Here is a 72,089-nt window from a genome sequence, read left to right as displayed (position 1 = left end):
CCTTTATTCATTGACTTGTATTTATTCTATAATCTGCTGTGTGTGGTTGTGACATTCACAACAGTAAAGTGTTCACATTTAACTTCCTCTATTGTCCGTTCATTTACGCCCCCTGTTGTGGGTCCGTGTCACTACACTTTCCCAACAGGATATCTCGGCCAGCTTCATGGACTCCGAGGGGCGTCACCCGGCAGTTGAACGACCAATGGGAGAGCAGGGAGCGCAGGCGTCTGCAGGAGGCGTGATTGGTGAGCTGCAGCACATCCTCACCGCCTTTACGGCTCGGTTGGATCAGATGACCGAGCAAAACATCCTCCTGAACCGCAGGGTGGAGGCTCTCTCCGCACAGGTGGCAGCGAGCGCTCAGGGCGCTGCGGCAGCTCCTCCTCCTGCCGACCCTGTGCAGGATATGAATGTTCCAGTGGTTGTTCAACAACCCCTCCCACCATCCCCTGAAGCATACATAAGCCCCCCAGAGCCGTACGGAGGTTGTGTGGAGACGTGCGCGGACTTTCTCATGCAGTGTTCGCTCGTCTTTGCACGACGTCCCGTCATGTACACGTCTGATGCTAGTAAAGTAGCTTATGTAATTAATCTGCTTCGAGGAGAGGCACGCGCTTGGGCTACGGCGCTTTGGGAGCAAAATTCACGGCTCCTTCATACGTACACTGGGTTTGTGAGGGAGTTCAAAACCGTGTTTGATCACCCTAACAGGGGAGAGACCGCTTCAGCTGTGCTGCTGTCAATGAGACAGGGACGCCGCAGCCGCTTATGCAGTCGACTTCCGCATCGCGGCTGCGAGGTCCGGCTGGAATAACGCTGCGCTCCGCGCCGCCTTCGTAAACGGACTGTCGTCGGTCCTGAAGGAGCACCTGGTGGCCAAGGACGAACCGTGGAAATTAGATGGGCTTATCGATCTTGTTATACGGTTAGACAATCGGTTGGAAGAACGCCGTCGGGAACGAGACGAGGGGCGTGGCCGGGCACGCGCCGGCCCTCTTCCTTCCAGGTCCGAAAGGAACACAACAGTAAAGTGTTCACATTTAACTTCCTCTATTGTCCGTTCATTTACGCCCCCTGTTGTGGTTCCGTGTCACTACACTTTCCCAACAGAGATTTTTTATATCTAGAATTATATTTTTATACATCAATAATTATTTTTGTATGTCATGAATTCTATTTTATGATATAAAAAAATGGCAATATAGTCCCTGTTGGTGTTTCATACTGATTAGCTGAATGATTTGTTGATTGATTTAAAACTGTTATTACCTGTTCATCACTGCAAGATTCCAGGATTTCATCATCATTAGCCCATTCATACTCCATATGAAAGGTGGCTTGATGTGATATTCCTTGGCCCACGCTTCCTAATGCAGAGGTGTTTTTGGTGTTCAACATGTCAGCGAGGATTGCATTACGTTTTCTTCTGGTTTTCAGAGATGTCTTCTATATAATGGCTTAGGCTACTGGTCCAGTGTTTTGTAATTGCAATGATACTGTGATGATCCACCCCAGCTCTGTAGAGTGTGGTTACTGTCGAAGCTCTCATGGAGTGGGAGCTTCGACAGTAACCACATTCACACACACAGTAACCACACACTATAGATCTGCGACAGGCCTGCTTTTTTTGAGATTGATTGCATCATTCGTGAAGGTGGTGTCTTTTCCATTGGTGCATTTTTGTACCAGTGTCCGTTGCTATCATACACCTTTAGAGGGTATTGAAAACATCTGTTGTTGCCTGGGTGCAGATTCTCAAGCGGAAATTTAAACATAGTCACATCAGGGCCATACATATGTTGCCTCACATAGTCTTGTTCTGCTTGCTTGTTACCACCCTGGTGGTTCTTGGTGACTTCTGTTGCTGCATTTATACATACTCCTGACCACTATCGTCCCTTGCGGTAGTAAATGTGTCCTTAGTCATGGTGGCCCACCCCTTGTGGCCACGTCGGCCAAAAAAATAACAGAGATTGAACCAGTTGTACTCAAGTAGTTCAATGGGATCACAATGCCATGAATGAAAATATTTTCAGATTTCACCATGTCCAACTCACCAATAGAAGGTTTGTGCATTGGCTTCTTGTTTCCCTGTGCGAAATATAACTTGCATCGAGTAACGAACACCTTGTTAGCTGTGGTGAAGGCGCCGTCCTTGATTACATTAAAATCCCTGCTTTAAGGTGCGGTGGTCACTGTCCGTTGAATGGCTGCCCTTAGCTGAGTCAGTGTAGATGGGGTGAGCGATTTACCCGGCTTTGTACTCTTCACCTTGGCATAGTAGCTTCACAGCGTGTCATTTACTTCTGGTGGCGTAACAGTATGCAGGTCGCATTCAATGTTGTGCTGCGCCAGCCAGTCACAGAACTTGCGCATTCCAAACTCGGTGGATTTTGTTGTGTTGGCTGGTACAGTGCTGCTCTCCAAATTCGCCAGGGCGTCCTCATCAAGCTGGCTGCTTTGGCTGCTGTTCATTGTCGGACTATCCATGACAAAATCATCTGGAATATCCATATTGGGACCACCACTCATTTCTCGCCTTTTCATGTTATCGTTCTTGAGTTGCACATGCTCTGACGTCATCACTTTATGCGGGCAGGTATAGACAGGTAGCGTAAATGTAAATCTATGCTACCGGCCCAGCAATGCCTCAGTAAGTGATAATATTGTGTAATACCATATACAGTTGAGCTCCAAAGTTTACATACCCTGGCAAAATTTTTGTGTTTTTTTTTTGGCCATTTTTCAGAGAATATGAATGATAAGACAAAAACTTTTTTTCACTCACAGTTAGTGGTTGGGTGAAGCCATTTATTGTCAAACAACCAGGTTTACTCTTTTTAATCATAATGACAACACAAACTACCTATTGGGAAAGTGAATGCACGGACCCACGCCAGGGGGCGTAAATGAACGGTCAATAGAGATTCCAAATAAATACAATTTATTTTGCAAATGTGCACAAAACTCAAATATGCTTTTTAGTCTGTCAATCCAAAAACGGTGACGCGTGGGCAGGCCCGAGGGTAGGAGACGCCTATCCAGAGAAGAGCCGGGACCCACGAAGTTCCACCGCCAACAGAGACCTGCAATACACCAGAGCCGCCAAGTCCCGAATCCGCAGGTGGCCACCGCTCTAGCTGTCAGACCCGCTACTGCTGGCAGGAACAAACACAGGTTAAGGTGGGTGTGTGTACACCCAGCAAACAGTCAGTAACTCACAGAAATCCTCCTGGAGGAAATAATCCAGATACTCCCAGAGTGCAGAGGAAAATTGGAGAATGTGCAGTGTCAATGGTTATACTCAGTAAGTCAGAAGTTGGAGACGCCAACTCCTCCAACTTCCACAAACTCGGCTACAAGCTACAAGTGTAAGTCACAACTGCAAAGACTTCAGTTACAATGAATGTGCGTACGGCACAAAACGGCTGAGTAGTTTTACCTGAAAGGTAAGCAGATAACTTGGCAGAGTTATGGTGTCTCTCCCAGGCTTTTATGGGTGGTGTGATGATGATGAATGACAGCTGACAGTTCCGGTGCACCTGGTGATCCCACCCGGCCACTGCGCCCTCTAGTGCCTGAAACCCGCCAACAGGCAGGGCGCCCTCTGGTGGTGAGCCAGCCGTACCTCCTCTTCGGCGGCCCACACAACAGGATCCCCCCCCTCAATGGGCACCTCCTGGCACCCGACCCGGCTTGTCGGGGTGTCGCTGGTAGAAGTCCGCCAGGAGGGCGGGATCCAAGATGAAGCTCCTCTTCACCCAGGAGCATTCTTCGGGTCGTAACCCTCCCAGTCCACCAGATATTGGTACCCCCAACACCTCCGACGAACATCGAGGAGCTTATGGACTGTCCAAGCTGGCTCGCCGTCAATGATTCGGGCAGGAGGCGGCGCCGGTCTGGGGGTGCAGAGGTCTGAGGTGTGGTATGGTTTTACTTTCGACACATGAAACACCGGATGGATCCGCAGTGAAGCAGGGAGTTTGAGCCTCACTGCGGCAGGGCTGATGACCTTCAGGATGGGAAACAGTCCGATGTAACGGTTGGTGAGTTTGGGTGAGTCCGTGTGCAGAGGAATGTTCTTTGTTGAAAGCCAAACCTCCTGCCCAGGCTGGTAAGCTGGGGCCGGGGCTCGTCGGCGATCTGCATAGTCCTTCACCCGCGTCCGGGCTCTCAAGAGAGCAGAGCGGGCGGTCTTCCACACCCGACGGCATCTCCTGAGGTGAGCCTGGACTGAGGGGACCTTGACCTCTCCCTCCACGGCCGGAAACAATGGGGGCTGGTACCCCAAACATACTTCAAAAGGGGAGAGGCTTGTCGCAGACGAGATTTGGCTGTTGTGGGCATACTCAATCCAGGCCGGATGTTGACTGCCGGCCGTCGGGTGCGCGGAGGTAACACACCTCAAGGCCTGTTCCAGATCTTGATTAGCCCGCTCTGCTTGGCCGTTGGTCTGGGGGTGGTACCCGAACGACAGGCTCGCTGTGGCCCCCAGTTCCCTACAGAAACTCCTCCAGACTTACGAGGAGAACTGAGGACCACGATCCGAGACGATATCCATTGGCATACCATGCAGACGCACAACGTGGTGGACCAGGAGGTCTGCAGTCTCCTGGGCCGTCGGGAGCTTCAGGAGGGCCACAAAGTGGGCCGCCTTGGAAAACCGGTCCACTGTCGTCAGGATGGTGGTCATTCCCTGGGACGCAGGGAGGCCCATGAGTCCAGGCCGATGTGGGACCAGGGGCGACGAGGCACTGGTAGCGGCTGGAGGAGTCCTCTTTCAGGTTGGTGGACGGCCTTGCCCCTGGCACAGGTGGTACAGGCCCAGACGTAATCCCGGGTGTCGGCTTCGACTGACGCCCACCAGAACCGATGCCGGACCACTGCCACGGTTCTTTGCACCCCAGGATGGCAGGAGAGCTTGGGACCGTGACAGAAGTCCAGTACTGCAGTCCGTGTGTCTGGTGGGATGTACAGCCTGTTAGGTGGTCCACCTCCGGGATCTGGATGTTGCGTCAAGGCCTCCCTGACTACTTCCCCCACCTCCCACGTGAGGGTGGCGATGATAGTGGACTCCGGCAGGATGGTATCAGGTGGATCCAACAGCTTTGTTTTAACTTCCTCTTCGTGCACCGGGGACAGAGCGTCAGACCTCTGGTTTTTGGTCCCGGGATGGTAGGTGATCCTGAAGTTAAAACATCCGAAAAACAATGACCAAGGGGCTTGCCTGGGGTTCAGACGCTTAGCGGTCTGGATGTACTCCATGTTCCGATGGTCAGTGAGAACCACAAATGGGACCACAGCTCCCTCCAACAGATGTCTCCACTCCTCGAGGGCCTCTTTCACCACCAGGAGTTCCCGATTGCCAATGGCATAGTTCCGCTCAGCGGGGGTTAACCTGCAGGAGAAGTAGGCACAAGGGTGGAGAACATTATCGGACTCCCTGCTCTGGGACAGCACGGCTCCTATCCCTGAGTCAGAGGCATCCACTTCAACAATAAACTGGCGGTTTGGATTGGGCTGCACCAGAACTGGTGCAGTCGAAAACTGGTGTTTCAACTCTCTAAATGCGGCTTCACACCGATCCGACCAGGTGAAGGGGACTTTTGTGGAGGTCAGGGCTGTAAGGGGACCAACAACCTGACTATAGCCCTTAATGAACCTCCTGTAGAAATTGGCGAACCCTAGGAACTGTTGCAGCTTCCTACGATTTACCGGTTGGGGCCAGTCTCTCACCACCTTGGCCGGATCGGGAGCGATGGTGTTGGAGGAGATAATGAACCCCAGGAAGGACAAAGAAGTGCGGTGGAACTCGCACTTCTCGCCCTTCACAAACAGCCGGTTCTCCAACAACCGCTGCAGGACCTGACGGACATGCTCAACATGGGTCTCAGAGTCCGGGGAGAAGATGAGGATATCGTCTAGATATACGAAGACGAATCGGTGCAGGAAATCCCGCAGGACGTCATTAACCAAAGCTTGGAACGTCGCGGGGGCATTGGTGAGGCCGAACGGCATGACCAGGTACTCAAAGTGACCTAAGGGGGTGTTAAATGCCGTCTTCCATTCGTCTCCCTTCCGGATCCGAACCAGGTGATAAGTATTTCTGACATCCAGTTTTGTGAATATTTTGGCTCCATGCAGGGGCGTGAACACTGAATCCAATAGAGGTAACGGGTATCGGTTGCAAACCGTAATCTCATTCAGCCCTCTATAATCAATGCATGGACGGAGTCCACCGTCCTTGCCCACAAAAAAGAAACCTGCACCTAATGGGGATGAAGAATTTTGGATTAGCCCGGCTGCTAAAAAGTCCCGGATGTAGGTCTCCATTGATTCGCGCTGAGGACGTGAGAGATTGTACAGCCTGCTGGACGGGTACTCAGCGCCTGGAACCAAATCAATGGCACAATCATACGGTCGTTGCGGGGGCATCATGAGTGCCAGATCTTTGCTGAAAACGTCAGCAAGCTCATGATACTCAGCCGGCACCATCGTGAGATTGGGGGGGGGGTCGGACCTCCTCTTTAACAGCTTCACCGGGTGGCACAGAGGATCTTAAACACTCCCGGTGGCAGGTTTCGCTCCACTGAGCCACAACCCCAGACGGCCAATCGATCTGGGCATTGTGCTTCACCATCCATGGAAAACCCAAAATAATTCTGGAGGTAGAAGGTGTTACATTAAACACAATCTCCTCCCTGTGATTGCCAGAGACAACCAAGGTTAAAGGCTGTGTCTGGTGTGTGATTTCTGGAAGAAGAGTGCCATCTAGTGCTCGCACCTTCAATGGTGAAGGAACGGCCACCAGAGGGAGCCCTACTTCCTATTGGGAAAGTGAATGCATGGACCCACGCCAGGGGGAGTAAATGAACGGTCAATAGAGATTCCAAATAAATATCCCCAGGTGGCCACCGGTACTGCTGGCAGGAACAAACACAGGTTAAGGTGGGTGTGTGTACACCCAGCAAACAGTCAGTAAATCACAGAAATCCTCCTGGAGGAAATAATCCAGATACTCCCAGAGTGCAGAGGAAAACTGGAGAACGTGCAGTGTTGATGGTTATACTCAATAAGTCAGAAGTGAGGAGTGGAGATGCCAACTCCTCCAACTTCCACAAACTCGGCTACAAGCTGCAAGTATAAGTCACAACTGCAAAGACTTCAGTTACAATGAATGTGCGTACGGCACAAAACGGCTGAGTAGTTTTACCTGAAAGGTAAGCAGATAACTCGGCAGAGTTATGGTGTCTCTCCCAGGCTTTTATTGGTGGTGTGATGATGATGAATGACAGCTGACAGTTCCGGTGCAACTGGTGATCCCACCCAGCCACTGCGCCCTGTAGTGCCTGAAACCCACCAACAGGCAGGGCGCCCTCTGGTGGTGAGCCAGCTGTACCTCCTCTTCGGCGGCCCACACAACACTACCCAAATGACCCTGATCAAAAGTTTACATACCTCTGTTCTTAATGACATGTATTGCCCCTTTTAACATCAATGACAGCTTGCAGTCTTTTGTGGTAGTTGTGGACGAGGCTCTCTGATGGTAAAGCTGCCACTGAATATGTGTCAGACTTTATTTACATCAACTACAAAGAAATACAAACAATATGGCACTCTATGGTAAATCTGCATGGAGTAGACAGTTCTCAAAAACTGAGTGACTGTGCAAGAAGTTGAGGAGTGAGGAAAGCCACTAAGACACCCAGACAACCCAGAAGACGTTATAGGCTTATGTGGCTGTGATTGGGGAAATTATGCACAGTGCAAGCTTTGCATTTTGTATCACCAGATATCCATATTCATGATGAAGTGGTATAGAGGAGGATTTTGTTAAAAAGAAGACCTGAAAGTTTAGCTACAAATTGCCACAAGGTACATCTGAGATGCATGCTCAGATTTGATCTGTTTTGATCTGTTTTGGTGAAAGAAAATCCTTCTCTGCTCTACTCCACTATGAAGCTAAGAGCAGTGATGCAAAATGCAAAGCTTGGGGGGGACTTCTGGTGATGCGGACCGAGTAGCAGCGTTCGGTGTGAGCTCCCGCATTTTCACTGCAAAATATCCTGATGAATATAACTGATACAGCCCATACTGGCTACAAAAACAGTTGGACTTTTATGTAATGTCCTTGGAGCATTTTCTGGGGTACAACATTGGATAGAATGGCTTCTAAATCTTCTAGAAAGCTCCAAGACAAGAAGAACACGCTGGCTAGCACTGCTAGCAGAACACAAGATGACGACACCGAAATTATGGAGACTGATCAGTTAGACCCAGCGATGTCCAAGGCCATGGCTGCAATATCACTAAATATTTCTGAGATGATGGAAGCCAAGTTTGACTCCTTTCTACATAAAATTGGAAATATTGCTAAGGAACTGCAAGACACAACCAAGCGTGTGGAGGAAGCTGAACAATGTATCTCAGTGGTGGAGGACACCAATGTTGAGACGGAGCAGCGCGTCTCATTTATGGAAAAAGCTGTGGCCTCGCTGCAGGAGCGTCTCGATGACCAGGAAGACCGAGGTAGGCGCAAAAATATCAGGATTATTGGCTTGCCAGAATCTTCATAGGGCACGTCGGCCGTACAGTACATGGAGTCATGGATCCCCCAGGTTCTTGGACTGACTACTAAAGTGGGGAAAATTAAACTGGATAGAGCGAACCGGGTGTCGGGGTTTTCGAGGAGCGGAGCTTCGCCTCGCAAGCCTTATCCCCGTGTCATGATTGTGAGATTCCACCACTGCAGCGATCGGGTTCGCGTGCTGGAGGCAGCCAGATGGGCGAAGAAGGTTCATCATGAGGGCAACAGGATTTTTTTCTTCCAGGACTTCTCCAGCGGCACTCAGAGAAAACGGCGGGCTTTTGATGAGGCCAGAAAAAAGCTCCAGTCGCTCGGGATAGGTACTTATGGCTTGAACTATCCTGCAACTCTGAGAATCACCGTAAATAACACCACTAAATCTTTTGATAAGCCTGAAGAGGCGATGGTATTCATAAACACGAGGAGAGAAGACATGACACCTGACGGCACAGCGTAAGTGGTCGCACGAGCTCATTATGCCACCACTACTTATAATTACAGGATTTGTGTATAAAGACACTAACTGCTTGAAGTGCCGGTTGAACTATATTGATTCATCATAATGATGGATGTCCTTTTACAATTATCATTATATATATATATATATATATATATATTGATTTGATTGGTGCTTTGTATGTCACATGACATGGATTAATTCATCCCATTTGTGTTGCATTGCATTCAGAGTGCGGCTTGGTTCCATTTAGAGTGCAAATTTGGTTCCTTACGTTTGGTACCATTGCACTCTCACGTGCACGCGCACATGCACGGCCCCATGCACACGCACACATGTGATCACACATACACAAGTGCGCACAAGTATGCATGCACGCGCACGTGCGAGCATGCTCGTGCACACGCACACATGCTTGTGCACACATACTCGTGCGCGCACGTCACAAAACACACGTGAAAGCCTCGTTGAATGGTATGTTTCACCTCATGAAATATTCATACCATTGAACTCATAAACATTCATTATTTGTATAATATATATGTGTGTGTATGTATGTGTATGTACATATATATTTTTTTATCCGTTTAATTTATCCCCCCTTCTCATTGTACCCTCCTATGCTGCTATACACAGTTCTTTATGAATGTATTACCTTTTTTTTTTTCCTTTTTTGGGGGGGGATTCACTTTATTTACTTTTCAACAGTGAAATAATTTATATCAAGTTATTTTGTTTTTGACATTTGGGCACTCCCAAGTAGCAAGGATGGGGTGTACAGCAATTGACTATAGGACACTGGGGTAGGGCTGACTAAATACTGATTGCATCTGATTATGCGGGCTCAGAACATCATAGCCGCATCCAGAGTAATGCTGCCTTTACACATAACGACGACAAGTCACGAATGCCACGCAGTACACATTCTTGGCCGCTGATCACGAATGTGATGATTCAGGGCAGAGGCGTGTCCTCAGGAACTGTTGCAAACTGTTACCACATGTTACGATTAATGGCACGTGTTGCTGGAGAATTATCAGGAACCATTACACACGGGCAAGAATAGTGTTCCGCGTTGTTGCACGCTATTGCGCGTAACCACATCATTAAGTTCTGTCACGTTGTGAACGAGGTGAATTGTCTCCACACACACACCCATATTCATCCAACCGAATTCAGATCGCTCCAGTTTTTCAGAAGAACTTTGTGACTGCATGCGTAGTTGGGCTCTGTGCCCTGGAGTGGCGCAGAGAGGAGGAGGAGGAGGACGGAGCCAGATGTGTGGCTTCATGCGGCTCTCGTCTCACGCATTTTCCCAAACATCAGGCGCATGCAGCAGGTGGAACACCTGCAGGAGCGCGCTGAAGAGCACTGAAATTAGACTTTTAGCTGACTTGGTGTCAGCAATCAAACTGAATGCGGTGCAGCAGGGTTTAATTATGCGCATGCTTCTTCCTCCGCCGGAATGGAGGAGGTGCAGAGATGTCTGGCTGCACGTGAGTCTCCTCTCGAGTCTCCACCTCTGGTTCCTCTGGCTCAGACTCGTTCTCCCGCTCATCGGTTACAACAGCAGGTGGAACACCTGCAGGAGCATCCTGAGGAGCTTCAGCAGGAACTGTGGAACGACATTTGGAGCCAAGTTTAATTGTGCGCACGTGACAGAAAACTGATTCATCGTGGCGCGCAGTGAAATGTGACTCCACGTTATAAGTCGTGTCAAACCTTGACAGTTTCCGTGTCACTTCGTAATAACGCGTGACAGTTTGGGCTCCAAGAACCATCATAGGAACCACTACGAACGTTGTCACGTTCTATTAAGGATCACTACTCATCAAGATGGATCAATACGCTCAGTTGCGACCTCCACGACGTGAGATGAAATGAGGGTGGTGTGTGACATTCATTGAAGATTTTTTGACAGGCAAAAACATGCTCCACTAATATCAAGAATGTCACCCACAAACATGCACTATTAAGAAACCTATTCAGATGCGTTAAGTCACATTAAGAATGTCAGGAATGTGTCAAGAATGACAGAAAAATGACATTCGTAACGCGTCTTGGTTATGTGTAAATGCGCCTTAAAGTTAAGAGGCCCTAGTGGAAAGGGCTCTTGTGAAGTTGGGGTTGACCCCCCTTTTGTTATTTGGAATTACCTATGTTTGTCTGTTCATGGGGGAATAACACTTGTACATAGTTATTGCATTAAAGAGGAAGCAGCACAGCATTTTTATTTTCTAATTAGAAGGTTTGTTATATGGAGAGAATCAAATTATGGATAGCAAAATGGATACATGCAGTCAACAACTGCTCCTAGCTAGATTCAATATTTCATTGTCACCATGAATAACTCTTCACTTAAACTATGTACATGGAATATTAGGGGCATATATCATCCAGCGAAAAGGAAAAAAAATACTGACATATCTTAAAAAAGAAGAGGCTAATATAGCACTACTTCAAGAAACGCACCTGAGGGACACAGAACATCAAAAGCTCAAACGTGATTGGGTAGGACAAGCATTTTTTTCTACTTTTACATCCAGTAGCAGAGGAGTTTGTATTCTTATCAACAAACGGCTTCCATTTACGTTAGAGTCTTGTAGCAAAGATAAAGCAGGAAGGTATGTTATAATAAAAGGCTGTCTCTTTGGTGAAAATATATCAATCTTAAATGTTTATGCCACACCAGGTCACCCTCCTGATGTTATAACAAAGGCTTTTTCAGAGTTGTCAGAGATGGACTGTGCCCAGTCAATTGCTGGGGGGGACCTCAACTGTATACTTGACCATCGCATTGATAGATTACCCGGTGAAAATATGAATCCTTCTAAACGAGCACAGACAACAGTTAATACATGTGAGGATTTGGGTTACTTGGACCTGTGGCGAACACTGAATCCTAATGATAGAGAATTCACATTCTTTTCAACAGTGCTTAAAACCAGTTCCAGAATAGATTCTCTGTTTGCCCCAAAGGCAATGTTGTACTCTGTTCTGGCCTGTGATATTGGGAGTATTACAATATCGGACCATGCTCCAGTTTATTTAAAATGTACACATGGTGAGGCTCAACACCGTTCAAAAAATGGCGATTTAATATGCAACTGTTAAATGAACCACATTTCATTTCTTATTTCCAAATGGCATTTCAGATATTTTATACTATTAATAATACACCAGAAATATCCCCGTCCATTTTATGGGAGACATGTAAAGCATACTCACATGGTTTAATTATCTCTTATGAAAAAAGCAAAAAAAAACTGAAGTGTCTAGAGGAACAGTGGAAGCTAGAATTACAACTATCTGAATGTGAACGTGCATATAACCAAAACCCAACTGAGGCTAACTTAAAAATCACTCTGACCACAAGGGCGACACTTAATTCATTGCTTACTCAAAGGGCAGAACAAAGTATGAGATTTGCAAAACAAAATTATACGAGTTTGGCAATAAGCCCAGCAAGTATTTGGTGCATTTAGTAAAAAAAAAGAGCCGATTCTCAATACATCCCCTATGTTAAGGACTGCTCGGCTCACATGCAGAAGGATAGCAATGGTATAAATAAAGTTTTTACTGAATTTTATCAAAAACTGTATACAAGTGAACAGCTAGGCGAGGCCCCAAGATTGATGGAGAACGTTTTTCCAAACTAATCCTTCTTAAGCCTAGTGTCAAACAAAAATCAGACCTGAATAAACTTATAACATTAGAAGTAAATGAAGCTGTTCGTACTTTACAGTCAGGTAAAGCCCCGGGTCCCGATGGCTTTACTTCTGAATTTTTCAAGCAGTTTAGGTCACTAATGGTGAAGCCTTTATTAAATATGTTTAATCATTCTCTTGAAACAGGAACTCTCCCAAAAACACTTACAGAAGCAAACTGTAACCCAGTGTTAAAAATGAGATAAATAAAAAAAAAAAAAAAAAAAAAATTTTACCGGAGCATAAATAGTGATAAAATAACAGAGAAATATAAGTTCATAAGTATGTTGACATAAACATGGTAAAGAAAAAAAAGAAGAGTTAAGAAGTTGTAAGCTTAAGTTAAAATGTTGTTTTGATTGACACACTGAGCAACCAATAGCAGTTAAGCCTGGTGTGATATTAACCAATAAGGTCAACGGTTGAACCGCGGGGCATTGCACAACGCTGCACCTTGCTCAGTCTTTCATCAGACGCTGACCAGAGAACTCCCTGCTCATGTGTTATAAGAGCTAATGCGTGGAAATTGGTTTTCTTCTATGGATACAATTGTTGCTGCTATAACTGCCTGAAGTATCATACGTTGCATATTTGTGACAAAGCCTTTGTTAAATCTTAAGATACTGAAGTGCCGAGTGCCCGCGGAAGCCTCAGGAAACCCCGTAGCCTTGTTAGCACATTGTGCCCTGTATCGGTGAGTCCCATACACAATGAATTGTGCTAACGTAGCATGCTAATTTCCGCTAGCTTTTTCCATTTTATTAGGCCAAAATGATTAGCTGTGTGTTGATTAATTAAATCAGCACTGCAACTAAAAGGTACAATGTAAAGTCTTGTGTTTTGTTGTGAACGGTTGTATATGTCTGTAATTTTGAAGCGACAGTCTATCAGCTAAGCTAAGCTGTTAACGTAGTTCTTAAGCACTGGGAACAGTAATTGGAAAACTACAATTGCAATTCACTGCCTCTTTTCTAATCTTTTGGTACAAATGATTAGATCAAGATGCCAACAAGTATTCCAAATGTACTTTAAAGGTGTGTTATTTTTTTTTCTGATGTGTACTGACTATGCACTCCAAACAATGGAATTAGTACAATTACTGTATTATCACATTCCAACTATTTTATTTGGTATATTGATGTGGTAATGATGTAATCGTAAACCTTAGGAATTCATAATGTTGTACAACATATTTTATTTTGAAAAATGAATGTGTACAGTAGTTTATGGGTATTATAGTTCTATAGTACATATTTTAAGCTACTTTATTCTGACCTTATCCATAGGTCAGGTTTTATGTTTGGGATCAAAGTTCGAATCGCAGACGTGCAGAGGACGAACAGATCAAGATTTCCAGTACTGGATGGCGAGCCCCAGCCCAAGAGTCAAATGAACTGGTAGATTGTAGCCCGACTGGTTATAAACACACTGAACACTGAGCGAACCTAAAGAAGAAAGAAAAGACTAAAGGACTATACTGGAGTATATTTTATTTTATTTGGATATATATATATTTTTTTTTTTTTGGCAAAGAGCGCTCTCATTTAATTTTGTACTGCCATTGTTAGTTCAATTGAGTTCATTGACATTAAATTTTGTATACATAGTTTTCCAGTTAAAACAAAGTGTTGTTATGTCTTATGTTGATACACCCCTAGGCTCTTTCGAATCTATAATCTTCTGATCAGGCCATTTCCCATTTTCTCTGCTGATACATACAGTGGAGGTAAGTATACTTCCATTTCCAAATACTAACACAAAGGTCAAGAAATACTATAAGTGTCACATAAAGTGTTACATAAAGTGGCGAGCCCAGCCAGGAGCCTAGAGAGTTGTGTAACAACATAAGAATAACCCCCAGGAATCAAAATAAACGGTTTAAACACTGTTAGAATGGAGTTTGTCGAAAAACTTGGTGTCAAAGTTCCGAATGCACTTATTGTTAGTGGTTTTATCGGATCAGAAAAAGGTGAAGAGCTTTTGGAGTACCTAGAGCAGCATGGTGCAGTTACTAGGGTGTTAACTGTTCCTGAGGCATCCGTATTTAAAGGCAGCAGGATTATTGAGTTTGAATCTGGTAGAGCTCTACAAACTTTAGCTCCATCTTTGCCTTATACATTTGTACCCACCGACAATCCTGATATTAAATACTGCATTCAGGTTTTGAAAGATGTGTACACCAAGACAGTAGGGAGTCGTGCTACTGACACGTACCTTAGTGAACTAAAGGATTTAGCCAAGTTAAGTGGGAAAGACTACGAAGATGTGTTGCGGGAGGTTATGTCTACCATTGAAAAGTCCATTGGTACTGCAGATGCTGAGCCAAACACTCCCATTGAGCCCGCACAAAGTTCAGTTTCACCTCCACATCAAGTTGAAGCCCCACACACTCCAAAACCCTTCCAATACCCATGTCAAAGCCCCTTCAGACAAAATGTGACATCTCAAATGTTGAGTCCAGACGTTCTTAGCCCACCTGAAATTCAGAAAATCGTAGTTGAGCATATTGTTAAAAATGCGGAAAAGACGCCAAGTTCTCACCCCTCATTAAGACTGCGTGCTTTTTCTGGTAAAGTACCCAGACCTTACAGTGAAGCTGACTACGAAATGTGGCGTTTTCATGTTGACCACCTGATTGAAGATTCTTCTCTTTCTGACTTGGAAAAAACTCGGAGAATTCTGGAAAGTTTGCTTGCTCCTGCTTCTGATGTTATCCGTCCCCTTGGGCCTGAAGCGACCCCTAAAGACTACCTTAAGCTTTTGGACTCAGCCTTTGGTACAGTTGAAGATGGTGAAGAACTGCTTGTGCGATTCATGAACACTCTCCAAGATCCGGGTGAGAGACCTTCGGCTTACTTGCATCGCCTGCAGGTGGCACTAAATCTTGTAATGCGTAGAGGAGGTATTGAGCAAAATGACATGAGCAGACAACTTGTGAAACAGTTCAATAGAGGCTGTTGGGACAATGGCCTGTTGACAGAACTGCAGTCAGAGCTAAAACAAAGAGATCCACCTTCTTTTGCCGAGTTATTAGTCTTCCTTCACACTGCCAAAAACAGACAAGAAGTCAAAAACACACGAATGAAAAAACATTTTAGCACCACCAAACAAAAAGCAGTCTCTCACGAACAAACTGTCACAGAAACGAACAAAAACCCAACCGAAACAGAGTCAAGCAGTATAAAAGAGTTGAAAAAACAAGTCGCTGATCTGAAAAGCCAATTAGCTGCCGTCATGAAACAAAAGACACGTCACGCTCTAAAGAAAGACAACACAGCGATACCTGAAAATAAAAAACCTGACCATACCACTCCTGAACCACCAAACAGCCACCCCAGTACACGGCCCAAACCCTGGTATTGTTTCCGCTGTGGGGAGGATGGACACATAGTTGCTAACTGTGGGTCCGAACCAAACCCAGCCCTCGTGGCTGCAAAACGAAAAGAACTAAGAGTGAAAAGACAAATCTGGGACAGCCAAAATAGCCTTGCCCCTTTAAACTAAAGGCTGCCTCTGTTGAGGGACAAACAGAGGCTGCTCAAGATTGTATCCGTCCCCCTCAGACCAGCCGAAAAGTGTTTTTCAAAACACGTGCTAACCTAAAGTCACTCACCAAAACATACACCTTCAAGCTCCCATCTGGTTTAATTGGTACAAAAAGTACTGCAGAAGTGAAAGTGAATGGCCGCTCAGGGAACTGTTTGTTAGGCACTGGCTCCCAAGTCACCACTGTTCCTGAGTCATACTACAAGCAACATTTGTCGACTTATGAGATAAAGCCACTCTTTGAACTGTTGGAAGTTGAGGGAGCAAATGGCCAATCTGTACCGTATTTAGGCTACGTTGAGATGCAGGTTACCTTTCCCAAAGATTTTCTGGGTGTCGAAGCTGAAGTGCCTACACTTGCCTTAGTTGTCCCTGATGTGCGTGCCGCTTCACAGTCCCTGGTGTTAATTGGGACGAACACATTGGATGTACTGTATGAGATGTACTATAATGCTTGTTCTGAACTGCAGCCTACAATGTCTCATGGCTATAAGGCAGTGTTAAAAGTACTTGAAGTACGGCACAATCAGTCCAAAGATGGTAATCTCAGCTTAGTGACCATGAACAACAAGGAGCCCCAGTTAGTCCAAGCTGGTCAAACTGTAGTCCTGGAAGGCTGTGTTGTTGCATCAGCCTGCAACAATGAGAAGTCAGTCCTGTTAGAGCACCCGAAATTGTCTGCTTTACCTGGTGGCGTCCTGGTAAAGTCTTGCCTCCTCAACCTGCCTGAACGAGCACCTTACCTTGTCCCGGTTATACTTACCAACGAATCCCAACATGATGTGACAATCCCGCAAAAATGTGTAATCGGTGAAATCAGTGCATACCAAAGAGTCCTGTCAAAAGAACACACAGTGAAATCTCCAAAAGGCCAAACCGAACAGGAAACAAACATCACCTTCAATTTTGAGTCTTCACCTATCAGCGCTGAATGGAAAGAACGCATAACCCAGAAACTAAGTCAAATGCCCGAGGTTTTTGCACAAAATAACCTTGACTTCGGTAAAATGGATCAAGTGAAACACACAAATAAACTGTCAGACGAAACACCATTCAAACACAGAGCGCGCCCCATACATCCCAGCGACCTGGAAGCGGTTCGTAAGCATTTGCAAGACCTCCAACAAGCTGGCGTAATCAGGGAGTCCACCTCTCCTTTTTCTTCGCCCATTGTAGTAGTGCGCAAGAAAAATGGCGAAGTCCGTCTCTGTATAGATTTCCGAAAGCTTAATATGCAAACTGTGAAGGATGCTTACACCCTTCCGAACTTAGAGGAGACGTTCTCCACCCTGACAGGTTCGCAATGGTTCTCCGTCCTTGACTTAAAGTCAGGGTACTACCAAATTGAGGTAGAGGAGTTGGACAAACCAAAAACGGAATTTGTGTGTCCCATTGGTTTCTGGGAATTCAATAGAATGCCCCAAGGCATCACAAACGCACCCAGCACTTTCCAGCGCCTGATGGAAAGATGTATGGGTGACATGAACCTAAAGGAGGTGATTGTGTTTCTCGATGACATCATAGTTTTCTCAAAGACACCTGAAGAACATGAGGTCCGTTTGATGAAAGTTCTTAATCGGCTCAAAGAGTACGGCCTCAAACTCTCACCTGAGAAGTGTAGGTTTTTTCAAAGATCTGTCAAATATCTTGGCCACATTGTGTCCCACCAAGGGGTAGAAACAGACCCTGAGAAGGTTAAAGCCCTGAGTACCTGGCCTGCCCCTCGTGATCTCAAGCAGCTCCGCTCCTTCCTAGGCTTTTCAGGGTACTATAGGCGATTTATCCAGGGCTACTCTAGCATTGTAAAGCCGCTCACTGACCTCACTGCCGGCTACCCACCGCTACGCAAAAGTTCAAAGCCCAAAGCAAAATCTGTGCAGTATCATGATCCCAAATTGGCATTCGGTGACAGGTGGACTCCTGCATGTGAACTTGCTTTCCGCACAATCATTGAGAAGCTCACTAGTGCGCCTGTCCTAGGTTTTGCTGATCCTGAGGTGCCATACACGCTCCACACAGATGCTAGCACTACAGGGCTTGGCGCCGCCCTCTATCAGCAGCAAACTGGTCAGACTAGGGTTATAGCCTATGCAAGCCGGGGGCTATCAAAGAGCGAGTCCCGTTACCCCGCTCATAAGCTAGAATTTCTAGCCCTCAAGTGGGCAGTCACTGAAAAGTTTGCTGACTACTTGTATGGAAACCAGTTCACTGTCATGACTGACAGCAACCCCTTGACGTACGTGTTGACTACGGCTAAGATGGATGCAATGAGCTATCGGTGGCTAGCTGCTCTGTCCATGTTTAACTTTAAGCTCCAGTACAGAGCAGGAAAGCTTAATTCCGACGCAGATGGTCTCTCCAGGCGACCACATGGTGAGCTGGTAAATGATGCAGTGTCCCAAAAAGAGCTTGACCGCATACAGCAGTTCACACAGACTCACCTGTCCCAAACAGAGAACAGTTTAAGTCCAGAAGTAGTTTCTGCAGTTTGCGAGAAACACCTAGTCAGTTCTCCTAGCGACACCAGCCCACCTGTACACTTGCTAGCCGCTAATGTAGCTGCCATCCCAGATGATTTTATCAATGAGACAGCTTGTGGTGGTCTTCCAATTGTGCCCCACCTGTCCCTTGAACAAATCCGAAATGAGCAAAGAACCGACCCTTGCTTGTGAGAAGTCATAACACAAATTGAAACAGGTGAAAAAGTACCTCCGACAGTACGAACCGAACTCCCTGACATCAATCTGTTACTGAGGGAGTTGAACAGACTTGAAATTCAAAATGATATCTTGTATCGAACACGTCAAGATGGAGGAAATGTTACTCACCAACTTGTCTTACCTGAACAGCTCCGTTACACAGTCTTCAAAAGCCTTCATTGTGATATGGGCCACCTAGGCACTGAACGCACCCTAGATCTTGCGAGAACCCGATTTTATTGGCCCCACATGGCATCAGACATTGAAAACAGGATAAAAATGTGCAATTGCTGTGTAAGACGTAAAACTCCTCCCGAAAAAGCTGCCCCCCTCGTGAATATAAAGTCCACCAGGCCTCTCCAGCTAGTGTGCATGGACTTTCTGTCTATTGAACCCGATCGCAGCAACACGAAAGATGTGCTCGTACTGACTGATCACTTCACAAAATACTCACTTGCTATTCCTACTGCAAATCAAAGAGCGCAAACTGTAGCAAAAGCCCTCTGGGACCACTTCCTTGTCCATTATGGGATTCCTGAGCAGTTGCTAAGCGATCAAGGGCCGGATTTTGAATCCCACCTGATACAGGAGCTCTGTAAAATCATGGGCATTCGCAAAATCCGAACAACGCCGTATCACCCCAGAGGTAACCCGGTAGAACGCTTTAACCGAACTCTCTTAAGCATGCTTGGTACCTTGGAAGAAAAAGATAAGTCGCAGTGGCACAGCTTTGTCAAACCACTTGTACATGCGTACAATTGTACGAAAAATGACACAACCGGTTTTACCCCGTATGAGTTAATGTTTGGACGTCAGCCAAGATTGCCAGTCGATTTAGCATTCGGATTGCCCTATAACATCAAAAGTTTCAAGTCACACTCTCAGTACATAGAAAATCTTAAGACAACTCTCCAAGAGAGCTACAAACTAGCAGCTGAAAATGCACACAAAATGGCTGAAAGAAATACGACAAGATTTGACTTGCGTGTCAAACCCTCCAAGTTGGAACCTGGTGACCGAGTTTTGGTCCGTGCAGTTCGACTCAGGGGTAAACACAAACTAGCTGACAAGTGGGAAGCCGACATTCACACTGTGGTGGATCAAGCAGGCGACTTACCAGTCTATACTATCAAGCCTGAAACAAACCAAGGCCCAGTCCGCACAGTCCACCGCGATCTCTTGCTTCCCTGCAGTTTTCTGGCACCTGTCAAGGAGACCCCTGCCAAGCCAAACCGTGCCCTCAGGCTAAAAACCCGACAAAGACCTGAACAAAATGAGGAACATGACCTTTCAGAGCCAGAACCTGCGGATGTCTATTGGTACAAAGAGCAACCAGTGCAAACTCCCCTGACATTCACTCGAGTCTATGAAATTCCAAAACCAATGGCATGCCTAAAAGGTTCTAAATCCCCTGATTGTGACAACTTACTTGATAGTGACAACTTACCTGATAGTGACAACTTACCTGATGGTGACAACTTACTTGATTGTGGAATCCCGGAGGAAAATGCAACACATGGAGAACAATCAAGCAATGACCAAGAAACTGAAAGCGGAACCAACTTACCTGACATACCAACCTGTGAAGAGGAAAGGAATGTGGAAGGAAGTGGGATAGAGGAAGACAAAACTCACTCAACTGACAGAGGAAGTGACACAAGCACTGGAACTGAACCCGAAACTGGAACATCGACCATATTGAGACGTTCAGAGAGAACTTCAACTCAACCAGAGAGATTTCAGTACAGTCAATTGGGTCATCCTCTGATAACCATTGCCCAGTCCATGTTCCATGGACTAAGCCTAGCTTTTACCAGTGCCCTGTCAGAGACTGAAGAAATGATCCTCAAGACTCCCATCCCACCTGTTATTTCTATGCAACCAATCCCATGCAAAGGGACTTGCATGAATTTAAGGGGGGAAGGTGTAACCCAGTGTTAAAAATGAGATAAAAAAAAAAAAAAATTTTACCGGAGCATAAATAGTGATAAAATAACAGAGAAATATAAGTTCATAAGTATGTTGACATAAACATGCTAAAGAAAAAAAAAGAAGAGTTAAGAAGTTGTAAGCTTAAGTTAAAATGTTGTTTTGATTGACACACTGAGCAACCAATAGCAGTTAAGCCTGGTGTGATATTAACCAATAAGGTAAACGGTTGAACCGCGGGGCATTGCACAACGCTGTGCCTTGCTCAGTCTTTCATCAGACGTTGACCAGAGACCATATTTTATTTTATTTGGATATATTTTTTTTAATTTATTTATTTATTTATTTATTTGGCAAAGAGCGCTCTCATTTAATTTTGTACTGCCATTGTTAGTTCAATTGAGTTCATTGACATTAAATTTTGTATACATAGTTTTCCAGTTAAAACAAAGTGTTGTTATGTCTTATGTTGATACACCCCTAGGCTCTTTCGAATCTATAATCTTCTGATCAGGCCATTTCCCCTTTTCTCTGCTGATACATACAGTGGAGGTAAATATACTTCCATTTCCAAATACTAACACAAAGGTCAAGAAATACTATAAGTGTCACATAAAGTGTTACAAAACATTAGCTTGATTCTCAAGAACATGGACTTTAAGCTCCTATCTAAATCTTTGGCTTTAAGGCTGGAAACAACTCTTCCTCATATTATTAGTAACAATCAAACAGGGTTTATTACTGGAAGGAACTCCTGCAATAATGTTAGAAGATTACTTAATATCATTCAACTTACCTTACCTTACCCTTACCTGTGTGAAGCAACTTGAGGCAACTCTGTTGTGATTTGGCGCTATATAAAGGAAAATAAATTGAAATTAGCTAATTATAGGCCAATCTCCAACCTTCCTTTTCTCTCAAAAATTCTTGAAAGGGTAGTTGTAAAACAGCTAACTGATCATCTGCAGAAGAATGGTCTATTTGAAGAGTTTCAGTCAGGTTTTAGAATTCATCATAGTACAGAAACAGCATTAGTGAAGGTTACAAATGATCTTCTTATGGCCTCAGACAGTGGACTCATCTCTGTGCTTGTTCTGTTAGACCTCAGTGCTGCTTTTGATACTGTTGACCATAAAATTTTATTACAGAGATTAAAGCATGCCATAGGTATTAAAGGCACTGCGCTGCGGTGGTTTGAATCATATTTATCTAATAGATTACAATTTGTTCATGTAAATGGGGAATCTTCTTCACAGACTAAGGTTAATTATGGAGTTCCACAAGGTTCTGTGCTAGGATCAATTTTATTCACTTTATACATGCTTCCTTAGGCAGTATTATTAGACGGCATTGCTTAAATTTTCAATGTTACGCAGATGATACCCAGCTTTATCTATCCATGAAGCCAGAGGACACACACCAATTAGCTAAACTGCAGGATTGTCTTACAGACATAAAGACATGGATGACCTCTAATTTCCTGCTTTTAAACTCAGATAAAACTGAAGTTATTGTACTTGGCCCCACAAATCTTAGAAACATGGCGTCTAACCAGATCCTTACTCTGGATGGCATTACCCTGACCTCTAGTAATACTGTCAGAAATCTTGGAGTCATTTTTGCTCAGGATATGTCATTCAAAGCGCATATTAAACAAATATGTAGGACTGCTTTTTTGCATTTACGCAATATCTCTAAAATTAGAAAGGTCTTGTCTCAGAGTGATTGTTGTATGGCTGGGGGGCCTGGCTGCCTTTTTGTTTCTGTCTTTTGTTTTTCCTTCCAGGTGGCTTGCATTTGGGACTGAGTGGCTGTGTTGCTGAGGTTATCAGGACCTCACCCTGATCACCTGCGGCTCGTCAGGACTCACAGCTGAGGTGCATCTATATGGATTGGAACATGGTGGCATTTAAGACTGGAGTATACAGTGTGTATTTGCCAGAGACTCGACCTTGTGACCAGACAGGTGAGATCGTCGTCTCGGGAGCCATCTCATCATCAGTGGATGCAGAGAACGTCCAGGGTTTGATGCACGGTCTGTGAAAGAGGAGGGGGTGAGGTCTCACGCTCGTCAGCACAGTTCCTGAGGTACGTTAGATTTTGTGACTAACATTTATACAGTCAGTAAATGTGGTGTCCCTCACACCTTTATTATATTGAGCTGTATGTTAGTCATGTATCGGCTTCCACTGCAGTGGAGTTTTGTGAACTGGATGTTCCATGCCTGCAGGTTGGGAAGCTGATTAGTAATCAAGCCAGGAAGTGTTTGCTGTTTGTACACCTTTAAGTGTTCTCTCTGTGTGTAGAGTGTGGACTCACATAATGGTTCCTTCTTTCACAGACTCGGTTTGTTGCGGCCACCTGGGGGGTGTCGGTGGGGTCCTTGGGTCCGAACAGCTTCTGGCTCCGGACCGTTAGCGCTGCTGGGAGCGCACCACGCCAGACCGCACTTTCTGTTATTTTTGTATCACTGTTATGTATTAAATTCAGTTAGCCTTTGTACCGTGCTCTGCTTATTTCATACTGGGTCCTTCAAACGCTGGTCGGTTCTCCGAGCTGCGTCCGACACATAACAGTGATGCTGAAAAACTAATTCATGCATTTATTTCCTCTAGGCTGGACTATTGTAATTCATTGTTATCAGGTTGTCCTAAAAGTTCCCTGAAAAGCCTTCAGTTAATTCAAAATGCTGCAGCTAGAGTACTAACGGGGACTAGAAGGAGAGAGCATATCTCACCCATATTGGCCTCTCTTCATTGGCTTCCTGTTAATTCTAGAATAGAATTTAAAATTCTTCTTCTTACTTATAAGGTTTTGAATAATCAGGTCCCTGTTGTGAAAGTGTCGTGACACGGACCCACAACAGGGGGCGTTAATGAACGGACAATGGATAAGCCAAAAAAGTAACAATTTAATGTTGTGAATCGCACAACAACGTACAGACAATAACAATATGGTGGACTGTCAATCATACACCAGGTGACGTGTGGGCAGGCTCGACAATAGAAGACGCCTGGAGAGAGAAGAGCTGGATCCCCACACAGCTTCCAACACCAACGGAGCTGAAGAACACCGGAGCCGCCAAGCCCTGCGCCCCAGGTGGCCGCTGTCTTCAGCAGTCAGACCCGGTACTGCTGGCAGAGAACAGAGACAGTCCAGATGAGTGTGAGTTTGCACACTCAGTAATCCCACAGTCTGTATTAAGTAAAGGAGGGAAAACCTCCACCTCCAATCACACACACTCGTGCAGCTCCTGGTCAACCACTTATCTGGGTTGGGGTGTGAGGCGACGCCGTCGCTGTCACACCAAACGCCAATCTCTCAGATAAGGACACACTCCAGGAAAACGGCTGCAACAGAAGTTCAGGTTATTACACACAAAGTGTCAGTCAGCAGAGAAATTACCTGAATGGTAGTTGATTTCTCGGCGAGGAGGTGGAGTTGCAGTCCGGTCTTTGTAGTGGTGGTGATGGGTGACAGCTTGTGTTGATTAATGACAGCTGTCACCTCCAGCAAAGCCGACGCCCTCTCGTGCTTGAAGCCCGCACTTCAAGCAGGGCGCCATCTTGTGGTGGTGGGCCAGCAGTACCTCCTCTTCAGCGGCCCACACAACAGTCCCATCTTATCTTAGGGACCTCATAGTACCATATCACCCCAATAGAGCGCTTCGCTCTCAGACTGCAGGCTTGCTTGTAGTTCCTAGGGTTTGTAAGAGTAGAATGGGAGGCAGAGCCTTCAGCTTTCAGGCTCCTCTCCTGTGGAACCAGCTCCCATTTCAGATCAGGGAGACAGACACCCTCTCTACTTTTAAGATTAGGCTTAAAACTTTCCTTTTTGCTAAAGCTTATAGTTAGGGCTGGATCAGGTGACCCTGAACCATCCCTTAGTTATGCTGCTATAGACTTAGACTGCTGGGGGGTTCCCATGATGCACTGAGTGTTTCTCTTTTTGCTCTGTATGCACCACTCTGCATTTAATCATTAGTGATTGATCTCTGCTCCCCTCCACAGCATGTCTTTTTCCTGGTTCTCTCCCTCAGCCCCAACCAGTCCCAGCAGAAGACTGCCCCTCCCTGAGCCTGGTTCTGCTGGAGGTTTCTTCCTGTTAAAAGGGAGTTTTTCCTTCCCACTGTCGCCAAGTGCTTGCTCACAGGGGTCGTTTTGACCGTTGGGGTTTTTACGTAATTATTGTATGGCCTTGCCTTACAATATAAAGCGCCTTGGGGCAACTGTTTGTTGTGATTTGGCGCTATATAAATAAAATTGATTGACTGATTGAATTGAAAAATTCAACTGTGTCAACAAAAGCATATTAAGGGCTTGATTGTGTCGCTGGATGCAGAAAAGGCATTCCAACGCACACAGTGGGATTTTCTGTTCTTCACATTTAAACAATTTGATTTAGGTGATAATTTTATTGAATGGGTCAGACTGCTATACCATAATCTGATGGCGGTCAATGTTACAAATGGCAAATGTTCCCCATATTTTGCACTGGGAAGAGGGACCCGGCAAGGATGTCCTCTGTCACCACTGTTATTTGCGATTGCAATTGAGCTGCTAGCAGAAGCCATTAGTATTCATTCTAATATATATGGAATATCAATTAATCAAAACCAGCACAGAATTTCCCTGTATGCGGATGATGTTTTACTGTTTATTACAAAACCAGAAATATCTATCGTCTCAGTCCTTAATGTTATTAATCAATTTAGTGAATTCTCCGGATATAAAATAAATTTTAATAAATCAGAGGCGATGCCATTGAGCTAAGTACATCATACTTTACCCTCCTGGGCTGTCACCATTCAGATGGGCTACACAAGGTTTTGTCTATTTGGGTATTTATATTACACCTGTGCTTCAAAACATGTATAAAACCAATTTCATACCGTTACTTAAACGCATTCATGATGACTTAGATAGATGGACCTCTCTCAATGCTGGGGAGAGTCTCTCTGATTAAAGTGAATATTTTTGCACAGATTACTTTGCAAGTTTCAAATGATTCCAGTCCTATTAAATAATAACACAATTAAAACAGTAAACAGTTGGCTATGAACATTTATTTGGAACCATAAGAGACAACGACTTAAATTTGTAAAATTGCAATTACCATTACATCAGGGAGGAATGGCAGTCCCTAATACAGTGGTCCCTCGCTATATCGCGGTTCACCTTTCACGGCCTCGCAGTTTCACAGATTTTTTTAGTGCAATTTTTCATGCTTCTTCGACTTTTTTTTATCACCGCATCACCACTATTGCTCTCACTACCTCCGATGCGCGCAGACTCGGTAAGCGCTGCAGCGGGCCACTCACACCACCCCACTGTCTGCTGTGCGGAGTTACGGCCAAAATCTGGCAACAGGTCCAGAGACTACACTCGCTGTTTTGATGCAGAGCGCTCCAGCAGCCCGCAAGGATAGAATTCTTGCGGAAAAAGCCGCAGTGCTGCATGGTCTCGGTAACCACAGCCGCAGAGCTCCGTGGCCACTGAGAGGTTTGTATCTTTTTAATGACTTGGACTTTTTGCGGGTCCCGCATCCATCCCGCAATGGTAACACCGGAGGCAGTGAGCGAAGGAAGCGCACGCGCATTGTGTTCTGCGTGTGTCTGTTTATAAGAATCTTCTCGCCCAGAAGAAAAAAGAGTGCCAACAACTACCCATAACTGTGTTTTTCACTTGGAAAAAGACACCTGCACCGAGGTGACATTCAGTGGAAAAACACACACAACGAAGAGGCGCGGTCAGAAGAACTGTAAAATACTGGTGAGTCAATATTAATAATTTCTTATGTGTCCAACCTCGTAGGTTGATCATTAAAATTGAATTTGTTAGTTCTAAAAGCCATCATAATTATTTATAGGAAAATATTCTATTTTTATTTCTCAAACAAATATTTGGGCCTGAAAACAGGTTTTGATCTTTGGTTTCATTCTATATAATACTGGACTTATTTTTGTACTAAGGTTTGAACTTTGAGAGTGTTTACACAGGAGAGAAAAGAGAGAAAATGTTAATGCCTGTTTGAGAAAAGTGTATAAAGTGTGTAGTGAGGGGATTTACAGCCTTAAAACATCTATAATAATTGTAAAAAAATAACGTTTACTACTTCGCAGATTTCGCCTATTGCGGGCTATTTTTAGAACGTAACTCCCGCGATAAACGAGGGACCACTGTATTAAATTTTATCAGTCTACCAGATACCCTACTGATGATGTGTTGTTTCAATAGTAATCCTGCTCAGTACGAGAGGAACCGCAGATTCAGACATTTGGTGTATGTGCTTGGCTGAGGAGCCAATGGTGCGAAGCTACCATCTGTGGGATTATGACTGAACGCCTCTAAGTCAGAATCCTGCCTAGACGAAGCGATACCAAAGCGCCGTGGATTTTCGGTTGGCCCCTGATAGCTGGGCCTCCCCCCCCCAGAGCCGCTCGTGACTGGACTGGGGCGCGGTCGGATATGCGGCCGCCCCTCTCCTCCCACGCAACTCATGTTTGTGAAGAACCTGGTGCTAAATCACTTGCAGACTACCTGCAAGTGATAGATCACATAGATAGATAGATAGATCAGCTGGAAGACATGCAGTATCTGGTAGACTGGATACGGAATGACCCAGACTCTCTCTGGCTAGATATCAAATCATATAATATGGGCAAGCCTTTAGCATTGGCTAGTCTTCCTTTCATTCTGAACCGGAAGGATTCAGGGGTTTCAGATGATAGGTATCAAAACTTTGAAAGATCTATTTGAAGGTGATAAAATGATGTTGTTTGATCAGTTAAGATTAAAATATAATCTACCTCAAACACATTTTTTTAGGTTTCTGCAAGTCAGAAGTTTCATTCAGAATCACACTGGGCATACATTTACTTTGGAAATGTCACCAACTGAACAGCTACTTAAAAAAAACATGTAGCAACAGGTTTTTAGTAAGACGCTGCTATGAGGCCCTTTATAAGTCCTTTAAAGTAAAGGACACAATCCTGCAAATGTGGGCTCAAGATCTTGAAGTAGAGATAGATGAAGCTACAGAGACTGGTATCTGGGAACATGCCTGTAATATATCTATATGTAACCAAGCAAAGGAACTGCAATTCAGGATATTACACCGTCTTCAGATTTCACCTCAAATTTTACATAAAATGGACCCTAAAAGGTCAGAAATGTGTGTTAAGTGTACTAAGGAGGTTGGCAGTTACATACACACTATATGGACCTGTGGCCACATTCAAGATTTCTGGGTAAACGTAGTCTCAAAGTTAAATGTCATTTTTAATGAAGACATGGGCCTGGACCCAGTATGTCTTATTCTGGGAATCAAAAGGACTCACAGAATAAAATTGCTGTACATGTTAACATATGCTACACGCAAGAGCATACTGTTAAAATGGATCTCAAATAAACCACCAACACTTTTGGATTGGCATAAGAATATATATTCAATATGCTGCCCATGAAATACTTGACATACTGGGTTAAAGGTAAAATTGGAATATTTTATGACATGTGGACTCCATTCTTTGATTATGTTGGACCTAGGATACTGAACATATTTTGGGGGACACTTCCCAAGCCACGGAATGATGAATGAATTTGTACGGAAGCTTTGGTTGTCTGTAATTTTTCACTTTTTCTGCTTCTCTTGGTTTTTTTTTGTTTTGTTTTGTTTTTTGTATTTGTCCTTTGGGGATATTATATGTACTGAAGACTGTGCTGCGGGGTATGTTTTGGAGTTGTTGGAGGGAGAGTTGGTATGTAAATGGAAATGGGGAAAAAAAACCAACTGTAATTTGTGACATGATGTTGGTTTGAATAATAATAAAGATATGTTAAAAAAATGCAAAGCTTGCACTGTGCACAATTTCTCCAATCACAGCCACATAAACCTCTCATACAATCTCACATGCTCAAACAAAGAGTGTGTGAGTATCAGGATTGTTCCACTAGTTTTCCTGTGAATGTTATTGGATAAGCCTGTGGCAAGCTCTCTCACTCCAGTATAAAGCACTGTTTACCATATCAATGGAGTGAGGGGGAGGGGCCGCTCCTCAGAGTGTAAATGGGCCTCAAAGTGTGAAAGCTGCTTTCAGAAAAGGAGAGAACAAACACACAGTCAACTTCATAGAAGTAGAAGTTTGTGATGTGACCTTTGTGTAATAGCAGACAGAAATTGCTTTGAGATGAAGACAACAAAATGCATCAACCATTTTGTATATATTGTTCAAAATATGCATTTGTGTTTATTGTTTGAACATTTTTGTTGTACAGTCTTTCACACAAGGCCTCAAATTACCTTTATAAAGTGTCAAAACAGTTGTTTATTATAGTTTACTGTGTGTTTTGAATAAATGTGTGTGAAAATTATTTTCCACTTTATTTTTTTCCTTTGTTATTTCTGATTGTAAACCTTTATTACACTTATAAAACATCACTATAGCATATATATTCTGAAAGTACAGGTTGTCCTGAAAAAGAGACATAAAACCTGATTGTGGGATGCAGGGAGAGCTGTTAATAGCAATAATAAAACATTTATGCTAGGCGGGTGAACAGTCCAAAAAATGCCCTCTGACCCCAGAGGGTTAAAATTATGTCTATAATGTACAGATATAATTCTGGTATAAGGTGTGCATGAACATGTGACTGGGACTTCATAATTTGTTGTGCAGGAAAGATAAGGTGTGTTTACACATAATCAAGACACGTTACAAATGTCATTTTTCTGTCATTCGTGACACATTCCTGACATTCTTAATGTGACTTAACACATCTGAATAGGTTTCTTAATAGTGCGTGTTGGTGCGTGATATTCTTGATATTCGTGGAGCATGTTTTTGCCTGTCAAAAAATCTTCAATGAATGTCACACACCACCCTCATTTCATCTCACGTCGTGGATGTCGCAACTGAGCGTATTGATCCATCTTGATGAGTAGTGATCTTTAATAGAACGTGACAACATTCGTAGTGGTTCCTGTGATGGTTCTTGGAGCCCAAACTGTCACGCATTATTACGAAGTGACACGGAAACTGTCAAGGTTTGACATGACTTGTAAAATGGCTTCACGTTTCACTGCGCGCCACGATAAATAAGTTTTCTGTCACATGCGCACAATTAAACTCGGCTCCAAATGTCGTTCCACAGTTCCTGCTGAAGCTCCTCAGGATGCTCCTGCAGGTGTTCCACCTGCTGTTGTAACCGATGAGTGGGAGAACGAGTCTGAGCAACCAGAAGAGCGATAGGAGCCTCACGTGCAGCCAGACATCTCTGCACCTCCTCCAGTCCGGCGGAGGAAGAAGTGTGTGCACAATTAAACCCTGCTGCACCGCATTCAGTTTGATTGCTGACACCAAGTCGTCTAAAAGTCTAATTTCAGTGCTCTTCAGCACGCTCCTGCAGGTGTGCCATCTGCTGCATGTGCCTGATGTTTGGGAAAATGCACGAGATGACAGCCGCATGAAGCCACACATCTACGCATGCAGTCACAAAGTTCTTCTGAAAAACTGGAGCGATCTGAATTCAGTTGGATGAATATGGGTGTGTGTGTGGAGACAATTCACCTCATTCACAACGTGACAGAACTTAACGATGCACTGTTACGCGCAATAGCGCGCAACAACACGGAACACTATTCTTGACCGTGCGCAATGGTTCCTGATAATTCTCCAGCAACACAGGCCATTAATCATAACGCATGGTAACAGGTTGCAGCAGTTCCTGAGAACACCTGACGCCTCTGCCCCAAATCATCACATTCGTGATCAGCGGCCAAGAATGTGTACTTCGTGGCATTCGTGACTTGTCGTCGTTATGTGTAAATGCATTAAACCCATTTATTGCTTCCGATATACATTTTTTCTGAAATCCGCACATGTACAAAACCCTAATAGAATCCAGGCTATTTAACGCAATGCCAAGAGCAATAATACACCCATATTTCATATAAATGGAAGTGTTATGTGTCGGACGCGGTCGGACCACCGACCCAGCGTTTGACAGGACCCAGCATAAAATAAGCAGAGCACGGTTCAAAAGATAACACATTTTAATGTAAGTGAGTGAAGTGATAAACAACTAAAGTCTGCGGTCTGGTAAGGTGAAAACACGGCGCGCTCTCAACAGCGCAAACGGTCCGGAGCCACAGCAGTTCGGACCCAGGGACCCCGCCGACACCCCCCAGGTGGCCGCGACAAACCAAGTCTGTGGAGAAAGAAAACATGAGGTGAGTCCAACACTCCTTCACCCAGAGAGACACAGCTCAAAAGGTGCACACAATCAGCAAACACTTCCTGGCTTAAATATATCTCAGCTTCTCACCCTGCAGGCACGGAACAACTCAGTTCAAATCTCCACTGCAGCAGAAGCTGATTAGACAATTAGCATAACGTGACAGCTCAATAACACAAGGTGTGAGGGACACCAAATCCACTGTCATTACTTCATAAAAGTCACCAAAACCAAATTACCTCAGGAAGTGTGCTGAAGAGCGTGAGACCTCACCCAATCCTCCTTCACAGACTGTGGCGTCAAACCTGGAGCGGTCTCTGCGTCCGTAATGGTGAGATTGTTCTCCTGACGTCGATCTCACACGTCTGCTCACAAGGTCGAGTCTCTGGCAATCACACACTGTGCATTCAAGGTTTAAATGCAGCAATCTCTGATCAAGACAGAATACACCACAGCTGTGAGTCCTGATGACCTGCACGTGAAAACAAGCCTCAGGTGTTCAGGGTGAGGTCCTAATGCTCAGCCACTCAGTCCTGAATGCATACCACCTGGTGGGAGAAACAGAAAAACAAAAACAAAGCCAGCCAAACACCCCAGCCCACAACAGGAAGGCTGAGACTCTAAGAAAGACTTTGCAGTTTAAATTGTGTTTCTATCTATAACAGAAAAAAAAATGTACGGTAACACTTTACTTGAAGGTATCGTCATAATAGAGACATGGCACTGTCATAACTGTTACATGACAGTCATGAATATGTCATAAACATTATGTCAATGTCATAAACATTTATGACTGCTGTCATTAAGTGTCATTCGGTTTTTATGACAAGTTGACATTTTTTGACATATTTATCATTCTGTAGCTGCTATTGTTGTTGTGTGTTGGGGGGTTTCGCTGGACATTTTGGTGTTGTTTTCTTTTCTTTGCTCTCCAGGTGGTATGCAAACTGGTTTTTTTGTCTGTGGAGAAGGTGCTGGCAGAAGAGTCCTTCACCCTCATCAGCATTATTGGCTGCACTTGTGGAGGATGTTCATGTGCAGGCCTAATGACTTGCAGCACCTATGGATGATGCTCACGTGTAAACTTAAAGACTTTCAGCTGAAGCAGATAATGAGATGGCGTTCTGCATTTAAGCCATGAGTGATTCGAGCAGAATTGCCGGGAATTCGACCTTGTGACGTTCGTTTGTGAGACGCTGAGGACCGCGCCTGGGTTTGACACATCGTGCCTGTGAAGGAGGACGGGTGAGGGACACATGCTGTCAGCACACATCAGAGGTGATGATTGTCTGAATAAGTGTTAACAGTAATTTGGTATTTTGTTACGCAGTATATTTGAACATTGATGAGAATTGTGCAGCTCGCTTCTCACTGCCGTGGCGTATGGACTGATGATCCTCCACCTGTTGTGAGAAGCTGCTCATTTACATAAAGCTTAAATTCAGACCTGAATGTGTTGCTGATAGTGTGTGCCTTTGAAGGATATTTGTTATAGCTGTTGACTTACCTCACCTTTTCCATCCTTCACAGAGTCAGTTTGTCGTATCCACCTGGGGGGTGTTCGGCGGTGAGTCTGGGTCCAGAAGCGTCAGGCTTTGATCCATTTGGGCGCTGGAGAGCGCGCCGTCCTTCACCTCGCCAGACAAACCGCACATTTATGTTGTACACAATTATTGCACAGACATGAAATAAACTTGTTTTGTTTTTGGAACCGCTTTCTGGTTATTTTAGCGCTGGGTTCAGTCAGACGCTGGTCGCGCTCCTCAACTCACGTCTGCACATAACAATTGTGTTTCACTGAAATTTTGCTGACACTGGCACAAATTACCCCATTGTGGGGTTATGCACCTGCGTAGACAAGTAAACCCACCCTTTCCAGGCACAGGCTTGGGTACCCTATCACCCCAAACAAATGAAAACCATCTGGTACACTGGTATCTTGCTAAAAGGTGAACAAAAGAGACGGCCAAGAGGAACAACCACCATGAAGAGGGACTGACAGTCAAGGAAATAGACTATAGTCATGCCAAATTTGGAGGCAAAAAAGCACAAATGGCAACCAGCAAAGTTTTTTTTTGGTGATTTTAGTGTCTGACCTTCCTGTGACTTTGACCACTGACCTTGACCCTTTTGTGTGCTGAAAGCTATCTCAGTAGGACTGCTACATCTGATTTTATAAGTCTGCAGTGATGTTTTACACACTTTGTCACACTCTCAAAACATCTAACATATGCAAATGTTTTGTGATGATATCCTCTAATGACATCATAACTTAAAACCTTTTATATTCTGCATACTCTCATCAAGCACTTTAACTGAGTGCTTGATGAGTCTGCAGTGATGATTTACATGCTTTCTCACAATCTTAATTTAAATCTAAATTTTGCAGGTTATACTGTGATGACATCATCAAATGACATCATAACCTAAAACTTTTGATATATTCTGGATCCTCTGAGCACACCCTTTAATTTGGTGTATTACAGCACGTTTTACTGTAATGTGAAATTTGACCTAATTGTAGGTCACCTTTAACGTCAAGGTAAACCCTGAAGGTCAAGGTTGATCACATATCCCAGGTAATGGCTTATGGGGAAGGCCAATCACTATATCCATGTCAAATTTGGATGCAAAATTGTAGGGCTGAAACGATTAGTTGAGTAACTCGAATAATTCGATTACAAAAAATGACTGAGGCAAATTCTGTGCCTCGAAGCTTCTTTTAATGTTGTAGTACATATGCCAGGCCTGTGTGTGGCGCTGTAATGTCCCCAGAAAAAATAAAAACAGAACACTAGAGCGTGACAGACAGAGTAAGATAAAGCCTTTTAAAAGAAAGAGGGTCCACGGTGATCATCTGAAATAGATTTACTGTGCATTTAAAGCGAAGCGAAAGACACGGTCCGCTCAACGTGGGGAGTGACTATTGATCCGGCGGCTGGCTGCTGTCTCTCTCTGCTCAGTGCAAGTCACAACACCGTCCCCAGCTACAATGACAAACAGCATACGTCCAGTGTTTCTTCTGTGTTTTGCTTTTTAATGTTCGCTTTTTTAGGCAACACACTTCACAAACACGGTAACTTAAATAAAATAATTTTAAAAACTGACTGCGAGGCTTGCATGTTCAATCTCCAGCTGAAATGGATCTGCTGAATCTCAGAGAAAGAGGGATTAAAAAAACGCAGGGACCCAGTCCACCAACCTTTCTATCTATCTATCTATCTATCTATCTATCTATCTATCTATCTATCTATCTATCTATCTATCTATCTATCTATCTATCTATCTATCTATCTATCTATCTATCTATCTATCTATCTATCTATCTATCTATCTATCTATCTATCTATCTATCTATCTATCTATAAACTTAAAAACGGTTAAATTTTACAAGTTGGAGAAAACAAAACAAAGCCACATCCCATCACCATTTCAGCAAAATGTCAACACATAGGCGCAACAATATTGTGCCATTGCTTAGTAGACTATTGATGATGTTTAAAAACGCAAAATTACTTATCTGATTACTCGATTAATCGCCATAATAATCGATAGAATACTCGATTACTAAAATAATCGATAGCTGCAGCGCTACAAACTTGCATAAATGGTGACCAGAAAAGGTGTTTTGCTGAATTTAGTGTTTAACCTTCCTGTGACCTTGACCTTTGACCTTGGTCCTTTTGTGTGCTGAAAAGTATCTCCATAAGACTGCTATATGTGAATGTATAAGTATCTGTAATGATGATTTACATACTTTGTCACACCCTCAAAACATCTAAAATATGCAAATGTTTTGTGATGACATCATCAAATGACATCATAACTTAAAATGTTTGATATATTCTGGATTCTCTCAACAAGCACTTTAATTTGGTGTATTACATGACATGTTTTACTCAATCTGAAATTTAACCAACTTTAAGATCATGTTTGCCCTCATGGTAAACCCTTTAGGTCAAGGTCGATCCCTTATCCCTGGTAATGGCTTATGGGCAAGGCCATTCACTTTTGTCATGCCAAATTTGGTGGCAAACTTTCAAAATTGCGACCAGGAAAGTTGTTTTGTTGAATTTAATTTTTGACTTTTCTGTGACCTTGACGTTTAACCTTGAGCTTGATCCTTTTGTATGCTGAAATGTATGTAGATAGGACCGCTATATGTGAACTTATATGAGTCTGCAATGATGATTTACATTATTTTTTTCACAATCTTAATAAATCTAAATTTTGCAGGTTATATTGTGATGATGTCATCAAATGACATCATAACCTAAAACTTTTGATATTTTCTGGATCCTCTGATCACACCCTATAATTTGGTGTATTAGACCACATGTTTTACTGTAATGTGAAATTTGAGCTAATTGTAGGTCACATCAAGGTCAACCCTGAAGGTCAAGGTTGATCGCTTATCCCAGGTAACTGCTTATGCGGAAGGCCAATCACTATATCCATGCCAAATTTGGATGCAAAATTGCATAAATAGTGACCAGAAAAGGTGTATTGTTGAATTTAGTGTTTGACCTTCCTGTGACCTTGACCTTTGACCTTGGTCCTTTTGTGTGCTGAAAAGTATCTCCATAAGACTGCTATATGTGAATGTATAAATATCTGTAATGATGATTTACATGCTTTGTCAAACCCCTAAAAAAATCTACATTTTGCAAGTTTTTTGTGATGACATCATCAAATGACCTCATCTTCACATCAAATGAATATGTGTGTGTATTAAATCAAATCAAATCAATTTTATTTATATAGCATCAAATCACAACAAACAATTGCCCCAAGGCACTTTATATTGTAAGGCAAAAGCCATACAATAATTACAGAAAAACCCCAACGGTCAAAACGACCCCCTATGAGCAAGCACTTGGCGACAGTGAGAAGGAAAAACTCCCTTTTAACAGGAAGAAACCTCCAGCAGAACCAGGCTCAGGGAGGGGCAGTCTTCTGCTGGGACTGGTTGGGGCTGAGGGGAGAGAATCAGGAAAAAGACATGCTGTGGAAGACAGCAGAGATCAATCACTAACAGTGTTTCCAAAGTAACTTTGAAAAGTTACTTCATTAGTTACTTTATACAGTTATATTTTACAGTTACTTTATATAGTTACTTCATTAGCAGCTGTGGACAAATTGTCGGCAGCTGCTGAATGTAATTAATAAAGTAACTCATAATCTAACTTGGTTATTTTTAAGATTTAGTTCTCAGAAAAGTAACTATTAGTTACTTTGCTAATTAGTTACTTTGCTGACTGCTTAATCTTAAGAATAACCAAGTTAGATTACTAGTTACATTATTTATTAGTTGCAAGTTTTCAGCAGCTGCCAATGAAGTAACCGCATAAAATAACTGTATAAAGCAACTAGAAAAGTAACTTTTCAAAGTTATTTTGACAACACTGATCACTAATGATTAAATGCAGAGTGGTGCATACAGAGCAAAAAAGGTGAATAAAAAGAAACACTCAGTGCATCATGGGAACCCCCCAGCAGTCTAAGTCTATAGCAGCATAACTAAGGGATGGTTCAGGGTCACCTGATCCAGCCCTAACTATAAGCTTTTTCAAAAAGAAAGCTTAATCTTAAAAGTAGAGAGGGTGTCTGTCTCCCTAATCCGAATTGGGAGCTGGTTCCACAGGAGAGGAGCCTGAAAGCTGAAGGCTCTGAATGTATGTGTGAGAGAGAGAGATGCTTATCAAAGCATTTCATTCATTAGCTGTGTATGGAGTCTGGTGAGTTAAGCCTCGGTCCCACCGAATAATGAAGGCTGAAGAAGGAGCCACGCATGGGTGTGGGGTGATTATTTGAAGAATGACCCACGTTTTCATCTATCACGTATCCACTATGAAGGTGCCACTATGTGCCTCTCTGTACCCCGCAGGTGCCACGTAGCAGCCTCTAGTGAGCCACGACCACCTGTCATTACAGCCTCGAATGGCTCGCATCAGCCACACTAAGCCACGTAGTGTCATGATAGCGCCATGATAACGCACACATTTAGGCATGAGTTTGGTCCAAACCTCCACCCCTTCCACACTTGGCCCCTTTAAAGTGTGGGTTTTCAATTCACAGATTCACAGCAGCATTTAAAGATGTCCCTTCTTTTTTTTTTAAACGCAGTCCAAAAATAGACACTCTATCACAGTTCCACAGTTGTGCGCTGTGCGCCAGGCTGCTGTCCACCTGTAATGCACCAGACCAGCTAGACCCGAACCACAGGTTCCTAAAGAGCCGCCTCTGTGCTCCTCGCTGGCTCCGCGGCTCTGTGGCTTTTTTTTTTTTTTTTTTTTTTTTTGCGGCTTTAAACACACAAAACTTTATGTTTGTCCGTTTATTTCTGCAAAATCGCTCTTTTGCACTGTTGTCGTTTCATGGACAGCCACCTCTCTCCTCTTTCTGGCTTCCTTTCCATCTGTGGCTTGCTGGCTTATTTTTTCCCTGGCTTTAAGCACAATCATTTTTACAACGTGAATCCACTTTTGACTTTGTGTTTGTCCGTTTATTTCTGCAAAAGCACTCTTTTGTGCGCGGTGCCGTTCTGCATACAGAATGAGGTGGCTGTTTTATTATATACACCTGTGGATCATTTTCAATATATATATATATATATATATATATATATATATATATATATATATATTTCTTTATTTCTTCCGCAGCTTACAAGTCACCATGATACAACTTTTAACTTTGTGTTATGTCTTCAAAATCGGTCTTTTGCGCGCTCTCCACCTGTGCTGCTCCACTGGAGTTATTATCTTCCATGGCTTTAAACACACATCCACTTTCACGCAGTCACCCAAATTTTAACTTTGTGTTCATCCAATATTGACTGAAATATCACTCTTTTGTGAGCTGGCGTTCTGCCTAAATGCTCGTTTGAAGCGTGATGATGAGTCACTGCGTCAGTGCGCACACACAGCGGAGCTCATGTGATCCATTAATTCCAGAAGTGATTAGAGGTATTTTCGACATCCAAGGTTTGGCAGAAAATGATTAATCCACTACAAAATATATAGAGTCCAGCGCACAGAGCAGGTGCAATTGTGTGCGCAAGAGGAGAGCCACTCCAAAAATAGCCTCTCAGGTCCTGCGAAGATGCCAGGCGCATGGATAATGGACTTTTTGCACACTCATAAGCACCACACAAATGCCTCTAAGCTGTCGCAGTAACTCAAACACAAACTGCGCCACGCTGTTGTTGCTAAATTTTGAACATCTTGAAATTAGCACCACGCTCAGAGAGGAGCCTCGTTAACTGAAGATAATGCCTCTAAGAGCCACTCTGAGCCACTATACTGCCACTATAGCTCACGAAACCAAAAAAAACAGGGTGCGTGGCTCCTTCTTCACTGCTTCTTCACTCGGTGGGACAGAGGCACAATACAAATAATGAAAAGTCAGAAAGATTGCTCAAATTTTCCTGCAAGTTACAAAACTGGCAGATATATACTGTATATATCAACATGAGGAATTTTAACTTAGAATTTTAACTTAGCAAAGATCCAAAATGGCAGCCACTCTCCAAGATGGCTGCCATTTCTGTCACTCTGCTTTACCATCAGTGACTGAATATTGGCTTTATCAAATCAAATCAAATCAGTTTTATTTATATAGCGCCAAATCACAACAAACAGTTGCCCCAAGGCGCTTTATGACACGCGAGCCTTTGTGATGAGCATTCACAAAGCATTCAGCAGAAACATTTTCAGAAATATCCTTCAGTGGTGATCCGTTTGCAGAAGGAGCAGGTCAATAGTTGAAACAGAGCAACAGAATGTCTTCTATCTCCAAATATAAAGCGTTGGCTACAGTTGGTTCTGGCGCCTTTGGAAAATGGCTGAGAGTCAGAAGAATATCTGATGGAAAAGTAAGTAACACTGAAAGTTTTTTTTCTGTAGCACAAAGTGTAACAGTCAAAATGTGTTTAAACTTTAATCATCCGGTCTTGTATGTTTTTCTGCATGTGGTAAATTCTGGCTGTTCCTTGTTGTTGACCAGTGATCTTGCATTCATGATCTTGCTTGCCTCTACTGGTGGTTGGCTCTCACTGCGGTATTGTATCACTTCCTGTTCCGGAGCACAGCGGTGTTTTGCTGTATCTGTTAGCTGTTTAATCTGTGCAGTTAGATTGATCTAGTTACCTAGATAATGATTTGTTTCACAGTGTAATCTTCACATGCCTTAACTAAAGCACTCCCTCTGCTGAATCACCTCTAAATTATTTACACATTATTCACTTTGTGTGTCTTTAGGAATCCGCTAGCTTAGCGCAGCTACTAGCTCTTAGCCGATTTAGCATGGCGGCTTCTCCTGTCTCTCCTGCACTTTTGTGCTCTGGGTGTGAAATGTTTAGTTATTCCTCAGCCTCCTTTAGCAGTAATGATACTTGTAATAAGTGTAGCTTATTCGTAGCTTTGGAGGCCAGGCTGGGCGAATTGGAGACTCGGCTCCGCACCGTGGAAAATTCTACAGCTAGCCAGGCCCCTGTAGTCGGTGCGGACCAAGGTAGCTTAGCCGCCGTTAGTTTCCCTCTGGCAGATCCCGAGCAGCCGGGAAAGCAGGCCGACTGGGTGACTGTGTACACTGCCAACCCGTTCACATTTCTAACCATTTTTCCCCACTCGACGACACACCCGCCGAGGATCAAACTCTGGTTATTGGCGACTCTGTTTTGCGAAATGTGAAGTTAGCGACACCAGCAACCATAGTCAATTGTCTTCCGGGGGCCAGAGCAGGTGACATTGAAGGAAATTTGAAACTGCTGGCTAAGGCTAAGCGTAAAGTTGGTAAGATTGTAATTCACGTCAGCAGTAATGACACCCGGTTACGCCAATCGGAGGTCACTAAAATTAAGATTGAATTGGTGTGTAACTTTGCAAAAACAATGTCGGACTCTGTAGTTTTCTCTGGGCCCCTCCCCAATCGGACCAGGAGTGACATGGTTAGCCGCATGTTCTCCTTGAATTGCTGGCTGTCTGAGTGGTGTCCAAAAAATGAGGTGGGCTTCATAGATAATTGGCAAAGCTTCTGGGGAAAACCTGGTCTTGTTAGGAGAGACGGCATCCATCCCACTTTGGATGGAGCAGCTCTCATTTCTAGAAATCTGGCCAATTTTCTTAAATCCTCCAAACCATGACTATCCAGGGTTGGGACCAGGAAGCAGAGTTGTAGTCTTACACACCTCTCTGCAGCTTCTCTCCCCCTGCCATCCCCTCATTACCCCATCCCCGTAGAGATGGTGCCTGCTCCCAGACCACCAATAACCAGCAAAAATCTATTTAAGCATAAAAATTCAAAAAGAAAAAATAATATAGCACCTTCAACTGCACCACAGACTAAAACAGTTAAATGTGGTCTATTAAACATTAGGTCTCTCTCTTCTAAGTCCGTTAGTAAATTATATAATAATTGATCAACATATTGATTTATTCTGCCTTACAGAAACCTGGTTACAGCAGGATGAATATGTTAGTTTAAATGAGTCAACACCCCCGAGTCACACTAACTGCCAGAATGCTCGTAGCACGGGCCGGGGCGGAGGATTAGCAGCAATCTTCCATTCCAGCTTATTAATTAATCAAAAACCCAGACAGAGCTTTAATTCATTTGAAAGTTTGACTCTTAGTCTTGTCCATCCAAATTGGAAGTCCCAAAAACCAGTTTTATTTGTTATTATCTATCATCCACCTGGTCGTTACTGTGAGTTTCTCTGTGAATTTTCAGACCTTTTGTCTGACTTAGTGCTTAGCTCAGATAAGATAATTATAGTGGGCAATTTTAACATCCACACAGATGCTGAGAATGACAGCCTCAACACTGCATTTAATCTATTATTAGACTCAATTGGCTTTGCTCAAAATGTAAATGAGTCCACCCACCACTTTAATCATAACTTAGATCTTGTTCTGACTTATGGTATGGAAATTGAAGACTTAACAGTATTCCCTGAAAACTCCCTTCTGTCTGATCATTTCTTAATAACATTTACATTTACTCTGATGGACTACCCAGCAGTGGGGAATAAGTTTCTTTACACTAGAAGTGTTTCAGGTTTAAGCTGTAACTAGGTCCTTCTTTTATGTTCTCTAATGCCATATACCAACACAGTGCAGAGTAGCTACCTAAACTCTGTAAGTGAGATAGAGTATCTCGTCAATAGTTTCACATCCTCATTGAAGACAACTTTGGATGCTGTAGCTCCTCTGAAAAAGAGAGCTTTAAATCAGAAGTGCCTGACTCCGTGGTATAACTCACAAACTCGCAGCTTAAAGCAGATAACCCGTAAGTTGGAGAGGAAATGGCGTCTCACTAATTTAGAAGATCTTCACTTAGCCTGGAAAAAGAGTCTGTTGCTCTATAAAAAAGCCCTCCGTAAAGCTAGGACATCTTACTACTCATCACTAATTGAAGAAAATAAGAACAACCCCAGGTTTCTTTTAAGCACTGTAGCCAGGCTGACAAAGAGTCAGAGCTGTATTGAGCCAAGTATTCCTTTAACTTTAACTAGTAATGACTTCACGACTTTCTTTGCTAATAAAATTTTAACTATTAGAGAAAAAATTACTCATAACCTTCCCAAAGACGTATCGTTATCTTTGGCTGCTTTCAGTGATGCCGGTATTTGGTTAGACTCTTTCTCTCCGATTGTTCTGCCTGAGTTATTTTCATTAGTTACTTCATCCAAACCATCAACATGTCTATTAGACCCCATTCCTACCAGGCTGCTCAAGGAAGCCCTACCATTATTTAATGCTTCGATCTTAAATATGATCAATCTATCTTTATTAGTTGGCTATGTACCACAGGCTTTTAAGGTGGCAGTAATTAAACCATTACTTAAAAAGCCATCACTTGACCCAGCTATCTTAGCTAATTATAGGCCAATCTCCAACCTTCCTTTTCTCTCAAACATTCTTGAAAGGGTAGTTCTAAAACAGCTAACTGATCATCTGCAGAGGAATGGTCTATTTGAAGAGTTTCAGTCAGGTTTTAGAATTCATCATAGTACAGAAACAGCATTAGTGAAGGTTACAAATGATCTTCTTATGGCCTCAGACAGTGGACTCATCTCTGTGCTTGTTCTTGTTAAGGATTTTATATATATATATATATGTTATCACTGCTAAACATTTGTACCTTCGTCTTCTTTCTTATGAAAACGGTGTTGTGCTGTTTGCACCTAACCCCGAGAATGTATGTGTTATTCAACCTTGTTTTAGCACTCTGGGGTCAATCTGAGCTGGGAATGAAGGGCTGGATGTACTTATTATTATAATATAACTTTGTTTTCGCAGCCTCTAACGACTGGGAGTAAGAGAACGTTTTGACTGTTGTGATGTGGTGCTTAGTGTGAAGGAGTGTGAAGGACAGGACACTTCAGGCAGATGCAGAACAGCTGATAACTGCAACAGACGAACGAGATGTGCTGACCTGTGTAAAAGAAAGTGTTCTTCCTTACAGCTGCACTTATTGACGTATGCGTTTATGTTATGGGAAGAAACTTGTCTTGCGTCATCACCCCCACCCTTAGGACAAGTTTTTGTTTATGTGATGAGGGCGTCTCTTAATAAAAAGAGCGGAAAAGCAGGCCAGACTTTAGTGTAGCCTTGGTGTACAGCCTGGCCGCACTCCGCGCGTGATTAATTTGACTTTCTGTCTCACTGGTGTTTCTTGACTCTGTTTGTCTTATCAAAGGTTTTAAGAATGTTTGGAGGAGAAAATACCCAACATTGACTGGGGGCTCGTCCGGGATCTCAACAATACCGGAGGTGTCCAGTGGAGGTCGCCAAGTCCAGACGTAAATCCTTGGCCAAGGTCCGATCGATTGATCGTGTCTGCAATTGTCGACCACCGTTGGCATCGTCTGGTTGACGAGATTTTCCCGAAGAAGACAGACAGGAAGTCGAGTCAGTGAGTAAAATTTCTTTGTAAACAGTACTGAGTGAGTGGTGATCAGATCACATAAACAGTTAAATTCCGCAAGCGATGATACAGAATCGTCTGTTAATGCAAAGCAGTTAAACTCTGTAAGGAGGGTGCGGACTCCTCTGTTTATATACGCGTACCGGTAGGGGATAAAAGTGATCACATAAAACAGTTAAACTCCGTAAACGATGATACAGAATCGTCTGTTAATGAAACACAGTTAAACTCTGTAAGGAGGGCGGACTCCTCTACGGTTGCGAGGGACGCACGTAGTTAAATTCCGGAAGGAGGATACGGACTCCTCTGTTTTAATACGTAAAGGAAATCCCGGGTAGAAATACGTGCACTGTAAAAAAGCAGTTAAATCTGGCAGGGACGGCGGAGTCCCCTAATGGCCCCTAATGGCCACAAAGTGAGTAAGAACAAAGTTCAGTTGTGTAGGGATAAAGTAAAATATTTAGGACATGAATTATCAGCCACAGGGCGCACGATCCTGTCTGACAGGAAGGAGGCAATTTTACACGCTCCAAAACCACAAACCAAAAAGCAGATGATGTCATTTCTTGGACTGACTAATTACTGCAGGGCATGGATTCCCTGTTATGCAGAATTGACTAGTCCACTTTCTGATTTGATGTACAAGGATGATATTTCAATGTCAACCGTGTTGGAATGGAACAAAGATGCTGAGGAAGCTTTTGTAAAAGTAAAACAAACATTAGTGTCATCCACAGTTTTGGCACTACCAGATTATAGTAAACCATTCATTCAAACAGCTGATTGTAAGAATGAGTTCATGACTAGTGTTTTGGTTCAAGTGTATGGCTCAAAATTGAGGCCAGTTGCCTACTACTCATCTAAATTGGATGCAGTGGCAAGTGCTCTACCACCATGTGTACAGGCTGTTGTTGCAGCCTCTATGGCTGTTCAAAGTAGCAGTAATGTTGTTCTATTCCATCAGTTGACACTGAAAGTTCCACATGCAGTTTCTGCACTTCTGTTGCAGACAAAAATGAGCCTTTTGTCCCCAGCAAGACATCTTTCGTGCATGTCCTTGCTATTATCACAACCACACCTTACGGTAGAGCGCTGTACAACATTGAATCCATCCACATTGATACCTTTACCTGAGGATGGTGAGCCGCACAATTGTCTTGATGTAGCTACGGTCTGTACGAAAGCACGCCCAGACCTCCAGGACACACCCATCCCAAACAGTACAATTGTGTATGTGGATGGTTCTTCCACTAAAAACGCTTATGGACAAACACAATCTGGATATGCTGTTGTCACAAATTCAGAAGTATTGGATTCTGCTTCATTGCCATCCTCATTTTCAGCACAAGCAGCTGAATTAGTTGCTTTAACTGCAGCTTGCTATCTGTTTAAAGGTACGGCTGTAACAATTTATACAGACAGCCAGTACGCTTTTAGCACAGTGCATGTGTTTGCAAAACTGTGGGAAGAGCGTGGAATGGTGACATCATCTGGAAAGCCAGTGACTCATGCCACACTCCTAACTGCACTACTGAAGGCTGTGAAATTGCCTAAACAAATTGCTATATGCAAATGTGCGGCTCACACCGAGGGCTCTGACAGTATTTCAAAAGGAAATGATTTTGCTGACAGAGCAGCAAAAGAGGCAGCAGCAGCTTCTTCTATTTTTGTTGTACAGGAAACCACTCCAGATTTGCATTTAGGTCATACACTGCTTGCTGACATGCAACAGCAGGCAACTGAAAGAAAAACAGATGTGGATAAATAAAGGAGCTACGTATGTAAATGATTTGTACGTATGCCCACAACAGAAACCCATATTGCCAAAAAATATGTTTAAATGGGCAGCTATTATGAGCCATGGCGTGACGCATGTCTCATCAGGGGGTATGATATCGCAATTGCAATCTATTTTTTGTCTTTATGGGTTCGATGCATATGCAAAACAGCATTGTAGAGCATGCATGACATGTGCAAAACACAATTCACAAGGCAATTTGAGACCCCAAAGAGGCAAATTTCCAACACCACAATATCCCTTTCAAGTGATTCACATGGATTATATACAGCTGAGTAAACATGAAGGGAAGGAATTTTGTTTAGTCGTAATTGATGCCTTCTCAAAATGGGTAGAATTGTTCCCTACAAAACATGCAGATGCACTTACAGTGGCTAAGGCATTGTGCAAAGACATCATTCCACGATTTGGAATACCAGAAACAGTTTATTCAGATAATGGAGCGCATTTTGTTAATACAATAGTGCAATACGTAGGAGAAGCGCTACAGGTTAATCTCAAAAATCATTGTGTTTATCATCCACAAAGTGCCGGATTAGTGGAAAGGACAAAGGGCACAATAAAAATAAGATTAAGGAAATGTATAGAAGAGACAAAACGAACCTGGATTGAATGTTTGGACCTAGTAAAATTGTATATGAGAATAACACCAACACCATCAGGGTTAACACCATTTGAGATACTTTATGGACGACCATATCGTCTACCAATTTTGACATGGATACTAAAACAGCAGATGAGGAACAAACATTAGCAAATTTTATGAAAAAGACATTAACACAGAAAGAGATAACTTAAACACATTTACTGCCGAATAATTTTGATCTTCCACAGGACGGCCTTCCAGTAGTCTAGCCAGGAGACTGGGTGTTCATCAGAGTCCAGTCCTCGTTGGGAAGGTCTATACCAAGTGCTGTTAACAACACCGACTGCAGTAAAGATAGCGGAGAGATCAACGTGGATACATCACTGTAAGATACAGCGTGTGTTGGCGGCCTCCACAGTGTAAGGGGAAGTCTGGCTACAAAGGGAGTCTATTTAATTAGCAATAGATTGTCTCAATGCCAGTGAAGCAGGGAGATCCTTGCACTATTAGGTGAGGTGGCTAACAACACTGTATCCTAGCAATCATGACTGAGCTACAGCAGACCCCGGAGCGGCGTGCTCAGCGCCGCCGCTGCCGGACTGTTGGTAGGGCAGCCGGTTGCATTGTGATCTTAGTGTGTTTCGTGCTCCTCGGATTCCTGGCCTGGTGGTTGACCCAAGAATTGCAGCTCACTGTGGACCGAGCCAGAGAACAACGCAAGCAATGTCAGAAGAGGTTTATTCATAATGTGAACGAGACAGATGGACACCCTCATATATACCATACTAATATGTGGTACAGATATGTTCATTTATTGGCTATGGAATTACGTTACTAATTGTTATGTTTGTTCGCAAATACCTATATCCTCAATACACCCAGCTCTGATGGCTAAACCGTACCCTGCTAGGGTGACAGAATGTCTTATCATACGGATGCATAATCAAACTGTATTTCGGGGGCAGTTCTAACACCACTTGCCTCAGTGCAACCACTTATATGATAGGGATTTCAACAGAGGACGTACAAGCGTGCCCAAGTGCTGCTCCATTGACTAGACTGAAGGGAAACGCAAAAATATCATCACGTTAAATTGTCATCACAACGGCCATTCCCAAATTGCTTTTACGGGACAGGGAATAAAACTGTAGGTAAAATTAAGAAACGTCTGTGTACCCAAACGTATGTTTTATCAAATAATTTAAGCCTAGCCAAAACATAATATGTGGATGGTACTTATCTTCATCACATTGGACGGGGATGTAATTATACAGGCTCCTGTCCATGGGGAACAGATGAATCATGTGCTTATGTTAGTAAGTTTTTGCTACCACCTGTAAATGGTACTCCGGTGTATGATGACATCTATTGGCTTTGTGGTTCCAGACTGTACATGAGTCTCCCACCAAATTGGGGTGGTGTGTGTGCACCTACCCAGGTGACTGACCATACATATGTGGTAGGACCTCCACAGAGAAGAATGGCAGCACCAGACGGAGGAGATTGATATACCCAGATGTGTTACCACATGATCACATGTGGGGCTCGGATGTACTAAAGGACCAAAAAATTGTGGTCTGTAGGAGATAAAATAGCACATTCATTGTTCCCCTGGATAGGAGTGGGAAAAAATTCATTAATGATTGAAACTCTGAATTATCGATTGGGTCTGTTCACGAATGTAACTAAAAAAATAGTAGCAGCTCAAAACACTGAAATAGATGCTTTACGTACCATGGTGATGCAAAATCGCATGGTTTTAGACTTGCTTACTGGTTCACAGGGAGGAGTTTGTGTTCTGCTGAACACAACATGCTGTACTTTCATCCCAGACTCCATTCATTCAGTGGATATGCAGGACGCATTGGAAGAGCTGAATAAACTTCGTGATGCAATGCATAAAGACACCCTAGCCGTGAACCGGTGGAATCCCTGGTCCTGGTTGACTTCAGGACCATGTTGGCAGTTACTATTGAAAATGGTGACACCAGTTATTATAGTCCTAATTCTGATTGGACTTTGCATGTGTTGTGTGATCCCTTATATCAAAACAATGGTTGGCAAAATGGTGTCAAATACATTTGTACAGTGTAATCTGGCCTTCCAACAAACTATGCCAAAATATCAAGCATTGAAACAGTCAGACCTTAGTGGAGAAAACTATAATGACTGTACTGAGAATTATGATGATATTGAAAAAGCTCACAACTCCAGTTCAAGCTTGAACTGTTGACGTGATGAGTTAACACACTCTTAGCCTATGAAGCTTTAGCTGAAAAAGTAATAAGACAAGTGGTGTAGTCGAATAATACAGAAAAACGGTTCATTTATACCAGTCAGCCGAAGTGATGTATGGTGGTGGTGTGGTGATAACAGAATCTTTGACAGACTGCCACGAAATGTGTCAGGTTATTGTGCATTAATATCATTATTGTTACCCATGACCCCTGAAGACGTTACGAAAATGAAAATGAAAACACTTATTTCCATTGTGGTCCATTTAAAAATCAAATGAATAAATATAAGTAGAACTAAAACAATAATAAAAATAACATTAATGTATAATTATAATAATATAATAATTTATTAATTATAATAATCAGGGGTGCACATAACTGGTACTCATCATGCTCATGTGTACTAAAACTCATTGATGCACAGCAGACACTACACAGAGGTAAACACTTTTCCAACAATCTGTCATTGCTTTCCTCCTATGAAGTGCTTCCCTTGTGTTTTCTGCTTTGCAAATCCTCTACATCCTATATTCAATTGAATACACCAGAAAGACAAGATATTTAATGTTCAAACTGATAAACTTTATTGTTTTGTGCAAAATGTGCTCATTTTGAAATTGATGCATGCCTACAACACATTTCAAAAAAGTTTGGATGGTGCAACAAAAGGCTGGAACAGTTAATGAATGGTCAAAGAACACCTAATTGGAAACAGGTGAGTGCAATGATTGGGTATAAAAGGAGCATCCCCAAAAGGCTCAGCCATTCACAAGCAAAGATGCTCAGTACGTTCACGACAGGATAAATGCATTTCAGACACTCTGTCCAGGCTCCACGGACAACAGCATTAAACTCTAGTGCCTAAAACTCTCGTGAATATATTCTCTGGGTTTCTCGACGTTGTTATTGTATTTGCGTTTGTTAAATTCCATGCATCTTAAATGTAGCAGAGTAGCAGCAGACACAGATTATCTGGAATTTTGTTTTGGCAAGTCTTTACTGCCATCTACTGGCCAGGAGTGTTCTCACACACATTGTATGTTCAAAAACCACACGTCGGACTCGTGTTTCCAGAAGCAAAACGTAAACAGAGGCTTTTTTTTTCAAACTTAATTTACAAAAACTCTCGATGGGAGACATCAAAATTTAAACCAAAACAAAACAAAAAAACAATTACAAGACAGATCTGCGGTGTTTGCACAGGCACAGTGCGAGAGGTGGTCGTGAAACTCATGGGATCCAAAAAATTCTTGCACCAATGAAAAATCAACTGAAAAAGGGCAAAACTCACACTGGCACCAGTATATCATGGCAGTGTTCTATTCCACCCTAACGATGGACCTGTAAAGAAGCAACTAGGGCCTAAGACTGTCCTCACAGAGGAACAAGAATCTCAACTCTGTAATACCATTCTTGACTTTGAGAACATGCTCTATGGCCTTACAAGGAAGGGTGTGCCGGACTCGGTGTTCCAGTTCTGTTCTACCAAAAACATTCCAAATCCATTCGGAAACAAGGAAAGAGCCGGTCGTGACTGGCTGAATGGGTTTCTAAAAAGACATCCCCAACTCAGCATCCGAACAGCAGAAAACGTGTCGATTGGCAGAGCCTACGGGTTCTCTCGACTCAAGCTCAATGACTTTTTAGGAAGTACCTGAGTCTTGTGTATGACACAAATGGCAACCGCATCATTCCAAACCAAAACATATACAATGTTGACGAAACGGGTTTCAGTATCATCCACAGACCAGAAAAAAATTCTAGCCAGAAAAGGAAAGCGTGCTATTGGCATGCTGACCAGTGTGGAGAAAGGAAAAACTATCACATTTCTTCCTGCAGTGAGTGCCACTGGACAGCATGTACCACCTCTGTTTGTTTTCCCCCAGGAAACGAATGAAAGCTGAACTTCTCGAAAATGCCCCTGAAGGATCAATTGGGCATGCCAATCTTTCAGGATGGATAACAACTAAGATTTTCGAGGATTGGTTTGATCACTTCATTGAAACAGTAAAGCCAAAGAATAAACCACAGCCGACTTTACTGCTTTTTAATGGACACAAGTCACACACAACAAATATCAGTCTAATCGAAAAAGCCAAAAAAAGTAACGTCAAGATGCTGTCCTTCCCTCCCCATTGCTCCCATAAACTCCAGTCTTTAGACCGTTCGTTTTTCCAAAGTCTCAAATACAACTACCATGTGGAAGTTCATCGCTATTTGAGAGAACATCGAGGGATAGGTCTAAACCAAAGAAAAATTCCAGAGCTCGTCAATGCAGCTTACAAGAAAACAGCGAGCATTGCAAACGCCGTCAATGGATTCCATGTTGCAGGCTTGGTGCCACCTAATCAATCAATCAATTCAATCAATTTTATTTATATAGCGCCAAATCACAACAAACAGTTGCCCCAAGGCGCTTTATATTGTAAGGCAAGGCCATACAATAATTACATAAAAACCCCAAAGGTCAAAACGACCCCCTGTGAGCAAGCACTTGGTGACAGTGGGAAGGAAAAACTCCCTTTTAACAGGACGAAACCTCCAGCAGAACCAGGCTCAGGGAGGGGCAGTCTTCTGCTGGGACTGGTTGGGGCTGAGGGAGAGAACCAGGAAAAAGACATGCTGTGGAGGGGAGCAGAGATCAATCACTAATGATTAAATGCAGAGTGGTGCATACAGAGCAAAAAGAGAAAGAAACACTCAGTGCATCATGGGAACCCCCCAGCAGTCTAAGTCTATAGCAGCATAACTAAGGGATGGTTCAGGGTCACCTGATCCAGCCCTAACTATAAGCTTTAGCAAAAAGGAAAGTTTTAAGCCTAATCTTAAAAGTAGAGAGGGTGTCTGTCTCCCTGATCTGAATTGGGAGCTGGTTCCAGAGGAGAGGAGCCTGAAAGCTGAAGGCTCTGCCTCCCATTCTACTCTTACAAACCCTAGGAACTACAAGTAAGCCTGCAGTCTGAGAGCGAAGCGCTCTATTGGGTGATATGGTACTATGAGGTCCCTAAGATAAGATGGGACCTGATTATTCAAAACCTTATAAGTAAGAAGAAGAATTTTAAATTCTATTCTAGAATTAACAGGAAGCCAAGGAAGAGAGGCTAATATGGGTGAGATATGCTCTCTCCTTCTAGTCCCCGTTAGTACTCTAGCTGCAGCATTTTGAATTAACTGAAGGCTTTTCAGGGAACTTTTAGGACAACCTGATAATAATGAATTACAATAGTCCAGCCTAGAGGAAATAAATGCATGAATTAGTTTTTCAGCATCACTCTGAGACAAGACCTTTCTAATTTTAGAGATATTGCGTAAATGCAAAAAAGCAGTCCTACATATTTGTTCATATATCTTCACTGATGAAGATTTCTATGCTAGCGACCAATTAATTCAGCAACGAGAAAACGAAGTAGGTAATGAGGTAACCGACCAGCCACTGCAAGCAGCAACTGCACCACCAGTCCAGCCACCACTAGCAGTAACTGAACCACCAGCCCAGCCACCGCCAGCAGCAACTGCACCACCAGTCCAGCCACCGCCAGCAGCAACTGCACCACCAGTCCAGCCACCGCAAGCAGCAACTGCACTACCAGTCCAGCCACCGCAAGCAGCAACTGCACCACCAGTCCAGCCACCGCAAGCAGCAACTGCACTACCAGTCCAGCCACCGCAAGCAGCAACTGAACCACCCGTACAGCCACCACCAGCAGCAACTGAACCACCAGTACAGCCAACGCAAGCAGCAACTGAACCACCAGTACAGCCACCACCAGCAGCAACTGAACCACCAGTCCAGCCACCGCAAGCAGCAACTGAACCACCAGTACAGCCACCACCAGCAGCAACTGAACCACCAGTACAGCCACCGCAAGCAGCAACTGAACCACCAGTACAGCCACCACCAGCAGCAACTGAACCACCAGTCCAGCCACTGCAAGCAGCAACTGAACCACCAGTACAGCCACCACCAGCAGCAACTGAACCACCAGTTCAGCCAACGCAAGCAGCAACTCTGGTATGTAATCAGGAAATCAGCCATCTAAGGGAGGTTCTGATTGTTACATATTCTTCACCTGATTGAATTACTGAGGTGCATTGATATTCAAACGTTAATCAACATCTACAAGGACACAACCAAAGTGAAACAAAAATCTTCATTGATGCAGATCATCATTCTAACTATATTGTACTTTCTATGATACCAGTATTTTATTCCGTTGAATTGTTTCTATCTGTATTTTTTGTAACACTGCCTACATCTATATTTCAGGATAACATAGCTGAGAACGCCCCAGTACCTGCCAGCGGCACTAATTCGAATTCGCCTGCAGTCCCTGTAAGTGCTTCAGAAGAGGTGTCTTTTGAAACCCTACTACGCATGCTGTCTCCGGAACGTACACTTACTACAAACTGTAAACGTAAAACACAATGTGCAGAAATAATCACCTCTTCTCCTTACAAGAAACCACTAATCAAAACATTAGAAAAGCAACAAAAATCAAAGCGCATAAGTAAAACTAAGCAGAAAATGCCAAATAAGCAGTGCAAGACAAATGCTAGTGTGTGCTAGACAAATGCTAATGTGTCTTTTCAATTTAAAAATGTAATGGTTTGCATGCACACACTGCCTTTAAAGCGGAATTTTGCCGTTAGATGACTTTAGCAACGTGAAGATGTTGAAATTTGTTTGGATGAAAACTACGTACTGGCATCGTGGTTCAAACTCATGTAGGCACATAAAACGATTATACAAGTTTATAACAGGTTTTACACGCTGCTAAAAATTTGAATAATATTATATCGATATTATCAACAAAAATTGTGAAACGCAAAATGCGAATCTTTACAACAGTCTGTGTGTCTTTTTCCAGTTGCCAATAACGGTTAACACAATTTTTGCGCCAATAAAAATTTAGGCACACAAACCCTATTAATGGTTAAACAACTTATTTGCCACTTGAGCAGATGTATCTGTTCTGTTTTTCAACTCAGTACAATGTTTTCCCTCATTTCCAAAGAGCATAAGTAGGTATAATTAATTAATAATTAGGTATAATTATATTAATTAATAATTAGTAGTATCACAATTAAGTCTATTTTTTATTAAACATATATTTCACTAGGCAAAACATTAAGAACAGTTTATTTACAATGTCGGCCTGAAATGTTGTCCAGTTGTGTTAAAGTAAATATAATTTTAGCCTATTTTACAATTATGACAGTGGGTGCTCATTGAAGTCATCAGAAGGTCATTACACATAATTTCTGCCCATGTGTTTAGATTTTGTATTTAACACTACAGTATATAGTGTACAGTAAACTCTGTCTCCTCTCTTTTTCCACCCCAATGCTAGATTGTCTTGTGCTCTTGCGAAACTCTCCAGCCATCATTCTCTTTTGGACCTCAGCTTTGTGTGTGACCTCTGCCTGCTCACCCGACCAACATCTTTGCCCAGTCTTTAGTGGTTTGTCTTCCCTGCTGACTGCTGTCCAGGTATCCAAACTCTGCCCGCCCACCCGACTGATGCCTTTTGCCCAGTCCTTATTGTCTGTTTGTCTGGTTAGTCACTTTAATGCACACATCTTTTACAGTTACAGTTATTATGGAGGGTAAATATGAGGAAATTTTGAACTACATCTCCTTGGAAAAATACCCAGAAGGGTATTCCAGGGGTCAAAAAGGAGCTCTAAAAAGATATGCTGAAAAATTTACTTTAACAGGTATGTATCCTTCCACTGTGCCATTCATACATATGTGCGTTTTACAGTGTCTCTTTTAAACCTTTATATGGATGCTTGCAGCAGAAGGACAGCTGTTTTTCAGAAACAGAAAAGTAATCCAATTCAAACAAGATGCAAGAAAACTATCTGACGAGTTCCTCTCTTCTCCCATTGGCGGCCACACAGGGACGGTAAAAACACGCTCTGCCATGTGCTCCAGGTTCTGGAGCACATGGCAGGTATCAACACTCAGCATGAGTGTTGATATTGACACATGGGTATGTATCTTGAGGTTATGTGTTTTGCACAAAAATCACCTGGCCATGACAATAATAGTTTTTTCTTCAAGGTCTCAGAATGTGACAGTTGCCAGCGATCAGGAAAGGCTTTGGCAGCTGCACAACCCTTACACTTTTTTTTTTTTCCAACTAATAATTAATAAATTTTAGTTTTTTGTAGGTGTCGGCTGTCTGGGAATTGCTGGGAATTGATCTCACTGGACCTCTCCCGAAAACTGCAGATGGCTATCAATACATTTTTACAGCCACAGATTATTTTTCCAAATGGGTTGAAGCCTTCCCTTTAAAAACAAAATCAGCATTGGAAGTAGCTCAGAAGATCTGCCAAATGATTTATCGACATGGTTGCCCAAAGCGGATTTTGTCTGATCAGGGGCGAGAATTTGTGAATGAGGTATGTGCATTTTTAAAGTACTTTGGTGTTTACTAGATTTAAGGAAGTATACATTGTGTGTGTGTGTTCTTTTTCTTCAGCTCAACCGTAACCTCTGTGGCCTTCTGGGTATAGAGAGGAGTGTAACAGCTGCTTACCATCCTCAGACAAATGGCCTAGATGAAAAGACAAATGACAACATAAAACGGCAAGTTGTTTCTCTATCACCTATCAATATTCCAGTCTTTGCCAGATCATTTGTTTACACTGACAGCTTCAAGTCTCCACACGCCTGCTACACTCCTGGGGACACACCTGCTTGTTCCTTACCCCTACCGTAAAATGACTCCTTTATTTATGTCTCTTTCTGTCTTTTAGAGCACTGACAAAATTGGTCAATGAGCGACAAAACAATTGGGATGTGTATTTGGACGCAGTACTGTTCTCACTCAGATCGAAAGCCCACACCTCCACCAAACACACACCTTTCATATTGATGTATGGAAAGGAGGCAGTATTCCCCTCAGAGGTTCCTGTGGATGTGCCGGTAAGTTTGAGATGATGGCTTGTGGGTCTGTATCTAAAGGATACCCTGCACAAAAAAAAATAAAGGGGACATCACATTTAAATGAAAAGAAACTCTAATCTACAGTACATTTCATTCTACATTTCTAATCTACATTTCATTTCAGCTTTCATTAAGTCTTCCTGAGGAGAACACATACAAAATATTTTGGAGTGAAAAAAGACAAGCAATGGAGCTGGCAAACAAAAGTGCTCATGAGAACATCTCCAAGGCCCAATTAAAACAGAGACTTGCTTATGAGAAAAGAGTTCTAAAGAAGCACAAGAATGTGGTGTACACTGTTGGACAAGAGGTTCTTCTTTTCAACATGAGAATGCGAGGAAGGAAAGGGGGTAAGCTGCTATTACTTTTTAAATAATTTGCGTTTGATCTTCCGTTCACTTTTAAACTTGCTTCAAGTAAAATATATCTTATTATTATAGGACGAATTGAGCCCGATTTCAACGGCCCATACACGATCCAGGAAATTCAAGGAAAGCTAGTGACTTTGTCAAGTGCAGAGGGTCTAACACTAAAAACAAAATACAGTATGGATCACATAAACCTTATAAAAGGAGTTTGGAACAGGAAGACAGCCCAATTCCCACAAAACGGTATGTCAGTGTGATTTTTATCCAAATCAAACCTGAGTAAAACCTAAACCATGTTTAAGATACGCATATACAAATTTGAACTGCCATTAGTGCAGGACCCCCCCCCCCCAAAAAAAGAAATGAGAAACAACTATCTGTTTCATGGTTAATTAATCTTTATGTGTTACAGCCATTGGTACCGGACTTTTTGAACCACTCTTGTCTGCATTTCAATCAGTCAACTTAATCCGTCTTTCCTATTTTTCCCTTTAGCCCACACTTGCAAACCCCAATTGAAGAACCACAAAAAAGGCCTATAGTTATTGCCTATGCCCTTCCTGAAGAAGAAATGGTAAAATTGCATTTACTACAGGAACCGTTTCTGCCTATGATGTTGTGTTATGTAGATTAAATTGCATATGTTGTAATTAAAATGTCTTTAATGTTCTATATCCCCTAATTTATCATTATTCATACATTTTTCTAATTTTAGCCTTTATTCGGATGCAATACACACAGTATTCAAGTTGTAAGTCAGTTTACGTTTTACACAAACATGGTATAATTGTTTCTGTAATAATGAATCTCCAGCACTCACAAGATACAAGCCAGAAAGAGGACAGCATAGAAGATCGAGGTTGTACTATAGTAATAAGGTTCCGGCCGGTTGGTCATTTGTTCGCCTACCCGAGTTCATGTTGAGGGTTTGGCCTGTTCAGACTGTTTGCTAGCTTATTCTTTTGTTCCTTATTATACTTTTCCTGTACAAGTTCAGTACAATGACCCAATTTTCTTCTGTCATCTTGGTATTTGATTTTACTGCTGGCCCAATTCAAGAAGCAGGTTTGCTCTATGTGTGTTTGTGTCACCCAAAATGAGTAAAACTAGTTTTATTTTACAATGAGATAAAAATCAGATCCACATAATGGATTACACACTTACTGGATGAAAATCTCATTTAGCATTTTTGCTTCATAATACCAGGGCCCCACTGAGTACTTCTTTCAGTCACAGTGCACACACGCTGTCTAAACTCAGAGATGTCCTTGAAGAAAACTTGGTTATAGTTGTGTGAACCTCCTTTCTGAAACAGGCTCCTGTTTAATGCACATTACATTCTGGTGTCCATGTACTGTACGTGTTTATCAACAGTAATGGCACATAATGGTATATCACCCAAATCTGTTGTTGATTGATTTATTTTTTTACTGCAGTCAAAAAGATTTTGGCTTCAGATGACAAGGGAAATGTCGACGCAGTTGTTGGCCCTTACCGCTTTTATGACACATCCTTTCGGACATTGCAGGGGTCACAGTGGCTGGCTGATGATGTAAGACGCTGTTCATTCAGTTCTGAAAACACTAACATTATTCTGTCATCGCTATGCTAAATCTTTGTGTGTGTGTGTTACAGGTTATAGATGCCTATATGCATATTCTTGCTAAGAAACAGCAGGCAAGTCGATGTTTCTAGCTGTTGCCACATTGCTTTTTGTTTTCTTCCTCTGTGTTACTTTATACTCCTTTAGGTCTAACATTTTTGTAATATAATCTTATTTTAACAGAACCCTCTTCATCATCTAAATGCTGTGGTAGGATCCACTCTGCTTGTAAATGGCAGATTTGAGGCACTCGGAAAGGTCATTTTGATACTTTTTGATCCAGTAATACTCTGGATAACATTGGATAACTATGCACATCATTAATAAAGTAGATAATTAATTATCAAATATATACCTCAGATGAATTTGCCACAAGAGGAAATGTGGATCTGCCCTCTGAATGCCGGCGCCCACTGGATTTTATTGGTATGTAGCCTCACATCACAGAGCTTCATACATAAACATTTCAGTTGACTGCTGATACATCAGACCTTGTTCTTTGTTGTATTAATATAAATACATTTTAGATTGTCAACCGTTCAGAGAAGCAGCTGGTGCTTGTTGATCCCCTCTCAAATGAGGACATTTATGAGTCCAAGATTCTGCAGAATTGAAGGTAATTTTTTTAATAATCTCAGTTTCTTTGGTTGACCTTCAGCTGCCTGGTTTTTAAATCAAAAGAATTTACCTCATCCTTTTGTTGCTGTTTTAACAACCATTAGGAATTTTTTGAGAAGGACTGGCAGTGGCGATACAGAGATGTGGGCTGCCACAACACTGAGGCACAGGAAGCAGGAAGATGGACACAGCTGTGGAATTTTAGTGTTAATGGTAAACATCTTCAGTAGGTTTCTTTTGACCATTTTTGTACTAAGCTGTACTATTATCTAAATATGCGGAATGCCTTTTGTTTTTGCAGTTTGCCGAAGCCTACCTCAGCAAAATAGATTTGGTGAATATTCAAACCCACCAGCAAGCCATAGCGGAGGCATGTTTAAAAGTGGCTTGTCCTCTGCTGGAGAGAGGAGGTGTACCAGAACAAAATTAAAACTAAACCAGGTCCACATTCCATCAAAGACCCCCAGCTCTGCGCTTGCCTCCAGTGTCACGCCATCTTAGGCCCCCAGCTTTGTTATTGCGGGATGGAGTCTGCTGTAGGAACAGATTCAACGAGTTGCTCAATGACCCTACCCCTGACGGTGTACTGGACACCTGCATGGACTCTTGTTGATTCTGTTCTGTTCTGTATTGTAAATCTTTTTGTTAGAATGGCCGAAGCAGTGGGTCATCCCTTTGAGTCTGGTCTGCTTGAGGTTTCTTCCTCAATATCATCAGAGGGAGTTCTTCCTTACCACTGTCGCCTGTGTTCTTGCTCTAGGGGTTGGTAAGCTTAGACCTTACTTGTGTGAAGCGCTTTGAGGCAGCTTTGTTGTGATTTAGCGCTATATAAATTAAATAAATTGAATAGTTTTAGTTTGTTTTTGATTTGTTTCCGTTGAATTTATTGTTATTTTTGGAGCTTATTAGTATATTCTGTTCTGTGTTATTCATTGTTTATTTTCTGTAAAGCACTATCTTGAGTTGTTGTAAATGTGCTGTATAAATAAATTTGACCTTGTACAAAATGTCTTAATTGTTTTAACAAGATACAGTTTTGAAAAGTGTACACTGTAATTTATCTATCTCTATACTAGACGTGGAATGGATTTTTTTCAGTCACAATTGTCTTGGCCATAGCAATTGTGATTAATGATAATTAGGGCTGCAGCTATCGAATATTTTTGGACTTGAGTATTCTATCGATTATCGAGTAATCGAATAAAAAGTACTTTTGTATTTTTAAACAATATCAGTAGTGGCAGGGCTCTCCCTAAGCAATGGCACAATGTTGCTGTGCCATCATGCAGATTTTTAAGTTCAGGATGTTCCCTCTCTGTTTTCCCAGGTAATTACTTATTTTTTTCACATTATTAAGTTATGGAGCTTTGCCAAACCATAAGCCCAGTCACTGTGAAATCTTAAGTATGCGGACAGGACATTCTTTTTCCTTCTTATTGCACATTTCATTTGCACTTTTTATTGCTGTGATTTATTAAGTGTTTAGTGTATATTTGTACATGCCGTACAGAGCAGCTCAAACCGAAGTCAAATTCCTTGTTTTCTGTGGATACTTGGCGAATAACAAAGCCTTTGAAATAACGGCTGTGGAGTGCAACATTTCCACAACAGCTGCACTGATAAATTAACTCTACAGCCTGTTGATAAAACTCTTATCAATCTGAAAAAAGCATTGTTTTTTTTTGAGTAGTTAATCGTGATTCATTTTAGTGCGCTTCATCTGCGGAGGTGGAGAACAGCCAGTGGAGCAAACCACATTTTTAAAAAATATATTTAGAAACACACTGCTCACTTTAAATGCACAAATCCGTTTCAGATGATCAGCACAGACCCTTTCTCTTAAAAGGCTTTATTTTACTCAGCATATGGCTTTGTAAACTTGTAGCATCGCCTGCTACATTGATTAGAGGCTTACATTAGTTAGGACATGCTCTACGGTCTTCTCTGGATTTTTGTGGGAGCGTTACATTGCCACCTACAGGCCTGGCATATGTACTACAGCTTTAAATGACGCTTCGAGGCAAAGAATTTGCCTTTCTGTTGCAATTATCACAATAATAAAAAATAGCCACGATTTTTATTGTGATAAACAATATTGTATATTGTCCCATTCCTAGTATATACCAAGTTCAATATAGAATATAAACTCCTATCTAGTACTTTAAATGAAGAGACACAAATCAATTCTGTATTTATGTGTACGTGGTCTATTAGAAAAGAAACCGACCTTTTTATTTTTTTCAAAAACTATATGATTTGAATCACGTGCGATTACATCAGACAGCTTGAACCCTCGTGCGCATGCGTGAGTTTTTTCACGCCTGTCTGGTTGCGTCATTTCGCCTATGGGCCAGACTTTGAGTGAGGAGTGGTTCCACCCCTCCCATCTATTTTTCAGTGTTTAGGAATGGCTCAGAGACTGCCGCTTTGCTTGATCAAACTTCTCTGTTCTCTCACGACGTCCTGGGTCAACAGAGGCTTAAATTTGGAAGTTTTCAGCTCGAAACAGGCTGACGACGGCGGCTCGGAGCGCAGCGCGCCCTCCGGCTCTGTGGGTTGTCCTTAAAGTGACAGTAATCACTCCATAATCTCTCATCAGCCCCTTAAAATTTTCCACCAAAACCGCTGAATTTCTCGAATGGTGTCCACTCGGATGTGCCTTACAGTTTCTGAAAAAAATTTTGATCAAACAAGAGGCAGTCCCTCTGAGCCATTCCTAACAATGAAAAAATAGAGGGGAGGGGTGGACCACCTCCTCACTCAAAGCCTGCCCACAGGCGAATGATGCAACCGACAGGCGTGAAAAAACTCTCGCATGCCCACGAGGGTTCAAGCTTGTCTGATGTAAATCGCCACGTGATTCAAATCCATATAGTTTTGAAAAAATAATAAGGTCGGATACTTTTTCTAATAGACCTCGTATGTGACAATACACCATACTCAGTAAATACATAGCACAGCCTACATTAACTATATCAGTGATCAATCATTGATAAATGTAGCCTTTTTATTCTGGACACTTTACCTATAATATATAGACCTACTACGTCAGGAGTTCTTACATTTGTAAAGTAATTTGCCTGTAAAAATAAACTACCTGGAGTTAAGAGGAGTCAACTTTTTTTTTTTTATTAATTGTATTCAGTGTATTAATAGCCTAGCAAGTAAAACATTTTCTGTTTTACGTTAGGGGCATAAATGTATGTATATGTATATTTTGCCTGTCGAAATAAGCTAACACCATGTTAAAAATATCATTTTATAGTGAATAGATTTTATACTTTACTACGTTCGGATGAACAATTTATACATTTACTTGCCCATCAAAATAAGCGAACTTCGTCAAGTAATTTTTTTCAGTGCACGCATGTGCAGTTACGCGAGGCACCTCATCTCGACGGCGCACCTCATCTTGATCTGCGCACCTCATCTCGACAGAACACCGGGACTTTTCTTTAGCCATGACAAGGAATGAAAGTATTTTCAGACATTGTTTTCTTCAGGACATGTTGATGAATACACTGCAATAAAGAGGTAAGACTATATTTATTGTGTGTGAATTTACACCGCATGAGGACCGCAGCTTTCAGCCAATTAATGGACAGCATCAATTGAGGCATTTCCACTTATGAGGAAAGCCTGTAAAATCCATAATTAGCCGCATCATTGTTTTAAGCCGCAGTGTTCAAAGTGTGTGAAAAAAGTAATGACTTATAGTCAGGAAATTACGGTACAAGAAAACACTTTGTGTTGTAAATATCACTGTTTGAATTTTGTCTTTTCTGACAGAAATTCCACACTTTAGGAGCAGTCAGCCTGACTTCTTGACCTGGACACAGAACACAAATGGACCTTCCTCAGCACGAGTGTTAACCTGAATATGAAAGAACCTCAAATGTCTCCACCCACAGTCATGTTTAAAGGTATAGATCAGGGGTCACCAACACTACAGCTGGAGATCACCTGACCTGCATGTTTTCAATGTATACCTGCTGCAACCAGCTGCTTCATCATGTCTGATGTTTCCAAGCTCCTGTTTGTCCGAGCAAACCTGACTTAGTTCATCAGCAGTGGCTGGAGCAGGAAGAGTTGGAAAACAAGGCAGGGCAGGTCATCTCCAGGAACAGGGTTGGTGATTCCTGGTGTAGAAATGACCACTGTGACTGAGAGAGATCCCTTTGTGCTCTGCATTGACTCACACTTGTAAACCTCTGATATTTACCCTCATAAGAAGGTAGTTCAAAAAGAAAAGAAAAGAAAAATTACTTACTGGAGACATGTACAGGGGAGTCCCAGCTTTTGACTGTGCACAATCGTTCTTCATGGGAAGGATCTCCGCCAGCCCAAAATCACTGAGCTTGATGGTGCGGTTCTTGTGGAGGAAAACATTTGCTGGCTTCAGGTCCTGGTGCAGCACAACACTCCCATCAGGGCATCTGTGGCAGTGCTTCAGCGCCAAAGCAAGTTTCACCAAAACCTGAAGAATGAATTCTTCTGTTATTGTCTTCCTGTTAGGACAAAGAGACAGTTAATACTGCAGACATGACAAAATGGCATATCCTGAAATGATGGTACGTGTGATGAAAGATCCCAAGACAAATCAAGGATGACATATTTACCCTTTCTTAATGGAATATTTGATGAGGCGAGACAGATCCCCACCCTCCAGGGCTGTGAAAAAACTGCGGATCCACGGGATTCCGCGGATTTCATCATGGGCGGGGTGGGGGTGGGGGGGTTTAGTGTTGTACTCTTTAATCGTGATCGTTACTGAGTTTTTAAAATGCTTATCACAAAGCGGTCTTTTTTTACGACATCATGCAAGTTTTATAAGTCCGCGGACACTGATCTGTGTGTTACAGATACAAATCAGTTTCCACGGATCCGCGGAGATTCGCGGAGGAAAATGCCACTCAAAGCCTGGCTGTTACGACATTGTCGTAAGCCGGACTGGTTGGTTGCTGCGGTGACCGCTGTGTGGCTCCTGTGCGAAGCTTAGCTAAAAGTAGCATGTGGTACATCGCACACTTAGAACTTTCAAGTTTTTAAGAATTTTGCAGCATGTCTGTATCACGGAGCGACATCAGACAGAGCGAAGATGGTGAGGAAAGACAGTTTGAAAAAAGTGTGATAAGGACAAGATCCGTGTAATTGTTGCTGGACTTCATGAACACACCTGAAAGATGAACGGGGAAAGCGAACTGGTAAGAATTTTTTTCTCTCTCTGGAAAATAAACATTGTGCTGTTCAAACAGAATTTCAGAAAAGATTATGTGCCTTTTTTTCTTTCATTAATCTAGACTTTCTTTCATTGAAAAAGACATTGTGGCTTTGAATGAATTTAGGTTACATGAATTTACACATCAATGTAATGAGTTTTATTAATATAGGCTTTTTTTTCATGGGAAAAAAAGACACTGTGGCTTTGAGTGGATTTACAGGAATTTACACAAGAATGTGTGGCTTTTTACAATAAGGTATGTTATTGATATTTTACCCTGATTTTTAAAATATTCTACAATCTTTAGCTGTGGTTTTTGACATGGTTTAACAGTCTTTTCAGTCTTCATGAATTTCATGTAGTTGAATTGTTCTGAGTTAATGCATAATTTGGTTTACACTTTAAAGGAAAATCATTCCAGGTCCTACTTCCATGTTGTATTCTGTTATTTCAACATGATCATTGATGGTTCAAATGAAAGGATGAATCTAGGATCATTTAAATATGCACTAATTTTGAGATATGTTCTTCCAGGAGATGTTGAAATGTATCAGTAGATGAAAATTTAATTTGGTTTCTGGGGCCCCACAAGGGCCTAGACCCCAGCTCCATGGGGAGCTGTGCTCCCCAGACCCCCTGCGAATTTTCCTCTGATTTTACAATTTTCATTTTCACAGCCCTGCACCCTCGCAGTACTCCCATCACAATGTAGACCTCTTTCTTATTCTTGTCTAAGAACTGTTCATAACATTGTAAATGTTGGTGGTTGAACATCTTCAGGAGCGCCACCTCTTGGAGGAGCCTGTCCTGTTGACGTGTGGACGTGTCCCTGAAGCTCACCACCTTGCAAGCCAGGATCTATGGATACCAATAGGTTTATTAAAGACAGAAAAAGTCAAATCATTTCCAAAATAAATACACATATTTCAGCATTCATTAAGCTTATTACCTATTTTGTTAATAAGTGCCAAAAAATGGCCACACTAAAGTAAACAACACAAAAATGACAGTTTTCAGACACAAAATTGGAATCGAAAATATGGCATGAGCTTCCTGTCACAGTGTATATTGTACACAGAACAAGTTCGTTTGAACACACTTTCCCATTCAGTTGAATGGGAAAGTGGGTTTAGACGCAATAGCCAGGTGGCGTGTGTGTGTGTGTGTGTGCCTGCCACTTTGATCACACACAAACCAGGGAGAACTGACATTTGCCATTTGGTATGGTTAAGGATGAACCCTGCAAAAACAAAAAGTTGACAGGACTAATATTTGTGGAGAAATTAGCAATCTTGGCTAGCTAATAAACATGCACATTGTGCTGCAATGCACCATGGGAGTTCAGGGTTTTGAGGTTTTAAATGTTATTGTGATTTGTGTTAGTTTAAGTGTTGTTAGCGTTATTGATTGTGTTTTGTAGCACAATTTGTTTAGCCATTTTAGTTAAATCTTATGTTGCTCTTACCATGAGTGACTTCAGTTTCATGTTGGTACCATGACTGAAATATGTAGTGTTTTTAATGTCTTCTGCCACTATCTTTGTTTGTCAAATGAAAAGCACCTGCTTACAGCAACTGTGTGAGGAATGTCAATCACAGAGAAACTGTGGACAGCTGACATTTGCCGTATGGTATGTTTATGTATTTTGGTTCAAGTTGAACACTGCACAAACAGAAGAATGGATATTGCTGGCTATGTTCTGGACACACACGGCATTCTCGCCGGGGGCAGTAAGTCATCTTTATATTAAAGGTGTGAGTGTAGTGAGTGATTTTAAGTTCAATGTAAGTATGTAATATAATTGTAAATATGTTAAAAATACATGGATAACACAAGAAAATGAAAACACTTATTTCCATTGTGGTCCATTTAAAAATCAAACGAATAAATAGAAGTAGAACTAAAACAAAAATAATAATAAAAATAGTATTATAAATAATAATAATCAGGGGTGCGCATAACTGGTACTCATCATGCTCGTGTGTGCTAAAACTCACTGATGCACAGCAGACACCACACAGAGGTAAACACATTTGCTACAATCTGTCATTGCTTTCCTCCTATGAAGTGCTTCCCTTGTGTTTTCTGCTTTGCAAATCCTCTACAACCTATATTCAATTGAATACACCACAAAGATAAGATATTTAATGTTCAAACTGATAAACTTTATTGTTTTTGTGCAAATATTTGCTCATTTTGAAATGTATGCATGCCTGCAAAACAATTCAAAAAAGTTGGGACTGCGCAACAGAAGTTGATGAATGCTCAAAGCACACCTAATTGGAAACAGGTGAGTGTCATGATTGGAATAAAAGGAGCATCCCCACAAGGCTCAGCCATTCACAAGCAAAGATGGGGCAAGGATCACCACTTTGTGAACAACTGTGTGAAAAAATGGTCCAACAGATTAAGAACAATGTTTCTCTGTAGTTCAGTTGCAAAGAATTAAGGGATTCCATCATCTACAGTCCATAATATAATCAGAAGATTCAGAGAATCTGGAGAACTTTCTACACGTAAGCAGCAAGGCAGAAAAGCAACAATGAATGCCCGTGACCTTCGATCCCTCAGACAGCACTGCATTAAAATCCAAAATCATTGTGGAAAGGATCTTACTACGTGGGCTCAGGAACACTTTAGAAAGCCATTGTCAGTTAACACAGTTCGTCGCTACATCTACAAGTTAAAACTCTGCCAGGCAAAGTGAAACACCATACATCAACAACATCCAGAAACGCTACCGACTTCTCTGGGCCTGAGCTCATTTGAAATGGACAGACGCAAAGTGGAAAAGTGTGCTGAGTCCACGTTTCAAATTGTTTTTGGAAATCATGGACGTCGTGTCCTCCGGACAAAAGAGGAAATAGACCATCCAGATTGTTACCTGTGCAAAGTTCAAAAGCCAACATCTGTGATGGTATGGGGGTGTGTTAGTGCCCATGGCATGGGCAACTTACACATCTGTGATGGCACCATCAATGGTGAAAGGTACATCCAGGTTTTGGAGCAAGACATGCTGCCATCCAAGCAACGTATTTTCAGGGATGTCCCTGCTTATTTCAGCAAGACAATGCCAAGCCACATTCTGCACATGTTACAACAGCGTGGCTTCGTAGTAAAAGAGTGCAGGTACGAGACTGGCCTGCCTGCAGTCCAGACCTGTCGCCCATTGAAAATGTGTGGCGCATTATGAAGTGCAAAATACATCAACTGAGACTCCAGACTGTTGAACAACTGAAGTCGTACATCAAGCCAGAATGGGAAAGAATTCCACCTATAAAGCTTCAACACTTAGTGTCCTCAGTTCCCAAACAGTTATTGAGTGTTGTTAGAAGGAAAGGTGAAGTAACACAGTGGTAAACATACCACTGTCCCAGCTTTTTTGAAAATATTTCAAAATAAGCAAATATTTGTACAAAAGCAATAAACTTTATCAGTTTGAACATTAAATATCTTGTCTTTGTGGTGTATTCAGTTGAATATAGGTTGAAGAGGATTTGCAAATCATTGTATTCTGTTTTTATTTACATTTTGCACAATGTCCCAACTTCATTGGAATTGGGGTTGTATTTTTAGCACGTACAAGCACCATGAGTACCAGTTATGTGCATGCCTGATAATAATAATCGTGTGTATGTGACAGCAAGAACCAAAACAATTTATAAATACATTAAGAAAGTAAATTATCATTAAAAAAATTATGTAATTAACAGCAGATAAAATGGTTGAGTTCTACTTCCAAAAATTGTTGAGGTCTAAGGTTCTAAAAACATTCTGGAAACACACGTCATTCCAACTCATTATACAAGCTTTGATTAATTTATTGCCACTCTTACCACAAAAATGTCAGCAACCTATTTTATAAACACTACCCAATCTCCAGTCTGTTGATCCCCGCGGCCATCACACTAGTATTGATTTAATAGAGAGCAGCAAGCAAACTTTATGAAGGAGTTACATATTTAGGACTATTATGACATTAGAGATAGGATCATTTTGTACTTTTTCTGGAGGACACATCAAGTCTCTTCTTGGCCTCAAAAACTGACTGTGATTACACTAAATGATAAACTTGTAAGAAATTTATTTGAAACTACCACCATCTTTATAATTTAAAGGTAATTATGTGCAGGAGTAGATCCAAAATCAAACACATTCAGACATGAAGACGAGGTGAGCAAGTGCTAACTGTTAGCTTATCACACACCCAACATTCACCATTAAACATGAGTTTAATCATTTGTGTCTAACAACAAGAAACCTGGCTACATTATTCTATCAAATCCAGTCAGACCATCAGGATCCTCATGGGATTACTTTTTGTCCAGAAAGTGATTTAGGAGGTTGCTAATGCTAATGCAAGCTAATGTAACAGAAACATCCCCCACAAAACGTCACAGAAACTCTCTTCATCATCAATCAATCAATCAATTCAATCAATTTTATTTATATAGCGCCAAATCACAACAAACAGTTGCCCCAAGGCGCTTTATATTGTAAGGCAAGGCCATACAATAATTACGTAAAAACCCCAACGGTCAAAACGACCCCCTGTGAGCAAGCACTTGGCGACAGTGGGAAGGAAAAACTCCCTTTTAACAGGACGAAACCTCCAGCAGAACCAGGCTCAGGGAGGGGCAGTCTTCTGCTGGGACTGGTTGGGGCTGAGGGAGAGAACCAGGAAAAGACATGCTGTGGAGGGGAGCAGAGATCAATCACTAATGATTAAATGCAGAGTGGTGCAGACAGAGCAAAAAGAGAAAGAAACACTCAGTGCATCATGGGAACCCCCCAGCAGTCTAAGTCTATAGCAGCATAACTAAGGGATGGTTCAGGGTCACCTGATCCAGCCCTAACTATAAGCTTTAGCAAAAAGGAAAGTTTTAAGCCTAATCTTAAAAGTAGAGAGGGTGTCTGTCTCCCTAGTCTGAATTGGGAGCTGGTTCCACAGGAGAGGAGCCTGAAAGCTGAAGGTTCTGCCTCCCATTCTACTCTTACAAACCCTAGGAACTACAACTAAGCCTGCAGTCTGAGAGCGAAGCGCTCTATTGGGGTGATATGGTACTATGAGGTCCCTAAGATAAGATGGGACTTGATTATTCAAAACCTTATAAGTAAGAAGAAGAATTTTAAATTCTATTCTAGAATTAACAGGAAGCCAATGAAGAGAGGCCAATATGGGTGAGATATGCTCTCTCCTTCTAGTCCCCGTTAGTACTCTAGCTGCAGCATTTTGAATTAACTGAAGGCTTTTCAGGGAACTTTTAGGACAACCTGATAATAATGAATTACAATAGTCCAGCCTAGAGGAAATAAATGCATGAATTAGTTTTTCAGCATCACTCTGAGACAAGACCTTTCTAATTTTAGAGATATTGCGTAAATGCAAAAAAGCAGTCCTACATATTTGTTTAATATGCGCTTTGAATGACATATCCTGATCAAAAATGACTCCAAGATTTCTCACAGTATTACTAGAGGTCAGGGTAATGCTATCCAGAGTAAGGATCTGGTTAGACACCATGTTTCTAAAATTTGTGGGGCCAAGTACAATAACTTCAGTTTTATCTGAGTTTAAAAGCAGGAAATTAGAGGTCATCCATGTCTTTATGTCTAGTGCCTTTAATACCTATGGCATGCTCTAATCTCTGTAATAAAATTTTATGGTCAACAGTATCAAAAGCAGCACTGAGGTCTAACAGAACTGTTGGGTATTTTCTCCTCCAAACATTCTTAAAACCTTTGATAAGACAAACAGAGTCAAGAAACACCAGTGAGACAGAAAGTCAAATTAATCACGCGCGGAGTGCGGCCAGGCTGTACACCAAGGCTACACTAAAGTCTGGCCTGCTTTTCCGCTCTTTTATTAAGAGACGCCCTCATCACATAAACAAAATCTTGTCCTAAGGGTGGGGGTGATGACGCAAGACAAGTTTCTTCCCGTAACATAAACGCATACGTCAATAAGTGCAGCTGTAAGGAAGAACACTTTCTTTTACACAGGTCAGCACATCTCGTTCGTCTGTTGCAGTTATCAGCTGTTCTGCATCTGCCTGAAGTGTCCTGTCCTTCACACTCCTTCACACTAAGCACCACATCACAACAGTCAAAACGTTCTCTTACTCCCAGTCGTTAGAGGCTGCGAAAACAAAGTTATATTATAATAATAAGTACATCCAGCCCTTCATTCCCAGCTCAGATTGACCCCAGAGTGCTAAAACAAGGTTGAATAACACATACATTCTCGGGGTTAGGTGCAAACAGCACAACACCGTTTTCATAAGAAAGAAGACGAAGGTACAAATGTTTAACAGTGATAACATATATATATATATATAAAATCCTTAACATTTCCCACCTGTTTATCACCTGTTAAACATACAGTAGGCATCACCCAGCTTAGTTAGTTAGTTTATTAACTTAATCTATTCTGTCCACGTTTTTATTAATTGAACACCACCAACAGATGGAAGATTCGAATCCAGCTGCTATTTGATCAACCAGTTTATACTCGTCAGGCACTCCTCTGGGGACTCCTATTGCGTCAATATATGTTGGATTTCCTACTCCTTTCCAATCTCTTTTTACTCTATGTCTGGCTATGCCTTTCTGCCAATCCTCAGGAATAAGAGAGGCTGCATATGTCGTAACGTCTTCAGGGGTCATGGGTAACAATAATGATATTAATGCACAATAACCTGACACATTTCGTGGCAGTCTGTCAAAGATTCTGTTATCACCACACCACCACCATACATCACTTCGGCTGACTGGTATAAATGAACCGTTTTTCTGTATTATTCGACTACACCACTTGTCTTATTACTTTTTCAGCTAAAGCTTCATAGGCTAAGAGTGTGTTAACTCATCACGTCAACAGTTCAAGCTTGAACTGGAGTTGTGAGCTTTTCAATATCATCATAATTCTCAGTACAGTCATTATAGTTTTCTCCACTAAGGTCTGACTGTTTCAATGCTTGATATTTTGGCATAGTTTGTTGGAAGGCCAGATTACACTGTACAAATGTATTTGACACCATTTTGCCAACCATTGTTTTGATATAAGGGATCACACAACACATGCAAAGTCCAATCAGAATTAGGGACTATAATAACTGGTGTCACCATTTTCAATAGTAACTGCCAACATGGTCCTGAAGTCAACCAGGACCAGGGATTCCACCGGTTCACGGCTAGGGTGTCTTTATGCATTGCATCACGAAATTTATTCAGCTCTTCCAATGCGTCCTGCATATCCACTGAATGAATGGAGTCTGGGATGAAAGTACAGCATGTTGTGTTCAGCAGAACACAAACTCCTCCCTGTGAACCAGTAAGCAAGTCTAAAACCATGCGATTTTGCATCACCATGGTACGTAAAGCATCTATTTCAGTGTTTTGAGCTGCTACTATTTTTTTAGTTACATTCGTGAACAGACCCAATCGATAATTCAGAGTTTCAATCATTAATGAATTTTTTCCCACTCCTATCCAGGGGAACAATGAATGTGCTATTTTATCTCCTACAGGACCACAATTTTTGGTCCTTTAGTACATCCGGAGCCCCACATGTGATCATGTGGGTAACACATCTGGGTATATCAATCTCCTCCGTCTGGTGCTGCCATTCTTCTCTGTGGAGGTCCTACCACATATGTATGGTCAGTCACTGGGTAGGTGCACACACACCACCCCAATTTGGTGGGAGACTCATGTACAGTCTGGAACCACAAAGCCAATAGATGTCATCATACACGGAGTACCATTTACAGGTGGTAGCAAAAACTTACAACATAAGCACATGATTCATCGTTCCCATGGACAGGAGCCTGTATAATTAAATCCCCGTCCAATTGTGATGAAGTATAAGTACCATCCACATATTATGTTTTGGCTAGGCTTAATTATTGATAAACATACGTTTGGGTACACAGACGTTTCTTAATTTTACCTACAGTTTTATCCCTGTCCCGTAAAAGCAATTGGGAATGGCCGTTGTGATGACAATTTAACGTGAGATATTTTTGGCGTTTCCCTTCAGTCTAGTCAATGGAGCAGCACTTGGGCCCGCTTGTCGTCCTCTGTTGAAATCCCTATCATATAGTGGTTGCACGAGGCAAGTGGTGTTAAGAACTGCCCCGAAATACAGTTTGATTATGCCATCCGTATGATAAGACATTCTGTCACCTAGCAGGGTACGGTTTAGCCGTCAGAGCTGGGTGTGTGAGGATATAGGTATTTGCGAACAAACATAACAATTAGAACGTAATTCCATAGCCAATAAATGAAACATAGCTGTACCACCATATTAGTATGGTATATATGAGGGTGTCATCTGGTCTCGTTCACATTATGAATAAAACCTCTTCTGACGTTGCTTGCGTTGTTCTATGGCTCGGTCCACAGTGAGCTGCAATTCTTGGGTCAACCACCAGGCAGGAATCCGGGAGCACGAAACACACTAAGATCACAACGCAACCGGCTGCCCTACCACAGTCCGGCAGCGGCGGCGCTGAGCACGCCGCCTCCCGGGTCTGCTGTAGTTCAGTCATGATTGCTAGGATACAGTGTTGTTAGCCACCTCACCTAATAGTGCAAGGATCTCCCTGCTTCACTGGCATTGAGACAATCTATTGCTAATTAATAGACTCCCTTTGTAGCCAGACTTCCCCTTACACTGTGGAGGCCGCCAACACACGCTATATCTTACAGTGATGTATCCACGTTGATCTCTCCGCTATCTTTACTGCAGTTGGTGTTGTTAACAGCACTTGGTATAGACCTTCCCAACGAGGACTGGACTCTGATGAACACCCAGTCTCCTGGCTAGACTACTGGAAGGCCGTCCTGTGGAAGATCAAAATTATTCGGCAGTAAATGTGTTTAAGTTATCTCTTTCTGTGTTAATGTCTTTTTCATAAAATTTGCTAATGTTTGTTCCTCATCTGCTGTTTTAGTATCCATGTCAAAATTGGTAGACGATATGGTCGTCCATAAAGTATCTCAAATGGTGTTAACCCTGATGGTGTTGGTGTTATTCTCATATACAATTTTACTAGGTCCAAACATTCAATCCAGGTTCGTTTTGTCTCTTCTATACATTTCCTTAATCTTATTTTTATTGTGCCCTTTGTCCTTTCCACTAATCCGGCACTTTGTGGATGATAAGCACAATGATTTTTGAGATTAACCTGTAGCGCTTCTCCTATGTATTGCACTATTGTATTAACAAAATGCGCTCCATTATCTGAATAGACTGTTTCTGGTATTCCAAATCGTGGGATGATGTCTTTGCATAATGCTTTAGCCACTGTAAGTGAATCTGCATGTTTTGTAGGGAACAATTCTACCCATTTTGAGAAGGCATCAATTATGACTAAACAAAATTCCTTCCCTTCATGTTTACTCAGCTGTATATAATCCATATGAATCACTTGAAAGGGATATTGTGGTGTTGGAAATTTACCTCTTTGGGGTCTCAAATTGCCTTGTGAGTTGTGTTTTGCACATATCATGCATGCTCTACAATGCTGTTTTGCATATGCATCGAACCCATAAAGACAAAAAATAGATTGCAATTGCGATATCATACCCCCTGATGAGACA

At 42.4% G+C, this 72,089-nt stretch overlaps 2 long non-coding RNA genes across 3 annotated transcripts; both read left to right on the top strand.

Moving 5' to 3' along the window:
- The first annotated feature begins 39,198 nt into the window (after positions 1-39,198).
- Positions 39,199-53,844, top strand: LOC117512750. Of its 2 annotated transcripts, XR_004561374.1 has the most exons (4): positions 39,199-39,208; positions 52,935-52,937; positions 53,687-53,711; positions 53,783-53,844. It is a non-coding gene; the product is annotated as an uncharacterized LOC117512750 (long non-coding RNA). The 2 variants fall into 2 exon arrangements; XR_004561373.1 differs by having other exon boundaries at positions 53,687-53,833.
- A 2,358-nt stretch (positions 53,845-56,202) lies between these two features.
- LOC117512746 lies at positions 56,203-57,194 on the top strand. Its single transcript, XR_004561371.1, has 3 exons — positions 56,203-56,902; positions 57,005-57,070; positions 57,172-57,194. It is a non-coding gene; the product is annotated as an uncharacterized LOC117512746 (long non-coding RNA).
- The last annotated feature ends 14,895 nt before the right edge of the window (positions 57,195-72,089 follow it).

The sequence above is a fragment of the Thalassophryne amazonica genome, chromosome 1 (assembly GCF_902500255.1).
Source record: "Thalassophryne amazonica chromosome 1, fThaAma1.1, whole genome shotgun sequence".
In the NCBI taxonomy this organism is placed as follows: Eukaryota; Metazoa; Chordata; class Actinopteri; order Batrachoidiformes; family Batrachoididae; genus Thalassophryne; species Thalassophryne amazonica.
The sequence above is the reverse complement of the archived record's forward strand: the minus strand, read 5'-3'. Positions and strand labels throughout refer to the sequence as shown.